Here is a 72,089-nt window from a genome sequence, read left to right as displayed (position 1 = left end):
TGGATTCCTCGATTCAAACAGTCTTCATATTGTACGGACTAAGCCTTTTACATGACTTTAAATGTCTATCCGATCCGGTCATCACCACAGCCACAGACGGACTGAAGTCCATATCACCAGGGTCTCACTTATATAGACTCATCAGCCGGTACAACACAAGAGTCAAAACAATAACCATGTTCATTATACGCGCACTTAACTTTCTCGGAGCATTTTTTATAATGAAGATGTAAGCTATCAAGACGTGAAATTAGTTTTTTGCACTTATTGCACTGAAATTGTATTCTTTTAACATTACTAGAACAACTGCTTCTTTCATGTCTGCGAGCATTTGAGGTGATAGTAAATGATGCGTCACAGTATTTGCACTGACGCAATGTACGCTCTTCATTAGTTGAAGAATCCATTGCTGATGATGAAACTTCGGATGATGGTGGAACAGCACATATCGAAGTCTCCTCCAGTGTTGTCAGAGGCGTTGCCAACGGGATCTGCTCCAACATCGTCGGCGCTGGCGTCATGGTTCCCGTAGTCGATGGTACATCCTCCATCGAGTTCGACGTTAAAGTCGGTAAAGATGCCATCGAAGTCTCAAGAACAGGCAATTACACGACTTATGCACCAGAAGAAACAAACTAGGTGATCCGTACACCGTCGACGGCAGTAACAAACTGAGCGTCCTGCTGTCTAGGACTCGCTTATATACACGCACCGGATGGAATAATACGCTAGTCAAATCAAGAACAATTTATTATAATACTAGAGTCAAAACAACATTAAAAAAATAGAAGCACCATCAACAAAAAAAGGCAGCACATTTGGAAGCACCGACAACGAAAAAGGCAGCACCATCATCGAAAAGGCCGCACATTTGTCATTGGCTCCAATACTCATTGGCTCCAATATTCATTGGTTCCATCAGTCTATTGATTCTATCAGTCTAATGACTCCAACAGTCATTGACACCAACAGCCTTTTTCTTCATCAGCTCCAATGATATTTGGCTAGAATGCTACGAGTCTAAGAGACTATGAGGCTACAATTCTACGAGTGTACAAGACTCCTCCAACTACCTTCAAGTGTATAAAGCTCCAAATGCTCCAACAGCTCCAACACGCAATGTACGAAATGTACGCGCAATACACACAGTACACACACAGGAAACGGAACGTACACACACAGTACACACAGGAAACGGAACGTACACACAGTACACACAGGAAACGGAACGTACACACAGTACACACAGGAAACGGAACGTACACACAGTACACACAGGAAACGGAACGTACACACAGTACACACAGGAAACGGAACGTACACACAGTACACACAGGAAACGGAACGTACACACAGTACACACAGGAAACGAAACGTACACACAGTACACACAGGAAACAGAACGTACACACAGTACACACAGGAAACGGAACGTACACACAATGACTACACTTCGTTCGCGCAGTATAAGCATTTAATGAGAACGAAGCACGTTTGGACGGAAATTCTATAAAACGAAAGCTCATTTAACGAAAAGGAGGCGCATTCTCTCGTTCATTCAACTTGGTAGGATGCAATCGTCAATGATAAGTTAGGATATAATCTCTCCAACAGTCTATGAATCCAACAGTTTATATTTCCATTAGCCATCGACTCCAACAGTCATTGACTCCAACAGTCATTGGCTCCAACAGTCATTGCCTCCAACAGCTCCAAATGGCTCCAAATGCTCCAAACGGCCTCCAAATGACTCCAACAGCCTCCATATGCTTAACACATCTCCAAATGGCTCCAAATGCTCCAAACGGCCTCCAAATGCTTGACAGCTCCAAATGGCTCCAACAGCTCAAAATGCTCCAAACGGTCTCCAAATGGCTCCAACAGCTCCAACAGCCTCCAAATGCTTAACTCAGCTCCAAATGGCTCCAAATGTTCCAAACGGCCTTCAAATGCTTGACAGCTCCAAATGCTCCAAATGGCTCCAACAGCTCCAAAAGGCTCCAAATGCTTCAAAAGACTCCAAATGCTCCAACAGCTCCAAATGGCTCCATCAGCTCCAACAGCTCCAAAAAAAGGCTCCAAATGCCCCAACAGCCTCCAAATGCTTAACACAGCGCCAGATGCTTCAAAAGGCTCCAATTATCGCATCTGTCTTCGTCGGCATTTTCTCTTTTGCTCCCACTGCTCCAACAGCATTATGTTATATGATTCCATGGATATTTTGTTACGTAGCTACAGGTCTACGAGGTTCCAATGCATCATGTTTACGAAGCTTCCAGGACACGAGGCTACATGGCTACGAGACTACATGACTCTAACTGATTACAATAGCACCACTCAGTGGTGAGAGTTAGGTTATCTAATGCAAAGCAAATTGATGTAAGTAGTTCTGACTGTCATCAACAGATGTAGCCACGTGTTGCTTGCAGGTAAATATTAATTAGTTATTTTATGTGGGATGCGGGATGCTCACTAACGATCGCAAAAGAAGGAGGGCTTCGCTAGACACCAAGGAGAAGGAAGTTCGTCTTACATGTTAATGCTTCGCTGATGTTTCATGGCATATTATTTGACTGAGTAATGGTTGTTTATTTCTTTGATTCCACCTGGTAAAATTATTGCAAGTGTCAATTTATTAGCAGAAATTCACTAATTAAATGTAGCTCTGAATAAAATGACATGACTCATTAGGTAAATATCCTTCATGCAGAGATCGATTTCACACAAATAATCAGCAGCACTCAGAGAAAATCATTAGATGTCTAGCCAGGAATAACCAGAAGCACTTGGAGAAAACCATCAAATTATTAACAAGAATAATCAGGAGCACACGGAGAAAACGTAATGACAAGAATAATCAGGAGCACACGGAGAAAACATAATAACAAGAATAATCGGGAGCACACGGAGAAAACCACCACACGTTTTCTTGATATCATAAAATTAGAGGAAAAAAAATAAAAAAATCAGTTAATAAAAAATTTAAAATAAAAACAAAAAATACATAAAATTCTGGCTTGTACTAGAACTCTATCTTCGCTCATCAATGAGAACTTCACAAGCTAGCAGAATCTTATGTGTTTTTTGTTTTTATTTTAAATTTTTTATTTTTTTTCCTCTAATTTTATATCAAGAAAACGTGTGGTGGTTTTCTCCGTGTGCTCCCGATTATTCTTGTTATTATGTTTTCTCCGTGTGCTCCTGATTATTCTTGTCATTACGTTTTCTCCGTGTGCTCCTGATTATTCTTGTTAATAATTTGATGGTTTTCTCCAAGTGCTTCTGGTTATTCCTGGCTAGACATCTAATGATTTTCTCTGAGTGCTGCTGATTATTTGTGTGAAATCGATCTCTGCATGAAGGATATTTACCTAATGAGTCATGTCATTTTATTCAGAGCTACATTTAATTAGTGAATTTCTGCTAATAAATTGACACTTGCAATATTTTTACCAGGTGGAATTAATGAAATAAACAACCATTACTCAGTCAAATAATATGCCATGAAACATCAGCGAAGCATTAACATGTAAGACGAACTTCCTTCTCCTTGGTGTCTAGCGAAGCCCTCCTTCTTTTGCGATCGTTAGTGAGCATCCCGCATCCCACATAAAATAACTAATTAATATTTACCTGCAAGCAACACGTGGCTACATCTGTTGATGACAGTCAGAACTACTTACATCAATTTGCATTGCATTAGATAACCTAACTCTCACCACTGAGTGGTGCTATTGTAATCAGTTAGAGTCATGTAGTCTCGTAGCCATGTAGCCTCGTGTCCTGGAAGCTTCGTAAACATGATGCATTGGAACCTCGTAGACCTGTAGCTACGTAACAAAGTATCCATGAAATCATATAACATAATGCTGTTGGAGCAGTGGGAGCAAAAGAGAAAATGCCGACGAAGACAGATGCGATAATTGGAGCCTTTTGAAGCATCTGGCGCTGTGTTAAGCATTTGGAGGCTGTTGGAGCATTTGGAGCCTTTTTTTTGGAGCTGTTGGAGCTAATGGAGCCATTTGGAGCTGTTGGAGCATTTGGAGTCTTTTGAAGCATTTGGAGCCTTTTGGAGCTGTTGGAGCCATTTGGAGCATTTGGAGCTGTCAAGCATTTGAAGGCCGTTTGGAACATTTGGAGCCATTTGGAGCTGAGTTAAGCATTTGGAGGCTGTTGGAGCTGTTGGAGCCATTTGGAGACCATTTGGTGCATTTTGAGCTGTTGGAGCCATTTGGAGCATTTGGAGCTGCTGGAGACATTTGGAGCTGTCAAGCATTTGGAGGCCGTTTGGAGCATTTGGAGCCATTTGGAGATGTGTTAAGCATTTGGAGGCTGTTGGAGTCATTTGGAGGCCGTTTGGAGCATTTGGAGCCATTTGGAGCTGTCAAGCATTTGGAGGTCGTTTGGAGCATTTGGATCCATTTGGAGCTGTTGGAGCCATTTGGAGCTGTTGGAGGCAATGACTGTTGGAGCCAATGACTGTTGGAGTCAATGACTGTTGGAGTCGATGGCTAATGGAAATATAAACTGTTGGATTCATAGACTGTTGGAGAGATTATATCCTAACTTATCATTGACGATTGCATCCTACCAAGTTGAATGAACGAGAGAATGCGCCTCCTTTTCGTTAAATGAGCTTTCGTTTTATAGAATTTCCGTCCAAACGTGCTTCGTTCTCATTAAATGCTTATACTGCGCGAACGAAGTGTAGTCATTGTGTGTACGTTCCGTTTCCTGTGTGTACTGTGTGTACGTTCTGTTTCCTGTGTGTACTGTGTGTACGTTTCGTTTCCTGTGTGTACTGTGTGTACGTTCCGTTTCCTGTGTGTACTGTGTGTACGTTCCGTTTCCTGTGTGTACTGTGTGTACGTTCCGTTTCCTGTGTGTACTGTGTGTACGTTCCGTTTCCTGTGTGTACTGTGTGTACGTTCCGTTTCCTGTGTGTACTGTGTGTACGTTCCGTTTCCTGTGTGTACTGTGTGTGTACGTTCCGTTTCCTGTGTGTGTACTGTGTGTATTGCGCGTACATTTCGTACATTGCGTGTTGGAGCTGTTGGAGCATTTGGAGCTTTATACACTTGAAGGTAGTTGGAGGAGTCTTGTACACTCGTAGAATTGTAGCCTCATAGTCTCTTAGACTCGTAGCATTCTAGCCAAATATCATTGGAGCTGATGAAGAAAAAGGCTGTTGGTGTCAATGACTGTTGGAGTCATTAGACTGATAGAATCAATAGACTGATGGAACCAATGAATATTGGAGCCAATGAGTATTGGAGCCAATGACAAATGTGCGGCCTTTTCGATGATGGTGCTGCCTTTTTCGTTGTCGGTGCTTCCAAATGTGCTGCCTTTTTTTGTTGATGGTGCTTCTATTTTTTTAATGTTGTTTTGACTCTAGTATTATAATAAATTGTTCTTGTTTTGACTAGCGTATTATTCCATCCGGTGCGTGTATATAAGCGAGTCCTAGACAGCAGGACGCTCAGTTTGTTACTGCCGTCGACGGTGTACGGATCACCTAGTTTGTTTCTTCTGGTGCATAAGTCGTGTAATTGCCTGTTCTTGAGACTTCGATGGCATCTTTACCGACTTTAACGTCGAACTCGATGGAGGATGTACCATCGACTACGGGAACCATGACGCCAGCGCCGACGATGTTGGAGCAGATCCCGTTGACAACGCCTCTGACAACACTGGAGGAGACTTCGATATGTGCTGTTCCACCATCATCCGAAGTTTCATCATCAGCAATGGATTCTTCAACTAATGAAGAGCGTACATTGCGTCAGTGCAAATACTGTGACGCATCATTTACTATCACCTCAAATGCTCGCAGACATGAAAGAAGCAGTTGTTCTAGTAATGTTAAAAGAATACAATTTCAGTGCAATAAGTGCAAAAAACTAATTTCACGTCTTGATAGCTTACATCTTCATTATAAAAAATGCTCCGAGAAAGTTAAGTGTGCGTATAATGAACATGGTTATTGTTTTGACTCTTGTGTTGTACCGGCTGATGAGTCTATATAAGTGAGACCCTGGTGATATGGACTTCAGTCCGTCTGTGGCTGTGGTGATGACCGGATCGGATATACATTTAAAGTCATGTAAAAGGCTTAGTCCGTACAATATGAAGACTGTTTGAATCGAGGAATCCAAAAGGCTTTGCTAATTTGTCAGTGTTTTTTTGTACTTGTAGTAGTGTATTGAATTTATGTAATAATATTTTTAAAAGATTTTGTGGTGTTTTTATTTTCTCAAACCTAACACTTTTTTAGTATTTTTTTAATTAAAGTGGTTTTGTATCGGCTAGGGATCGAACCAAGGACCTTAGTCGATCCAATCAATCATTATATGGATTACAAATTTATTTAATGAATTTTGGATTTTTTTCCTGAATTTCTAGCATTAAAATTATGAATTACCAATATGTTGGTCTTGATGTCTGATAGGATAATGGTTGTAGAGTATTTAGAGTCTCTTAACGTATGTTGAACATGGTTTATTGAAATTATTATTTTTTACATAATATTAAACATTATTGCATCGATCGGGTATCGAACTGAGGACAGGAATCGATCGAATCAATATGTAAGTTAATGAGTGATTTATTTAATGAATTTTGGATTTTTTTCCCGCTTTTCTAGCTACATTATTACATGATTTCAAGATGGTGGCCGTATTTCAAGATGGCGGGGGGCACCTCTATAATAAATGATTACTGCACTGTAGCGGGTTAGAATAAAATTATCCAGATGGAAATGTACTCTATAATACAAGTACACACACACAAGATGGCGTACTCCAGCAGGTGGTAGCTCCTGGTAGCATGTACTGAACATAAAATGTCGAATCCATGATGGTCGACAAGGACAAAGTCAAATTTCAGGGTCAAAGTCAAATATCCAGGTCAAGGTCAAATTTCAAGGTCAAGGTAAAATTTCAAGGACAAGGTCAAAGGTCAAGGTAAAATATCAAGGTCAAGGTCAAAGTTTACGGTCAAGGTAAATTTCAAGGTCAAGGTCAAATTTCAAGGTCAAGGTTAAAGGTGTGGTGACCGGTTAAGTATACTAACATGGTATCAGCACACTCTAGCGGATGAAAACAAGATGGTGACCTCCAGTTTCTTGATTAAATGATGGTGGCCGTTACGAAAAGTGCAACGGTGGTTATAAGGATTTTTTTATTATTTAATTCGATTAGTTAATTTTTTTAATGATTTTTAAATTTTTCCCGAATCTCTAGCATTAAAATTATGGATTTTCAAGATGGCGGACATGACGTCATACCAGCTGACGATATATATGCTTTGAAAAAAAGTGGTAGGAGTCAGTCTGCCTGCATCAACCATTGAGGAAGGAGCCTGTCGCCATTTTTAGTTTTTTTTGCACTCACCGGGTTCGAACCGAGGACGGTAATCGATATAATCAATCAGAATTCGAATAAGTTAATTTTTTGATGAATTTTGGAATTTTTTTTCATTAAAATCGGATAATTATTAAAGATTTTCAAGATGGCGTCCAAATTTAAAGATGGCGACCATAACGATAATTGCAACGGTGACGTCTTTATTCAAAATGACATATTCCATGATGAGGTCAGAGGCTTATCAGAGGCTGTAGACATGGATGCTTAAGCCTCTTTAAGTAATTTGGGTTCTTTCTAAGGCAAAACGACTTTTGAGGATTTTCGAAATCCTAATTTTTGAATTGTGGAATTTTTTGAGATTTTTTGGCGGAATTTTTTTCCACAGAAATGTAAATTTTGACGAATTTTGAGGAATTTTGGGCAATTTTTGCCCAATTTTGGCGAATTTTGAGGGTCAAAGGTCAAGGTCAAACTTGTCCCGTTACGCTATGTCCCGTTACACTCCTCCAAGATGGCCGCCTTGACGTCACAATCAAATATGGCGGACACCGGCTCCGGCTCCACACCCAGAACCCAGTTTCCGGACGCCCATTCCTATACTACTGTCTAGTCGTATGTGTTTTTTGCAGCTTGTCATTTTTTTAATTTTTGATTTTCTTGTACCGTACCTGCTTAGTGTTCCCGTTTATGATGGACCTATTTTCTAAGTTTCGATGCAATTCCTAGAACATATATAATAATTTATGTATCGTTCGTGTGTACATTGTAGAATGAAATAAATTACGACCGATATAGTTTGTTGCACGTGTATGAGTGATTATATATTTGCAGAGTAAAATTGTGTTAATCAGTTTGGTGCATCCGAAATTATTTATACCTTTTTTACTTAAATTTTCGGGGGGTTTATATTGTATTTTTAAGTGCGGGCCGGTTACATAATACTTTAGTCACTGTGGAAACTGTCATTTACATGGCACTTACGTGTTACATTTACCACTACTGATAAAAAGTAAAGTAGTGTAATGTTAAGGTCATACGCAGTTCTTATATTTCAAACTTGTTGATTATATTTAAAACTATATTGATCTTTAGCTTAACGTAATTAAATATGTTTATACGCATTTATCTTTCATACATCCTTACTAATATTATAAATGCGAAAGTAACTGTGTTTGTCTGTCTGTTTGTTACCTTTTCCCAGCTGAACGGCTGAACGGATCGTAATGAAATATCGCAAGGAGATAGATTATATCCTGGGGATGGACATAGTCTATTTTTTGTCTTAAAAAAAATAAAATTTAATCGGGTTAAAAAATATATCTTAATTTAATGTAATGTGTGTCATAGATATACAAACTGTTAGTGTCATTCCTCTATGTCAGCTGAGCAATAGCTTTCAAGCCATTACGTTAAGTTTTGCTATTGTAAGGAACTAAGTAGAGTAAGAAAAAAATGAAGATCTTGACAGTTTGTAGGGTCGCCATATTTGTTTCAATTTTCAATACCGTTTTTGTATACTACAATTTAAATTGCAGAAATAAATCATGTTTCATAGACACATAAATATTGAGTGTGTGTCATTTCTCTATGTCCACGAGGTCTCACCGCGTCAATTTTCTCCTTGGGGCGAACCCGTTCGCTTGATTAAATAAACAGCTTTTATCGTTGAATGATTTCATGATTTATTTCATTAAAATCTGCTCTCATAAAAAAATGTTAGTTTTATAGACATTCAATAGGTCTCTCTCTGAAGACCAATCTATGAATCATTACAAATTTATTTCCTTTATTTTTTTAGCTTGATTTGATACAATATGATTTCACTAAAAATAAATTTCTACCCCTTCCAATTTTCATTTCTACATTACGAAGTTTCACTTCTTCCACGCGGAGGGACTGCACGCAATATTTTTGCATGCAATAAAATACTATTTTTTAATGATGCCAAAGAAGTATAACTTCTCATGCACGTACCTAAGTACACGCACTCATTTTTTTATTTCATTTCTTCTATATATATTTTTTCTCCTTACCTAGGGTACTCATAATTATTAAAATTTCACGTGTATGTTTTCAATGTCATTCGAGTTGTACAATATTTTTTTTTGTCAAATTGGTCATTATTTATAGTACTTTGTTTTATTTTGGAAACACACTTATTTTAGGTATTATGAAAAATAAAAAAAAAATTAGTTTCACTAACATTCATAGGTTTTTATTGTGTGGATAGTTTCAAGTTTAATATTATGTTGGTACATAAATTCTTAAACTTATAAATTTATTCATAGATAGGTAGGGCCTACTAATATATTCTATTTGTCAATATTTTTATTTTTATACAGTACCTACTTATTTGCAAGGAGTTTGGTTTAGTGTTTAAAATTAATCTGCGCAGCGTCAAGAGTCTTAGGGCTGCTGAGACCGAAGACCAGAAATATTTATCAATTATGTAATATATTGTAGAAAATTTGAATTTTACTATTTCAGGAAAGTTGACTTTTTTATTAATTAGAATAGTTACGTGTAATTGCAATTTACCTTTATTTCATATTAAACATTATGTTTGGTTGAGTGTGAGATAATTTTATTTATGTATGTTTTAATTTCATTTAATTTCTTATATATATATATTCTTACCTACCTACTTCTATTAAATTGCAGGCGGATTTTTACATTGTCATTCCAGTTGAAGAAATTTTTTTTGTCAAATTAGTTGTTATTTATATTTTTTGTTTCATTTTGGACTATGTTTTTTTTTTTTACTTAATTCAAAGATTTGTGGTGTGTCCAGGGAGTGATATCTCTATCTATTTCTATACTCCTTTGGATAATAGGAATATTGCCACCACAGTTTTACATATAAACAAATCCTACAAATGTTTTAAACATTATGACAAATAAAAAATAGTTTCACAAACATCCTTAGTTTTTTTTTTGGTGTTTATACTTTGAAGTATATTATTATATATGTACGTAAATTCTTAAACATACAGTTATTTATTAATTTATTTAGATAATTATTCATAGGTAGGTAATAAGCTTTCTATTTGTCAATATTGTTATTATGGTAGATAGGAGTACAGTAAATGCCTACATTCTTATATTCCTTTATATCTCTTTCGATTTGGAGTGTTTCCGAGCCATTCGGGGTCCCCAACATAAACCCGCACCCCCACCCCATAGGTGTTTAAAGCCCCAAAATTTCGAAAGTTTAAAATTTTTAAAAATCTATCTCTTTCGATTTTAAGTGTTTTCGAGGCATTCAGGGTCCTCGAACCACCCGCCCCCCTCTGGGAACAAAGCCCCAAAATTTCGACAATTTTAGGAACTTCAAATATATATTCTTTCGAGATGGAGTGTTCCAAACCATTCGAGGTCCTGAACATCCAACCCTCCCTCCCCCCCCACCTATTCCAAAGTGAAAGTCCCAAAATTTCGAAATATAATAATATATAATTGGATGTTGGCATGACGTCGATAAACTCTTACACCGTTTGACCGATCGCCATGAAAGTTGGCACATCGAAGTGTTTTTATCATGGAGAAGGTTTTTATGCTAATAATCTTTTTGTAACTCGCCGCTAGATGGCGCTGTAGCGCATCAACTTCTAAACCTTTCAACCGATCGCCATGGGTAAACAGATAACCATAGGTCACAAATACACAAACAGTAATTGTGTGTCATTTCTTAATGATCACCACTATCCATTTTTCTGTAACTCGCGGACAATATATCACCCGGTGTTCAGCCCAGGCAAAGCCGGGTACTGCAGCTAGTTGTATTATATTACAAGCACAACAGCGGAAATGAAAAATCGTTGATGTTTAATTACTCGAATATTAATCGAAATAAGCAGCAAGTATCCTGAATATCTACTTTGAAATGATGGTTCATGATGAGCATTTTATATTTCTAACCATTCATATGGCTTTGGGTTGTAAACGATTTTTTTTTGTCGTATCTTAAAAGGGAGTAAATTTAATATTAATTTTTACTTAAATTTATGAATTATACAATTATTGCAGTTTAAGGAAATCTTATCAAAAATAAGTTTAAATTTTAATTTATTTAAAATGATTTGTAAAATTAAAGTTATAATATCGTGAGCATTCTGTGCATCATGCTAAAACTAAATAAACATTAAATTTTTCCTTACAAAATAAATATTTTTATAATTTTCTTGGAAAAAAAATATTTCAATATTTTCTCGTGCCTATATTGACAAATATGGTGAGCAGAAAAACCTTACTTTTTTATGCAAAATAAATTTTTTTAACAAAATTTTAATAAATTTTAATAGTTAACACTTAGTTCTATTGTGCCAAATAAAGAGTCAGTAGTTACTGTGTTCGTTTAAATAAATAGGTGTGTATTTATGTACACATATCAATGTTTTACATTATATTTAATTTATACACAAAATATTTTAATTTATAAGTTACAAAAATATTTACAAAATTTAAAATATTTACATTTGTTACAAAAAATATTTAATACAGCCAAATGGATGTCAACGTAAAAGTTTTACTAATGATCTGTTGCAGGTGAAATAATTTAAAGAAATTGATTTTAAAAAATATTTTAAGAGTTTGTTTGGTATTATTACTAACGCAAAAATTATTTTGAATTTGTTTGCCTTTTACTTTGTTTTGTGTTTATTAGTTTGTCTATTTGCTTCGGTATCACTCGAAAACTACTTGACGTATTTTGATGAACTGTTTTTATTAGTATGGTCTTGAAATAATTTGAATAAAGGCTATATTTTTAAAAGTATTTCAGCCTATATGAGTGAAAAAAGAAGTTAATTGCGTTTTAAGACATAAAATAAATCTCCAAAGTGAAATAAATATTACAATATATACTATACAAAATAATATTTTTATCTATACAAACAATCCCATTTCAGGATTTTCCGAGATTCAACCCATAAAGGGTAAAAAAGGGAATTATTTATTTTATATAATTAAATATATCCCAGTGCCTAATCAAGATAAAGTAAAGCTAGTGAGTAACAATAATAAAAATACTAAAAAAACCAACCAAAAATTTACAATTTTTCGAAATTAAATCCCTTAATGGCTTAAAAATTGGTAAAATATTTTAAGGTAAATCATATTATCTCTGAAAGTAAACAAGCATTAAAAAGCTATTTTTACAGAGGCAACTAATAGTTTTGGTGCCCGGGTACTTGGATATGATTTTATTTGAATTTGGTGTCTGGAATCCAAATATGGAATTAGTTTTTGCCTAGGAGGTTAAATATATAAGATACCAAGGTTAAGTGAAATGTACGTTTTACGTTAGTTTAGGTTAAAAACATTAATAAAATCTAAAAAATTAAACTAAAATACTTATTATAATACACAAATTAAATTTTATTATCCAAATATCATTATTTAATATAAATATTATTTTTATAAAGTAATATTATTATGTACACATAAACAGTACCAAGTCATTGATGGAAGCAACTATGCCTTCAATAGTTCGGAAGCTTCTTTTTCGTGAACTTCTTAAATATATCTTGGAACAGTCCCTTTCTAAAATCTAGTAATAATCTGCCATCATGTGCATATCCGATCTTCCTCGATCTCCTTAATTTTAATATCCTGATAAAATCTGTCAAATTGCTCCTCACTGCTGTCTCCTAAATTTTCAAGAAAACGGTCCAGGTGGCTGTGTAAATAGTGCACCTAAATAGGCATGTTGCACCCAAGGAATTTGTAACTTTTAAGATTATCGTTTACCTGTTCAACATTGTTTTGTGTTTTTAGTTGGCCCAGAAAATTTTCGACAACTGCAACGAATGAAGTCCAGGATTTTCGCTCAGCCTCATTCATGGAATTTAGAAAGGCTTGGTCCTTAATAAATTTTCTTATTTCTGCGCCGCTTAAAATTACTGGTTTAATTTTTTTCTTACTCAAGTGAGGCATTCCCCCCCCTCCCCTTTATAAATGGAAAGCATGATCCGTCCTTATAAGTCCCAGCTTGATATGCAGTGGAGGAAAGCATCCATGATAAGCTCTCTTTGCAATGTCACTAATAGTCTTTCTGTTAACGTTTAATGTGTATTATCCTCATATGTAGCAAAACCCATCAAGATGATTTACACAATTTCTTCTAATGGAACAATTTTTTTAACTTTATTCTATTCTGCTTGGCAAAAAACTAACTGACCTAGAATTTAGTTGAAGCGTTGAAATGAAGGATGTGACTCCCAGCTTGGGGTATCCCTGAGACGAAGTGGCTTGAGTCAAGCAGGCGGTTTTAGTTATTTTTACACATATATATCAAAAAATATATATCCGATAGAAAAAAAACTAATTTTATATTACGATTCAGCACCCCAAAAATTAATTAAATCAGTTCCGAAATCCTATGTACTACCAAAGATGTTTTTTTTTCTTGTTGGCCTGTGTTATCAAACGAAATTACATTAGTGGAATATTACCATTTTAGTAAATACAATCCTAGTGTGTTAAAAAATAGGTTGAAAAGTTTTAAAATACATAATAATATATCTTAAATCAACCAGTTTCAAGATAATATATTAAAAACAAAAATAATAAAATAAATACCAAAAAAAAAAGTATCCAGTTTGCGAACATAAAACCCTAAGCGGTGAAAAAGGGGTAAAAATGGTTTAATGATAACAAGATATATCTCCGAATATCTTCAAATGTAATAACATATATATTTTCATATTTTGTATGTATATGGAAACCATATAATATTTTCTAATATACGAAATTCAACCTCTTACTGGTGAAATTGGATATAAAAATGAATTTTATTAATTGCCATAAATAAGTTAATTAGTATTTGATGTGCTTATGGCTATAACATTAAATTTTATGAAGTGATATTTGTAATGCTCGTTTTATATAGTTGCATAATTTGGTGCTTTGTAGATAAAATTTACAAGTAAGAATTTTATTAATAGGCGTATTACACCTATATGCTACTTTTTGTGAAATGTAGTGTGTTAAAACTTTTCAAGTATTTAAGTGTCACTGTTACGCCATAACTACAGGCTTTCTTTTTTAAAATCTGTCATTTACACGTGTGATTATTTATTTAGCTAATCAACGAGCTAACTTGAAATTTAATTTATGTGATAGTATTGTTGTGTGTTCTGTCATACTTTATTTTTTAGGTATGTACATTTTTTTGTAACGTTTGTTTACGTTGAAGGGAAATTTCTTCCTATCGTTGCCCTAGACAACGTTTTGCTTTCACTCGCATCCAGCAGCTTGCAACGTTATATGTCCTTCAGACTTGCTTATCTTTCCCAGCATACCATTCGCGCGACCACCTTCCACCGTGGTGCAGGCTTGCCAGATATTGCCCTTCATTTATGCTTAGCTCACAGCATTTCCAGTGGCGTAGCTTAGGTGACTGGCGCCCCTGGCCAGACTTGAAAATGGCGCCCCCTCTTAGATTAAAACAAAAAGGGGGGGGGGAAGCGTTTAGTAACCGCGAAACCGTCGCGGCGGCGGCCCCCCCCCCCCCCCCCCATCAAAGGCGTCCCAGGCGGGGGCCATCCCTGCCACCCGCTTGCTACGCCACTGAGCATTCGTTGCATAGCAACGCAACATCGGTGTTTGTCAATAAATATCATGTTTGCTAACACGAAAGCTTTATTTCCGTTTAGCACATCTTATTTGTAGTACCTATTCATATATTACTAGATGACCCGGTGATCTTCGTACCACCTAAAATTTATTTCATTGTAATTCTTGAAAATATATTATTAATTTTTATCGCCCTTCCAACTCCAATTCATTGTGATCGATAATAAAAGTCGCATCGTGTACGGTTTAAGTTTTGATTGGTTATTAAATGAAACTCGTTTATAATTCAAATAAATGCAATGTTTTTTTATTTTACTTGAAAGATAAATGCAGTTAACATTCAATGCAAAGCTTTCTGGTAAACTATGTTTTTCGTTTTGTTTTCCGGCGCGTAAATAAACAAAGATGATGGCTTTCCGACACGTGATTACGCAACATACAGTTGTCCATGCGCGAAACACGGAAACTCCAAGTTAATTTCGCAAACTTCCAACGACTGGCCTTGAGATTTGTTTATGGTCATCGCGAAGGCCAGACGCACGGGGAATTAAAGTCGTTTAAAATCGAATGGCATGTCCGTTGGAATCATCGGGATGCGCGGAATCAAAACATCCTCTCCTTTGTACTTTCCCGTGATAATAGTCGCCTCGATGATGTTGTTCATAAGATTTTTAACAGTCAGTCGCGTTCCATTGCATAGTCGAGGTTGATTGATGTTACGTAACATGATGATAACTGAGCCTACTTTAAATTGCAAATTGTGAGGTGGTAATCCAGGCAATTCTAGGGAACTCAAAAATTCTGTCGGATAGTTGACTATCTCAACCTGGTTGATAACTGTGTCAACCGATATGAAGGAAAAAAACTGTCCTAAAAGGAAATTTTGAATGAACGCATTAATATTATTGACATCTTTGTTTTTCGCTGCCAATATGTCTCGTTCGCGCAGCCAATTATGATTTTTGAAGTTCTGTGCTACGTTCGGAAACACACGCCGAATGAGCGTCAACGATTCGGTCAACTGACAGAAATCAGTGGGAAATGTGACTAATCCAGTTGAGATGTCAACTGCAATTTTGCCATTACCAATGTCCAACAATTGCTTCGAAAACACAACTGTATTTCGATCTTGTTTCAAAAACACTCGCATGATAGTCGTCAATCGGAGTGTCTTCACGTGCCGCCACATTTTTGATGATTTTAAGCACGCATTTAGTTCGTCAGCTACAGTTGATCGTGGAATAACTGGAAGAGTCTGACGAAAATCACCAGACAACAGAATAATGGCTCTACCAAAAATGTTTTGATTGTCACGAAGATCTTTCTACATTCTGTCCAGCGCTTCCAGTGACCTCTTGTGGGCCATCGTGCATTCGTCCCAAAAAATTAATTGTCATATCTGTAGAATCTTCGCCATTGCGCTGTTTTTGGCGAGGTTGCAAGCTGGTGTCTCGTTGATTTGCATGTTCAGCGACAATTTCAAGGCAGAATGTGCAGTTCGTCCACCTTCTAACAAAGTCGCTGCTATTCCAGATGAAGCCAATGCTAGGACAACTTCATTCTGCGATCGAATCCTTGCCAAAAGCAATGAAATTAAGAACGTTTTCCCAATCCCTCCGGGAGCATCCAGGAAGTAAATTCCACCAATTCCATTGTTCACAGCCTCTATCAAATAGTCGTATACAGTCTTTTGTTGTTCATTCAATTGCAAAACATTTGTACGAACATGCTTCGGCTAATGCTTCAGTGTCGTATTGTTGTTCTCTTTGTAACTCGTAATTAAATACATATTGTATTGGACGATTGGGTGATACAATCCCCAAAAACCGACAACATTTTACTCGCCATCAAAAAACACACATCTTCTATCATGATCAATGTCTCATTGTGAATTTCTGCAGTCATTTTCAATGTCAGATTAAATGTTTGGTGACGCACACAATGCAAATCATCTTCAGACATGTCGTCTTTATATTTAACCCACAAATCGTTCGGATTTGAAGGGAAACATGTGGATATGATAATCACAAACAATGTGCGAATTTGATGAGGTGATGAAGATATGACAGAATTTTTGATCATATTATCCCAATGCGAATCGTTCTCAAGCAACTGTAACAGTTGACATGCCGCACGGTAAGTTGCACACAGATGCCCATTAAAAGTTCTTAGTTGTTGAAACGACGTCGGACCACACGGACATTCACCAACAACAATCGAAGATAGTAACATTCGTCATTATTTGGATGCACAGTATATATGCGACCCAGAGCATCTGAGGCAAATACATTTGGATGTCGTTCAACTGGTGTTCCTTGTTTCCGATGCTGAAATGATTTCGATGATGTGTTCCATGTATAGTAGCGTGGCATTTCAACATATAGCAAAGTGCGAGCGAAAGCATCTACTTGACAAACCGAGAAGAAGCTTGTCAATGTTGTCGACTGTGGCCATGCCACTCTGTCCGCTGCGTTCTCTGGATTTAAATACACTCGTTGTCCGTTTTCCAGATGTACTGCCAAATGTACAACTGTGGGGTGTCTTTCGTGGATCGCAAAGGAAAATAATGCGCCAAATCGCCTCGTTGCTGCTGACATAGCGACCCATCTCATACTGAGATACTTCGTCGTTTGCATTTGTGACAGCGAATAGAGCCATATCGCTGCCTTTATTCACATATTTGCATACCTATGTACTTGATCGACTTGACGGAGTTACAGTATTCCACATTGATGTGAGCCTCAAAAGACTTGGACAATATAGGCGTATACGGCACAATACAACGATTGTCCACTTTAACATCTTGCCCTTTGACCTTCACAACTGCAAATCGCCCATTGTCGGCAACTGATCGCCAACGATACAGTGGGTATCCAACATTGCCTGGGATAGTGTCAGCAATCAAGTCTCTCAGGTATCGCTTGGAACACTTACCATCGATCATACAGGGCGAGTCGTTGATGAAAACTCCGCAAGGTCCATGGATAATATTCTTAGTCACCACTGCAAGCAATTTTGGATCAACAGCTTCATCCGAGATTTCGGCTGAGATGATTGAATCGATTTAATTTGGCATGATTTTTCTACAAACCAAACCAAAATGTGCGCACAAGGCAGACCACGCTTTTGCCACTCAACGGAGTACATCCAGCAACGAACTTGACCATACACGGTTCTTTATGATGAAATCCATCAGAGATTTTAATTTTTGTTTAAAAACTCTGGCAGTAATGTCATGTCTGTCAACTGAAGTTTGGCTGGTTTAGCAGTTCATTCTTGATTTAGATCCACTGGGGGTTACAGGTGAATTTTATAAATAGGTCTGGGCTGCCATATTGTCTAAAATACGACATAGCATCTTGTGCGTATTCGTGCATGTGGCGTGGGCTTTAATGTAAGTGGCCAGGCAAAATTGTCATTCTTCCTACGTTGTTTGCATCGCCGTCGGCATTAATCGCATCGCGGAGATGAATGTATTCTTCATATTGGAGCTGCTTTTGGCTCAAACTAAAATATGTCAATCGCTCAGTCACAATTTTGACATACATGTCAACTGCGAACTGGTGGAAAAGACGGCGACACTTCAAAATGTGATGTATTTCGCCTTCACGAATCATAAGTCTGTATGAATAAAAATTAATAGACCTTCAATTTTTATTGGTTTCAGCGCCGGTTAGTTGATTAACCATTTTTATGTTGAAATGGTATCCGTCCTCGCCCTGCCAAAAGATCAATGGATATTGTAGCGCATCGTCAGTCCTGTGCATTTTGGACACGCATTTCAATTCATTGTTCCGACGATGAAGCATGATATCTCTAGATTGCACATTTTCTCCGACAATAACAACAGCCTTCGTCGATTGTCGGTGAATTGAACCTTCTTGCTTGTTCACCCAAAGGCATTTTGTCAGCCCTGATTACGATATTATGGCTGTCGGACGGCATCCGATCGAATGCAAATTTGAACAATTTGATCAATTCGTTGTTCTGATGAAGAAACGTTTGCTATTCTCTGACAATTACTTGCTTAATTATCGGATTGTGAGCACAACGCTGATTAACTTCCGCATCCGAATTTCCCATAAAATAAATTTGTAAGAATTGATGGTCCACATCCGTTGGTGGTAACAGCGCTCCTACTAAATTATATATTTGCCCTTGAATCTTGAAAGTGGGCATGAAATTGTCTCGTACAATGTGTGTTGTGCCAAAATACGTCATTTGAAAACAACTATTGTATTTTCAATGTTGGCCAGAAAATGGTTAGAATCACTTCCCGTTCCAGAAACTAATGAGTGCAATGGCTCTGGTGGCGGGATCAATTGAGGCAATTTCACTTTTCCATCCTCACAACATAATCCAGGAGATTCACCACTAAATTTCAAAGCCTTGCAATTCGGACAAACGACTGACATTTCTCCAATAGTTACTGACATGTCCGCAAAGTAATCGATTTCGGGATCGTAATGGAATGCCGCTCGTTCCAGGTTCACAGGGGCACCGCGTTGGCGCAATTGGTCATGTTCATTTTGTCGTGCTCGCTGGCGTTGTGTTTGATGTGCACGAATTCGTTGCATTCTGAATCTATTCGCTTGTCGTTCATTTTCAGTAGCTCTCGAACGTAATTCGGACATGCCAATACGACTATTTTCATTATCCGTCTCTCGCTTGTTATCGGTATGGTTTGCACGTGAAGATGCTGGCTGCGCATTTGACTGACTTCAACGACCAATGTCAGCTCGTCCTCTCCTTGACATTGTAATGAACCCTGTATAACGACACGGAGTTGTTTTCACAGTCACTCAAATCTGTCGATCTTACCTTGAGATCTTTACAATATTGACATTCTCAAACTAATTTCTCGAGTCTCGTTAAAACACATTTGAATGCATTTGTGGTTATGTCTAAGCCTGAAAAGTTAATTTGCCTTAATAGAATGGCTGATCAAAATGTATGTTTTAAAATTTTAATTAAATTCGCTTTATCCAAGTATATTCTTAAAATCCACTACCATTTTTAAGAAGATAAAAGAAAGATTTTAAATGTAATAGATTTCACACAACCGCATGGAATGAATAACAGATATTTTTACACTATTTCCACCAATAGTTACCAATGAAATATTCACAATTTATATCAAACTTCGCTAAGTGGACGGGTCTCGCCAAGGAGAAGGATAAGAAGACAAATCTATGGCGGCCAAGGAGAAATGACACAAACACGCCAAAAATCAACCAGCGGCTAGTTTGGTTTTCTATTAAAGTGTTTATTAATATATTTTAAAAAATTACTTATTTCTGGATAAAATGTACCCTATGTCCTCTTCTGTACCCCTGACAACGTGTATGCAAAATTTCATGATGATCGGTTCTGTAGTAAAGGCGTAACCCAAAAAAAAATTGGGTTTTTCATAATTTTTTCACCATAAACCACACCTGTACTAAGGCGAACAAAGCAAAACAAAAATTATTAAAATCGGTTCAGCCGTTTTCGAGTTTTAGCCATACTAACGCACGGCGATTCATTTTTAGATATAAGAATATTTGAGTCAGGACCATATTTGTCGTCATTCAAATATTTTAAATTTGGAGGGAATGGAGATAATTTAAAAATCAAAAAGGGTTTTCCACAAAAAACCCAATATTATATTCGTATATTATGTTTAAAACATTACTCTTTATATCATGAAAGTTATAAAGAACAATTAATAAAATTAGTGCTTCCAGACTGAACTAACATTTGTTTTGTCTTGGGGCACATTAAAAAGTTTAACACTTAGATAAAAAAAAAAAGCGGTCATCTCTCTCCCTCAAGTCAGACAAGATTTAAGATATAGTGCTTTTTTGTAGGTAATAGGGTTATTGAGGTTACTTATGTATTAATGGGTTAAATATAAAACCAACAGTACTACTTGCATAATATTTTTGATTGTGCATGTTAGGGGCTAATGGCACAGGCGCCAGGCGGTGGTGCCGGCGCCGTGGAGCCTCAAGATTGCTCTGACGTCACGGAGACCATTTAGGACTCAAAAATTCCTCAAAATTCTTCAAAAATGACTCAAAATGACTCAAAAATTACCGTTTCCAGGAAACATTTCTCGTTTTTTTCCTCAAAAATTCAAAAATTAGGATTTCGAAAAACCACAAAAGTCTTTTGCCTTAGAAAGAACACAAAATCCTAAAAGAGGCTTAAGCATCCATGTCTACAGCCACCGATAAGCCTCTGACGTCATCTAGCATTATGACATCAAGTTGCCGTTTCTGTTACGGCTGCCATAATGAAAATCTTTATTTACTAACCAATTTTAAAAAAAGAAGTTATAATTTATGAAAACAATAATTAATAAATTTAAAAACATACCTTTACGGCATGGAGATCGGAGTCTTCAGTTCGAACCCAGTGAGGGCAAAAAAAAAAACCGTCGACCGAACCTTCCCTCATCGTGGATGCTGGCAGACTGACAACCCCCTCCCACCAATTATGTCAAAATATATTTATCGTCACCTAGTATGACGTCATGTCCGCCATCTTGAATATCCGTAATTGTAATGCTAGAAAATCTGGATTTTTTTAAAAATAATTAAAAAATTAATGAATCGAAATGAATAATTAAAATTTAATAATTAAAAAAAACTGTTGCACTTATCGTTATGGTCGCCATCTTGGATTATAAAAAAGGTTGCATGTTTGGTTACGCCCGCCATCTTGGTTGAGTACAATGTCATCGTTACACTTTATGTTACGACCACCATATTAGATCCTATTTATGTTGATTGTTTCGTTACGGCCGAAATCTTTAAATTCCGTTATTTTAATGCAAGTAATTCCGAATAAATTACAAAAAATTTACAAAATTGCACACAACAAATGTTTAGTTACTTAATTGTTTTCGGTCCTCGGTTCGATTCCCGGCGAGAGTAAACCAGTATGTATTAATATATTTAAAAAATTCTAAATAAAAAGTAATAAAGATGTTTTACACCACACGCGACATTCTGAATTATTTCACCACTTGTATCAATTAAAGTGAAAGGCGCCATCTTGTAAAAATTTATTTTTTATCCGATTTTAATGAAAAAAGTTCAAAATTCACCAAAAAATTAATTTATTAGAATACTGATTGATTAGATCGATTCCCGTCCTTGGTTCGAAACTGGTAAGCAAAAAAAATAAAATAAAAAAACGACAGATCCTTCCTCCACAGAAGCCGACTGACATACCACCACCAATAACAAGGGATATATATCGTCAGCTGGTATGATGTCATGTCCGACACCTAGTCTTCGTCTGCCAGAGTGTGCTGGCGACATGTTAGTATAATTTTCTGTTCACCATAACTTTGACTTCGACTGTTGGCATTTACTTTGACCATGACCTTGAACTTTGACCTTGACCTTGAAATTTGACTTTGACCTTGACGACCATCATGGATCCGACATTTTATGTTCAGTACATTCTACCAGGAGCAACCACCTGCTAGAGGACATTGCCAACATATTTTTTTCGCCTGCTGGAGGACACCATCTTGTGTGTGTACTCGTATTATAGAGTACATTACCATCATGCTAGTTTTATTATAACCCGCTAGAGTGCAGTTATCATTTATTATTGAGGTGCCGGGCATCTTGAAATTTGGGCTACATATTAAAATCGTGTAATTATTTAGCTAGAGAATCGGGAAATATTCCAAAAGTCACCAAAAAAAATCACTTATTAATTTACATATTAAATCGATGGATTCCTGTCCTCGGTTCGATTCTTGACCAGTCACAGGTGTAACAAAATATTAAATATATTTAATATTTTGTTTTCCATTACCTTTCGTGGAATTTATTAATCATTCACTCTACGAAAAACAACTCAAGTCAATATACCTGACCAACTAAATAAATACAGTGCCGCTATGCCTTACATGAAAGTCAAGTTATTGATTCTTAGAATAACCTTTAAAATGTTAATGTACAAAACCATCCATACATATACACCAAGCGTCTTCGTACCGTGAGACCAGGTCATGAACAATGTCAGACATATAGACCATGAACACAGTACACACAGGAAAACTGAATGTACACACAGTACATCCAGGAAACGGAATGTACACACAGTACACACAGGAAACGGAACGAACACACAGGAAACGGAATGAACATACACAGAAGCGGAAACACAGGCTTAGTTGGAAATCAGAATACAATAAATAAAACATTACATTTTTATAAATTTACTAGCTGCAGAACCCGGCTTTGCCCGGGCTGAAAACCGGGTGATATATTGTCCGCGAGTTACAGCAAAATGGATAGCGATATGTCCAGTGTGGTGGACATTAAGAAATGACACATAATTACTGTTTGTGTATCTGTGACCTATGGTTTTCTGTTTACCCATAGCGATCGGTTGAAAGGTTTAGAAGTTGATGCGCTACAGCGCCATCTAGCGGCGAGTTACAAAAAAAATTGTTAGCATAAAAACCTTCTCCATGATAAAACACTTCGATGTGCCAACTTTCCTGGCGATCGGTAAAACGGTGTAAGAGTTTATCGACGACATACATGCCAACATCCAATTTATATATATTCTTATATTTCGAAATTTTGGGGCTTTCACTTTTGCGGAAAGTGGATGTTCAGGACCTCGAATGGTTTGGAACACTCCATCTCGAAAGAATAGATATTTGAAATTCCTGAAATTGTCGAAATTTTGGGGCTTTGTTCCCAGAGGAGGGCGGGGGGTTCGAGGACCCTGAATGGCTCGAAAACACTTAAAATCGAAAGAGATAGATTTTTCAAATTTTTTAAACTTTCGAAATTTTGGGGCTTTAACCACCTGGGGGGGGGGGGGGGGGTTGACGTTGAGGACCCCGAATGGCTCGGAAACACTTCAAATCGAAAGAGATATAAAGGAATATAAGAATGTAGGCATTTACTGTACTCCTATCTACCATAATAACAATATTGACAAATAGAAAGCTTATTACCTACCTATTAATAATTATCTAAATAAATTAATAAATAACTCTATGTTTAAGAATTTACGTACATACATAATATTAAACTTCAAACTATACACACCAAAAAAAACTAAGGATGTTTGTGAAACTATATTTATTTGTCATAATGTTTAAAACATTTGTAGGATTTCTTTATATGTAAATCTGTGGTGGCAATATTCCGCTTATCCAAAGGAGTATAGAAATTAATAGAGACATCACTCCCTGTACACACCACAAATCTTTGAATTAAGTATAAAAAAAACATAGTCCAAAATCAAACAAAAAGTATAAATAACAACTAATTTGACAAAAAAATTATACAACTGGAATGACAATGTTAACATCCGCCTGATATTTAATAGAAGTAGGTAGGTAAGAAAATATATAAGAAATTAAATGAAATTAAAACATACATAAATAAAATTATCTCACACTCAACCAAACATAATGTTTAATATGAAATAAAGGAAGATGGCAATTACACGTAACTATTCTAATTAATAAAAAAAATCAACTTTCCTGAAATAGTTAAATTCAAATTTTTCAACAATATATTACATAATTGATAAATATTTCTGGTCTTCGGTCTCAGCAGCCCTCAGACTCTTGACGCTCAGCAGATAAATTATAAACACTAAACCAAACTCCTTGCAAATAAGTAGGTAATGTAAAAAACAATAACAATATTGACAAATAGAAAATATTAGTAGGCCCTACCTACCTATGAATAAATTTCGAAGAAATTTATAAGTTTAAGAATTTATGTACCTACATAATATTAAACTTGAAAATATCCACACAATAAAAACCTAAGAATGTTAGAGAAACTAATTTTTTTATTTGTCATAATACCAAAAATACGTATGTTTCCAAAATGAAACAAAGTATAAATAATGACCAATTTGACAAAAAAAAAATTGTACAACTCGAATGACATTGAAAACATACACGTGAAATTTAAAAGAATTATGAGTGCCCTAGGTAGGGAGGAAAAATATATATAGAAGAAATTAAATTTAAAAAATTGGTGCGTGTACTTAGGTACGCGCATGTGAAGTTGTACTTCTTTGGCATCATTAAAAAATAGTTTTTAATTGCATGCAAAAATATTGCGTGGAGTCCCTCCGCGTGGAAGAAGTGAAACTTCGTAATGTGGAAATGAAAATAGGAAGGGGTAGAAATTGATTTTTAGTGAAATCATATTGTATCAAATCAAACTAAAAAAATAAAGGAAATAAATTTGTAACGATTCATAGATTGATCTTCAGAGAGAGAGAGAGAGAGAGAGACCTATTGAATGTCTATAAAACTAACTTTTTTATGAGAGCAGATTTTCATGAAATATATCATGAAATCATTCAACGTTAAAACCTGTTTATTTAATCAAGCGGACGGGTTCGCCCCAAGGAGAAAATAACGCGGCGAGACCTCGTGGACATAGAGAAATGACACACTCGCTATTTATGTGTCTATGAAACATGATTTTTTTCTGCAATTTAAATTGTAATATACAAAAACGGTATTGAAAATTGAAACAAATATGGCGACACTACAAACTGTCAAGAGCTTTTTTTTCTTACTCTCTACTTAGTTCCTTACAATAGCAAAACGTAACATAATGGCTTGAAAGCTATTGCTCGGCAGACATAGAGGAATGACACTAACAGTTTGTATGTCTAAGACACACATTACATTTTTTTAGTTTTTTCTTAACTCAGAATCGAGATAAAATATCCAATTGTGAATCTAAACCATCCTCGAATCCCCGTGAACTCACACAAAAAATTTCATCAAAATCGGTCCAGCCGTCTAGGAGGAGTTCAGTGACATACACACGCACACAAGAAATATATATATAAAGATAATTTATTTTACTTATCAAAATTTTACAAATGCAGGTAAAACAAGTAATTATTGCATGTAGCCAGCCTCCTTCAGTTCTTTGAGTATGAAGGATATTTCTTTGATGCTCGAATAGTTTCCTGCACAAAGCGAACCATGTAGAAGTCTTAGTTGGTCAACCTAATATGTTTGGATCTTTCCATGATGTGTAATCAATCTCTTCTGCCGCCACCTTCCTTGCACGTTTATAATAAATATTATAATCTCTGGTGTCTTTCTTTTTAACACCAACCACATGGTCACTTTCATCATTGAGCCAGTGATCATCACAAGCTTCATCAGATTTATTTAATATAACACAACGTTTCCATCATTTTTATCTCAGGACACCATCACAATCTTCGATCTTGCCTGCTTTAGGTGCTTCAGCACAGTCTTAGATCACATCGCCAGCTTCAGAATCACTGAAGCAATCACCGTAGGAGGCATCGTCTTCACCCAGATTACCGTAATAATTCGATATCGTTGATGTCGAAGTGTCTTCATCGTCTTCATGCTTCCTTTTTAGGAGTCCAAAATTTTTACAAAGTATGGAGGAACTACTGAATATAGGTTTGAATGTATTCTCACTTTTCACGGTGTTGATCCTTCCATTAGTTTCAGTCTTCCCGAAGCCATCAGCATCCTTCAATTTATGTTCTTCGTCACGATCGGGTGAGCTAATACCATCACGCTCAGGACAAGGAAAATTATTTACATCAACCAGCACGCTCTTCTTTTGTGTAGTGTCTTTATCGATGTCCTCTATGCCGTAAGTGGGCTTGGCTTTACATGTTCTACCATGTCGTTTTAAGCTGTCAATTCGTTTTAACAACCTGCTACACCGATTAAAGCTTAACATTTTGCGTAGTGGGTTTTTAACATAATCATTCTTGTCATGACGACTAGCATTCCTTCTCATGACAAAATCCTTGCTACAGTATCTACAGCGGCTTCCTTCCGATTCAGATACATATAACAAACCATGATCCATGGTAGCTTCTGTGACTAATGTTAGATGCAAACTAACAGTTTTACAATTAGAACCATTAATTAAATAGAATTTTTTAAATATTTCATTAGTGATAGTTAAGTTATCTTAACTTAGAGATATCGAAATCAGAGTTTTTCGTGATTCCCACTCGGAGAACTTCGGAACCTTTCGGTCCGGAAGCCAAAGTCTCCCCCCATATTTTGATTGAGTTATCACTTTAAATAACGAGACGCGGCCCCTCCGGGGACCCTTCGCGTCGCGATTCCAGACGGACTGTTTTAGGCTATCTGTGTGATGCACAACAAGACTTCTGTCCGTCCGTAACTGACGATGTAGCCAATTAGACAAGGGAGTCTATCCCTATAAATTCTTTAAGTAGTTTAGTCCATCTGTAGGTACAGTACACAGCATAGTAGTTATTTTTTTTAATATTTTTTTTTGAAATAATGGAAACGTCCGCGACTCCCTCGTTTACTTGATATTCAGATCCAAACGTGCTACGCTTCAGACCCTAGAAGCCAACTTCCCTGTCTGACAGGGTCCAAGAGCCCGATACGGACCTAGCCGCATTTTCGCACACTTCCTCTCCAACAAACAGGCGCCCTGACACCATGTTGCCTGCTGAACTCCGGCCAGCGAACATCAGACCTCCGGTCCTACAGTATTTTTGAACCTTTTGGAACAACATTTAAATAACTACGTTCGAAGAAATAAGAACTATATAAAACATTCGTTCTGGACTTTCACCATCTGAATTGGGATTGTTTATGCCACTGTGTATTTTTTTAAAATTTAATTGAGTTTGCTTATTTATATTAAGTTAAATCTTTAATAATTAATTTATGTAACTGGAATTATACTTTAACGCATTTTATACCTCTTATACTTTTGTCTCTCATTCAACTGTTATAAGTTTTATAATTTAATAAATATGGAGTAATTATATTCAGACGGAATCACACTTTGTTTCTGTTCATTCCTGATGTCCTTGTGAAACTTAAATATCCACTGTTGCAGCAGTGTATAATGTCGTTGGTAATATTTATGTATTTAATCTGATTTACCTACACTGCCTCAAAGTAACAAAAATGGTAGCATTTAGCGTGATTAACTTTCTATCTGCTTTGGTTTGATTTATGAGTATTGCTGTAACAATATTATGTAGGCTACCTGGTAAAGTTAAAGTAAGTACTAGGTTTTGGTGCTCATAATACTAGTCTGTTTTCTCTCTGCACTTATTTTATTTTCTACACCTTCTGTGCTGTTTACTTGGTGGCAATATTTGTTTCAGGAAATTGAAAATAACTTAGCACTCCAAACTTCGAAATTACTTGTAATTGTATATTGTGCTATTTTTCAGTTTTGAATATATTATCACTTTAATTTTAAAATTTTTTATAAAGAAAATTGATATAAATAATATTCAGTTCAAACTAACTTTTTTAAATAACTTATTCCTTGGTTATTTATGTGATAAAATAACCTCATTATACCTGAAAATAAGTGTTACAAATTTCGAAAGTTAGTAAACGGGGTATTTGTAGTGAGAAATTTGTTTATGATGGGGCATTGTTGAATGTTTCCGAGTTATTTCTGCCTAATTTTAGTGAGGCAATTCACAGAAAATGGGACATTAGTAAATTAAAACTAGAAGTGTGCAGGAATGTGGGCTCGAGCATTGTGATTCAGGAAATTATACGGCAGATCCTGGACAGAAGTCAAAGTTCAAATGAATACATGCATTTGTTTAGTTATGAAATAATCTGCCTAGTGGAAGTGATGGGTATTTCCTGTGAGAAAAGTTATTTTATTAAATTAATGTATTATATCTTGGCACCAGCATAAAGTATTTTTTTTTGTGTTTTCTAAGAAACCATCCACCTTATCTGCTGCTCGTTTTGGGTACACATGTAGAGTTAACCACAGCTGAAATAAGTACAAGTATTATTCCCAAACCTAAAATAACAACACTTTAGAAGTGTAAATTTACTATAGAACTAATCATGTCACCAAGGACTTTTCTTATGCGAAATTCTCAACAGCTTAAAACCGAGAAAGGGAAAGTTTTTGAGGTTAAGCAGCAGTATATTCCAAATGAGTAGCGATACCATTTGGAAGTTAGGCAGTATGAGGTGCTAATATTAAATAGAGTGGTGGTAAAATGGAAATAAATGGTGGTAGAAAGCCATTCATATGTTTTTTGTATTCTCACGAAGCTCTCATTCAGTGTTTTTTTCCCAGTTCATAGAAAGCCACAAGTTTTAAACTGTATTAATCAATACAGTGAAACGATAAAATATGGGTTACTGCATGTAACTATTTATATTTTTTGGAATAAGGTACATGTATTAATTGATTCAGGGTCATCAAATTCATTAAAGAGTGTCTCTTGTTGTTCTCATTTGCAGTGTTCTAACTATATACCTAAGTAAATATTTTTAAAAGTAAAGTATTGTCCTTCTCACTTGCCGATGAGAGCTTTGTATAATCTTGTGGTTTAGATCAAGTTTTGATTAAAATCGAAGGTTATTAATCTATAATGCAGTTTCGGATTTTGGAAGGTTAAAGATATTATATTAGGGGTTGATATTTTGGTAAAGAAATAAGCGAGGGTAGATGTTCATAATAAAAGTTGGAAAATCAATTTGTTTCCCACAGAGGCCAGTTTCATTGGTGACAAAATACTTTCAGAATAGGAATGTTCAAATTTACCTATAGTTTAGATGAGTTTCAGGATGAGGAGACAGAAAAACTCAAAATATAATTTTCAGATGTGATCACTACCAAGTTTGGATATTGCAATAAATATCCTATCATTTTTAAAATGAAAGATAATAATACTTCTGTCCCCTAAATGGTAAATCTCCTTAGGTAAAAATTGAAGAACATATTTCCAGAACTTAAAACTAAAAGTATAATAGAGGATTATAATAGTGTTATGACTGCCCTACATTTTTAATGCCTAAGATGTCTCTTTGACAAAATAATTTTTTGTGATTTAAGGAAAATTAAAATAAGATTGTTTTCGGCCAATAATCTATCCCTTTGATTTATTTGGTTTTTTAATAGGTCGGCCAAGCCAAGTACTTTACGGTTCTTTAATTAAATTCTCCGCTTAATCAGTGTAACTCCATACCGATTCTCGTGAAACATTCCCTTTTTGGTCTCCATGGGATTTGTACCAGTGGACTAGGTTACCTATAGGAATAATTGTGGGCCTCAAGTTATATCAAAAATTCTTTATAAGGGTTTATGACAGTTTTTGCATTGTTTTTTGTATTACTTTATATTGAAGACTAGCTGAAGTACCCAGCATTGCCCGGGTTAAGCCACCCGTGGACTTCAGAATTGGATTCAAAGAAAAATGAAACATGTAAAATAATAAAAAAATATTGAGTAAACATTTTTACTCATCATATTGTTGTATATAGTTTTTTATTTGATGCGCATATTTTAATTTAATATATTTCATTACAAAAAATTGTATTATTTATGATTTTCCGCCCGTATATGTAATATTTTGATACTCGATACCCTTGAGCAACCGACATATAACTGACCATGTAAGAAGCAAGGAGTGCCTAAAAAATATTATGTCACTTTTACCATTTGGCTCTGTGACCTATTAGTAATCATTGCAAATGCCAACTTTATGGGAAGAGTAGCCTCTTAAAATAAAATGGCAAATCACTTGGGATTATACAGATTCGGGGAATAAACAAATCTCAGTTTTAGCTGCTCCGGTAAGAATAGTGGACTATATGATATTCCTCCCCAGCTCTGTGATACATAGCCTGATGCCATTGTACAATCTCGGTGCATCAAGATTACGCATAAACAGAACTGGGACATAAACCATCAGCTCCTGTTTATGGGAAGGCATGCCAGTATTAAAGCTGTTAGGAAATTCTATAGGATAAGTTGATCTGTCGTTACTGCTCACCACCCTGTCTATTGATGTGTATATTTTCGATTCACCAACGAACTCTTCGAATATATTTTTTTGTTAATTTTATTGCTGGACTCAGTTTTAGTGATAACATTGTCTTCTCGCATAACCGTTGTTCGATGATTATATGGTTTTGAAAGTTTGGAAAAACATGCCAAATATGTTCATCCTCTGTCATCACTGTATGGGAAAAATCATTCGTAAATTTAATTTTACCATCTATGTCTGTTTATAATCGACCCTCTCCGATTTGCAGCAGCTTGGATGCAAAGGTACCTGATTCCAATCATTGAAAATTTGGACACAAATGTTCCATGTAAGGTGGAACTTTTCTACTTTGGACCACAGTGGTGACGCTTCAGACACACATTTATCTCATCCGCCACTGAAACCTTCTCAATGACGTACAGTTTCTGCCTTAAATCACCAGCAAGAAAAACTACAACAAATCCCAACAGAGCCTGGTTGCAACAGATAGCTTTGGTCAATTCTGCAATCAGGGATTTCCACATTAATTATGCTGTCGAAATGGTTGGGACATAATTTCTCTTTTAGCCACAATACATATGTACATGAGGCAACCCTAACTTTAACCTTTCTATAGTACACAAAGTACTATTTCTCTCCAAATATTTTATCTTTTGTAAGCTGAGAGAATAACTTCTGCACTTTAATTTTAAAACGTCTAGTAAAGAGTTCATGCCTGTCATTGAATTTTTGGCCAGGTGTATGTTCGATGTTAATATCTGCACATGCCGAGTTGCATGTAAACGTGATGAACATATCGGGGCGGCCATAGTTCCAAACATATTCAAATGCAACTTGCATGTACTCATGGAGGTATCTTGGTGTTTTCGTGATGGAGAAGGGGAGTTTAACATTTGCTCTTCATTACTAGAGTTAACTTTTGCATCATTCCTTACAGAATATTGCAATGAATATAGTTTTCTGCTTGCAACTTGTTTTGATTTAAAGAGATATAACTCAAGCGCATATATTCTATTTTGACATACTTGTCAAATAATAACTGATTCAGAAGTTTCTTGCAGTGTAGCAGGAGATAAGCATTATTGTTACAAACCATGAGATGTTAAGCAAAACATTCTATACAGGAAACATTTTTATAAGGCACTGTACGCCTAGTTTGCGGATTCATCTGTGGTATTTCAAAATTATACCTTTCCTGGCCTTTCCATTAAATTATTGGGTACTGGAGAGTGCTGTAGAACCTTTATGTAGCGGCAATGCGACAGCTGTCCATCGCGCGCGTGTAGCACGATGTTCGTGCCGATAGTGTGTTCCGTGCCAACCACCATGGCCACCACCTTACTGGTGGTGGGTGTGTTGTAGCAACGCTCATGCAATATTGTTATCATTGATAACTCTTTGTATTTTTTATCTATCTGTCTCTGAACTCCTTGAACGATTAGAGAACGTCAATCTACATGCGCTTCCTCAATGCCAAAAAATTAAATTTTGAAAAAATATGCCTGCTCATTTAACGTGGAAAGTAGGGACCCAACTCTATGAAAAACCTGCCCTAGAACAGTAAATATTGAAAAAAAAAAAAGGCCGAAATGGAAATAACTCTATCGAATCCAAATATGTCAAGTTGAAGCACCTATTGTATTTTTAGATACAATTTTTAAAATGTTGTGATTCGTCTGTGCTGCATGAAAATATTTTTTTCAATTGTTATGCTGGGTTTACTAAATGTGCGATTACTTCTTTTCACCCAGAACAACAGACTGAATTCACTAAAAACACAAACTTATCAAGTAGTTTATAATAGGGGCTCCAAGCACTGGCTCCTGGCCACCGCCATCTTGAATTGTGACATCACGGTGGCCATCTTGGACTCAAAAATTCCTCAAAATTCCTCAAAAATTACTAAAAATTACTAAAAAATTCCCGTTTTGAGGAAAAATTTCCCATTTTCGGGGGAAAAATTCCCGTTTCGAAATAAAATGTCTCGTTTTAGTACTAAAAATTACCATCATCTTGAAATGTCCATATAGAGGCTTAAGCATCCATATCTACGGCATCCGATAAGGCTCTGACGTCATCATGTAATATTTGTCATCTTGGATAATAATGTCACCGTTGAAATTTCCGTTACGGCAGCCTCCTTTAAAATCTTTATTTTTTATCCGATTTGTATGAAAAAAATTAAACTAAAAATTTTTTATAAAAAAAAATAAAAAAACAATTTTTTACGACATGGAGATCGGAGTCCTCGGTTCGGTGCAAGAAGCGATTAGATGCGTGCAGGCAGCAGCAGCCTAGATCCTGAGCGCCGTGCCGCAGTCGGCATCTAGGTACCACTCCAGCATTTGCAGAGCCAGTATCTTAGTCACGTCACTCCAGCCCCGTCATATGTGTGACTGTGAGCAATGACAATATGACACTCTTTCTGGTCAACGTCCAGTGTCTTACGTCCCAAAATGGACCCGTAGTGAAGCAACTGTCCGTTACGTCCGTCATCGGAGGGGAAGAAGTCAAGACTAGCGAATTCATTTTTAAACCGCCGTGTGACTGGACTAAGCTAGACAGAAAGTCACAAAGCGAGAATCGTAAACTGACATATAAAGTGAACAGACTCTCGTGGAATGAAGGTGATAAAGACTTTGGTCAAGTGAACTCTGTGCTACGTCACATCAAGCCGGAAGACGACGTTATCTACGTCCTTGGTAATGAACAGAAACATATTGTGAGCGAACTGTGCAGCGCCAAAGTAATAGACCTACGTAAACAAAGCAACTGTCCTTCTTTCAAAACACTGTTAAAGATGTACAGAAAACAAATTCGAAAAGTGTGATAAATTTTATAATGGTTTCCACTGTGCACACTGTAATAGTCAGTTACTGAAACTGTGGCTCTATGAGCATCCTTACTACTACAGTGATGTTTAATTTTCTATTCTTTTTTGCAATTGTAAAGATTGTTTCTAATGTCATCGACTGATGTGGGGGTATTGAAATTATGTAAATAAAATATATAAACCAATGTATTTGTGTTATTTTTTTTTCACCTTTATTTCATTGTATTTTTTGTGAAGTAAAGTCTAATAACTATACTCTTTCGAAAAAACATTAAAATATAATAATGTTAAATAATAATTTTTACTGTTTTCAGCAATTTAATTCCAAGCAACATTATAAAAAATAAATCAGCAAATAAAAAAACAAGAGTATTAGTATTATAGAAAAAAACAAAGGTAGAACATTTTACAGATATATATATTTTCGTTAACATATACAATTAAATATATCCTTATTTTATTTGCCATGGTTGAGAGTGTAGATTCGCAGGTCTCTCTCTTACTCTCTCTCTCCCAGCAAATCATGCTCGTCCCGCCGTCTCTCCATCTCACCAGCTCTCTCCGCCTTCTCCTCCTCACGTCAAATCTCTCTCTCCATCCCAGCAACCACTCACCTGCTAAATACTTAAACAGAATATTAGTCACTTAAACAAAAAGCTTGCATCGCAGCTCTCTGCGGTTCAAACGGGCTAGAGACCGACACCGCTAAACAGACTAGTCACGCACAAGCCCCTTTTTTTCATATGCAGTATACTCCACATAGTACTTATGAACAACGTCTTTTATTTAGCCGTGGCCCATTACAACGATGCAAGCTCACCAGAAAGAACTACCATATGATACATTGACACAAAGAACGTGCTTAAATTAACATATGTCACATACCAATGCTGAAATTGACCAGTAACAATGAAGTATCAACGCCGAAATCTTGCATGCCAACGACTGTGGAACCCAGCGACGTAACAGTCCAGCGTTGACACACAACGCCAAAATATTGCATGTCATCGACTGAGGAACCCAGCAGCGTAACAGTCCAGCGTAGACACCATCGACATGACACCATCGATGAAAGGAGCCCAACGTCACGACTCCATCGATGATAGGAGCCCATCGTAGTGAACCCATCATCATGATACCATCGATGTTAGGTGCCCATCGACATGACTCCAGCGATGAAAGAAGCCCAACGACGCATAAAAAACGCAACAAAAATGCATAAAATCGCATATTAATGCATAAAACCGTATGTAAACGCATAAAACGCAAAAATAAAAACGCACCAGTGTAAAACGCATGAGTGTCAAAAATATATATGTATTGCACCAAAAACTATGTAGGTGCATAAAACCACCACTTCCATCCCAACCATCCAACCAAAAAACGTAGCATCGCAAACAACGAGGATTCAAAACACCACCACTTCCATTCCAACCAACTAACCAAAAAACATAGTACCACAAATCAACGAAGTTGCAAAAAACCACCACTTCCATCCCAACCAACCAACCAAGAGAGCGCAGCATCGCAAACAACGAGGATGCAAAACACCACCACCTCCATCCCAACCAACCAACCAAGAGAGTGCAGCATCGCAAACAACGAGGATGCAAAACACCACCACTTCCATCCCAACCAACAAACCAACCAAAAAAACGTAGCATCGCAAACAACGAGGATGCAAATCACCACCACTTCCATCCCAACCAACCAACCAAGAGAGTGCAGCATCGCAAACAACGAGGATACAAAACACCACCACTTCCATCCCAACCAACCAACCAATAAACGTAGCATCGCAAACAACGAGGATGCAAAACACCACCACTGCCATCCAACCAACCAACCAAAAAACGTAGCACCACAAATCACCGTAGGTACAAAACACCACCACTTCCATCCCAACCAACCAACCAAAAAAACGTAGCATCGCAAACAACGAGGATGCATAAAACCAAATAAGCACCACAAATAGTGTGGGGGCTTGAACAAAAAAATATCGCACCACGAAACCGTGTGTGTGGGTGCATGAACAAAACAAATCGCACCACGAAACAGTGTGTAGGTGCAAAAAAAATTAAACAAAAAACGAGCACCACGAAACAGTGTGGGTGCAACCAAATTACAACGAGCGGACTCAGGAAACCAACGATGAAAAATCCAACGGTGAAGGCTATGTACAACATCATCAACAGGGACATGGGTGGCTAGCAAGTTGCAAACACCGGCTCTGTGCTCGCACATTCTGGTTCAGATTCCCATCAAGGTCTTTTTCTCAGCTACCACAGCAGCAGCCTGGGACCCCGACAGATAATCCTGTGCGAAACGTACGAGCACAGATGCAAGTTTCAACATTTCATGTTATATGTTTTGTTTTCTTTTGCGAAAAAAAAATAAGTTCACAAATTCCAGTCATAAATATCGTGGTATATAATCACTCGGTATATCCATATGGTACCGTGTGAATACCATCTTCACAAATTTTTCGTTTGTCGTCGTGCCATGATAGTGATATTTTATTTGAGCATTCTGTATATAATGTCATGTGGTGTGACCTTATGGACTGGACTTGTGCGCGCTTTGTTGTGTGTTCTTCCAGGACCTCGAGAAAATCTTGAAATATAATTTTATTTTTTACCACGCACTTTTGTATTCCTTTAGCTATTTTGATAATATTATTATTGCATCTGTATGTATATAGCTTTGCTCTGAGAACGACAAACTCCTCCATCGCCACCCCATTGCACTCGTCCTTGAACTTGCCCACCACCTTTTTATTGGTGGGCGAGTAGCAGGGGTGACCAATGGGATACGCGCTCGTGTCAAACACGTTCATGAGCGCAGAGTCGTCGGCCAGGTCCTGGTGAAAGTCACGCGTCTTTATTTCGTAGATGAAGCTGTCCGTGTCCATGTACGCCAGCGAAATGTTGTACTTATATTTCTGTTTCATCACATCATAGTGGAAATTATACATTAACGTCTTGGACAAGTCCAGGACCGTGAACCCCGCATATATAGGGCGGTCAAGATAAATTTTCTCATGTTGGAGTGTGACGAGTGTCAAGTCTTCGTCCAAGATAGTTCGGTCCTGGAATGCTGGCTTTGCAATCACTTTTCGGATCCTCGCCTCGCTGCATACGAGTTCCATACGCTGCCGCTTGAATTTATTGTCTATGAGCTTACCAAAGCACTATTTATTAGCCAGCTTGAATAATTCTTTCTCGAAATCATTAGTAGCATTTTGTCTCATCAATGTATTTTTTTTCGATGTATGATTTCATCCATGCACGCTGCTGAAATTGAAGTACTTTATGAATTTTCTTTATTTGCAGCCCGTGCTGGAGAGCCTGCTTCAAATTCCTGTAATGAATGATGTAATTTTTCTTGGGCTCGAGAGTCGTCAGCAGTTTAGCCTGACGAGAGCCGGGTGGGCACTGGCTGACGGGCAGGAACGGCAGATCCTTATGTTCCTTGTGGAGGGCAGACGGATACTCTACATCGACTTCTAGGATGTAGCCCGTCTGTCCCTCATCAGGTATCGACATCACGTCGATATCAGCGCCCACCCACTTGAAGCTTCTGACAAGCAGCGGCAGCGACATGGCCCATCCATACAAATTGTTGGCGTCCAGATAGATTATGTGCTTTGATGGCTCGCTAGGATCTTAGGTGCGGGGAAGGCAGATGTTGTTTGCCTTGCAGTGGCGCTTGACCACTTGTGCAACCCCGCCCCTGATCCCAGCCTCGATGAACATATACATGTCATAGTCAGGTTTAAGCTCTAGTCGTACCTGCGTCTGTTTCAACATGGCGTCGAACGTGAACGTTGGGGAGCTGACGTAGTGACTGCAGTCAAGCCCGTACGTGATGAGGCAGAGGCAACGAAAGTTTTCGAACACGTCGGCAAGAATCAGCACGTCCGTCTTCAAGTAGACGTCGCTGTACTCGCCCAGGGTCACGCAGCCGAACTTGTTCCACACTGCCTGCGCATGCTCGTAATCTGCATCACTAACATTACTATCATTTAATACATTATAAAATTCCTCTTTTGCAGGCAGTTGTGGCTCGTCCAGTCTCTCCCAGCTTGATAAATAATCGTACGGAAAAACGCCTTTCCTTGTAACGAGGGACATTTCTTCTGTCGTGAAATACTTTTTTGTTTCAATAAACTTGTCGGCTGGCCGGTACGACGCAAGGGACGCCAAACTGTGAGACATGAACTGAAAGTGTCGATGTTCTGTACAAAAAATTTGTCGCCCAGATTCTTCGAAAACGTGATCATCTTTTCTTGTGTGTGGGGGATTATGAAGATTTCCTTGTTGTCGTAGCCCAGCTGTTTTATGATGAACTTCTCGTCGTAGCTGAGGTTGTGGAAGTACACCACCAATTTCTTGGGCCGCCTGCGCAGAAGATTGCAGCTGTTACAGGCGACTCCTAGGTACTTACCACTGAAATGGTCGTGATCTCTGACCTTGATATTGTCAGATGTGAAGACCTTGTTGCAGTAGCAGCACTTTGAGGCTGTGGCGAAGCTGACACACTCTAGTGGCGTCAGTTTCCTCGTGGGCACGGAATTCGAATATATGTCCTTCACCTGATTTCCGATGTTAACAATGGTCTCCACGAATTTTGTCTCAGCATCGGTACCCCTGTATAATATCGGCTCCTTTGGCAGCGAGGAAGTGAGTGTGGCTGGGATGACGTCATTGACGGTCTTAACGTGTAAACAATAACTATAGGCTTCGTGCTTCTGATACGCCTGTGTGCTCGATTACTGGGGGTCCGGCTGGCATTATTGGATGGTCACGAGCATGGCTTCGAAGTCTGCGTATACTACGATTGGCATTTTTGACATGTGGTGGTAGTTCTTGAAATCCAGGACTGGGGACTGGCCGTTCTTGTCAAGCTTCGGCATCTCGACGCGCACGGGAGCATGGGTGTTGCAGAATTTCTTGTGCGCGTCGAGAAACTGCTGCCCTGACAGTCCTGATACTCGGTGCTGGTCATCGTAATAGGTGAAGCACCTCTTGCAGACATGTATATTCGCATGATGGGCCGTAATCTGGGGTCTGACAAGGCGTGAAAAGTTCTTAATGTAGCAGAAATGAGAGTTGTTTTCGCTCGTCAGCAGGAGGAGGTCGAAATGATTACGTTTTTCGTCCTTCCCCACACGCGCTGGCGCAATCATGTCATTCTCATCAATGCTGTACACATTGACAGAAACATCGGGATTACTGTTTTCGAAAGTTTTGATCTGGTGGAGGGGGGTAGGGAACTCCAATCCTGAAAAATTAAATTTACCTTCCAGGTCGTCGTAGCGATGGTCGACACGTTCAGCATGTTCCCCCTCCACATACCGCGCCAGTATGGCCCACTTGAATCATGGTTGTCACTCAGGTTCTTAGGGTTTATGCACGCTTCACGGTTCTTGATGGCGGCAGGCAGATCAATGTAGGATGAGATGCGCAGTGGGACAAGCTTGTTGAAGCGGAGCTGTATCTTTTTCACAGCAGACAAGGTCCACCCGGATCCCTTGCTGACGTATTCATCTTCCTCCCTACATATTTTCTCTATACATTCTGTTACAGCCTCCTCAATATCGCTCACCTCGTAGATGGGAATATTTTTTTGTCTTGAATGCCCTCTTATCGACGCCTTCATCGAAGGGCGCGGGCTTGGAATAATCACATTCAAGCCACACATTGAATTTTACTGGGCCATTGTCACGTACTTCCTGAGTTATGAGGTTGATTAAATTTGTTTTCATTCCATCCAGGTACGTGCAAATATATTTTGTTTTACCGTTGTTTTTTGCGACATACGTCTTCAAGTTGCAGTGGAACGCACTCTCCGCCTCAACGAACCCGGTACCTCCCGCCCCCACGGCTTGCTGAGCATGGTCGGGCACACTCGCCACGTATTGCGGACGAGTGCTGGGGCCGGGCTGTTGCAGGCCAGAGGTCGCGTCTACGCGCCGTCTCTTGGGAGCCAGTTCAACTAGTTCAACGCGTAATATTTCAATAGATAGATATTTTGATTCAGCCATATCTATGATATTCATAATTCTGGTATTTTAACACGTTAAACATTACACTAATATATGTAGGCTATAATGGATATTGGTTATAAAAAGTGGCAGTTTCTAATACAAATGGGATTACCACAATTAATTGTAGTAATTAATATTTATGTTACTTCGACTTTAGTTGTGCATGACTATTATATTTGTCTTAGATGAGGTCTTATGATTATTTGTTGTATTGTTTAATGTATCACACATTACAAAATCAGCACTACATTAAGTTTAATATTTTTTATTGGAAATTAAATTATTTTATATGTTCAATACCATGTACACATTGATGAAATTTTATTGTTAAAGATTCTCATACCAAACATTAATTACGTATATACCATAGGTAGAGTGTTTACTGAAATTGTAGTGTGTAATGTTTATTAGTTTACAAATATATAAAAATTCTATTAAGGTTACATGCCTACGCATATAAATTGACATATTATATAAATATATATAAATATAAATATACATAAATACAATTATTAGATGTAAAAAAGAACCTAATTTTAAGTGGTACATTTTACATTTACCTATTCGATTTAAAACCTTCAGAAATAAAATATACTTAAAATCGAATAATTTGAAATTCATCCTTACTCAAAATCTTGTTGATCCGTTGAAGTTTCCGTCTGATAATAAATAATAAAAAAATATCTAAAACAAAGAAGAAGATAGAGCAAAACTTTCTACGAAACGTAATTTCCTTTCAACATAAATTTTCTTTTGCTCATACTTCTACCTCACAGTTTCGCGCAGGAAACGCTGAAAGAAACAAATAGGTACTGGCAAAGAGGGAAATGGAAGAATAGGTACTGCGCTGTCACACGAGTGTCGGCGTGAGAAATGAGATATTGCGCCCGGTCTGCCAGAAAAGCGTGAAAAGAAGTATTGTCTGCAGGATATGTCACAACCTGCGCCTCTCAATAAATGGTCATTGCCATCCGGAGTAACGTAATAAATAACTATTATTTTTTTTTATTATATTTTGATAGGTAAATATTCAAGGAAGTTTTAAATATTTAAATTAGGTTTTTAGGAGTACGTTTATTAACATGTACCAGAAAATTATAGATTTATAAAAAAAAAAATAAGAACAACTTATTTTTCCGTTATGATCAGCATAATTTGACTGCTTATTCATAATTAAATACAATATACACTGAATTAAAACATTCCATAATGCTTTTTATTTATGTTTTAGAATTTAAAAAGAACTTTTGTAATTAAAGAAACTTAAATTTTCATGACAATAAAAAATCATTCATGCATTTGGACTGTTTTTATACATCAAACTACGGTTTTCAATTATTTGCTTAAGTATATAATTGTTAGTAAAATAAATACATTTTCCTGTTCCTTTTTTTGCGGTTTTTTGAACTTTATTTTCGCAACAAGATTTCTTTAGTTATTAGCAAATATATTACCAATTACTTCTTTTAATATCGCTCTCTCTTCACAATTTTTTTAAATAAAATTAAAAAATAATAACTAATTACTATAAATTAGTGGTCTTAAATATTTAATACTAATGGTACACGACACTTTGCTTTACCTTTAAAGATATGTCAGAAATTTTTCTGAGTAGCATTATATAAATTATTTTGACCGAGAATATTTTAATAAATTATTTATTAGTTTCTTTGCGGATATATTTTCCTCCAACATCAAATAAATAACATTGATCGAAAACTTTAAGAGTAATATACAATGGGGTTTCCGGCGGCTGGAGTCGGAGAGTGTTGGTGGTGTTGTCCGCTATTTTGTAACAAAGACTCAAGACGGCCATATTGGTTGACCTTGACATTTAACATTGAACTTAACCTTTGATCTTGAATTTTTTCTTGAGCCTTAACATTTTACCTTGACATAGACATTTCATCTTGACATTTGACTTTGAAATTGATTGCCACCTTGAAATTGGCCATTCTTAATTTCACCATCTTGAATTCGAGTGCCCAACTTACGATCGTTCAACTTTTCGTTACGGTATAACTTTCCACCAGATCGGATTCTAGCATCACAGCCACCATCTTGGATGACATCATTACCAAAATATGGTTTTCGTCAGCTGGAGGCTGCCATCTTGTATGATATAATCTTTGCCATAATTGTTTCATGTTTTTCCTATAATGCACCAGCATTCCTCTAGCTCTGTTACATACTTCCCAGTGCTGTTACTAGCCTAATTGACATATTAAATTAATTTTTATACAAAATACTTCAGAAGCGAGGTTATTTAAACCATGACAGATTGGACCTGTGCGTTGCAAAACATACGCCTTTGACTACTCTCCATCGAGAAAATCACAGATCTGAGAATGAAATCAAGTTTATATAAAAATAAAACACATATTCGGAATTGTAATATTACTTTAATTAGAATAAATAATATTATTGCCTTTTGGATGGCATCGACATCATCATTATTTTCAGTACTTGCTATTAGGAGCTCTAGTATTGCATACATCGTAAGCTAGAGGGCACTGCCACCATCTTCTTTTCAATACTCGATACTAGGAATGCAATTGTCAGGTATTACCCACACATCATCTGCAAGAGATCACTGCCACCATATTGTTTTAATTTGTACCTAGAATAATGCATTATAATTTATTACCGTGACATCTACCATCTCTGAAAACATCTTATTGTTAATTTAAAAATCTGTAATAACTTCGCTTTAAATTTGAAAAAAAAAATTAATAAATTTGAAAAAAATCGATTAGTAATATATCGTGGTTTAATCCTTACTGAATGCGAAAATATTTTTTTGGTTAAAAAAAATTGGTTGTCTGTAAAGTCGGTTTACGGACGATAGTTTAACGTGACAACGTCATAACAAAACATTGATGAAATGATTGCATACATTTATGAATAAAATTGAATAATTTTTATTTTAAAAATAAAGGAATAATTACTTTTAATTATACAAGTAATCAGATGTTTAAAATTTAAGAATAATTAACTTTTTCTGCCGAAATCATTGTTTTAATAAGCAATAAAAACTACATAAAATATTCACTTCACTTTATTAACAGTCTGCAACGTGCTTCAATCAAGGTTCGAAAACGCTACAATCTCTCACGTGTAACAGGATAACAATGAGAGACAATCCCTTCCAGTAGGGATCAACAGAGTGTGACCTCGAGTATGTTGAAACTGTGCCAAATGGTTATCAATAAAATATATAATAAAATATTTATTATTAACAGACACGTGATGACACGATTAATTATTAACAGACACGTGATGACACAATTCTCCGGTTACAAATGTACAATTACAAAAACTATGTTAAGACAAAAAGACGGCTAGAACCTGCTCAATTGCGGGCGTACAAATAAATAAAAGGGGTCTAATTTTTGATGCGAAAACGTCCACGAGTATTGAGCAAAAGCATGAGTAAATAGGCCAAAAGCCCAGCCCACATGAAATAAACCAGGGTCCAATTACCATAGCATGAATGGTGGCCTAATGCCCAAAACGAATGTACAAGTTACAAGGTGTTTGACGACGCGTCGACAACAAGGATGGCGGTTCGGTCTCGAACTAGCCCATGGTATAGGGCCCACAGTACATGACACGATAACAAAACAGGGCAGAGAAATTAGGAAAGCAATTTTAACTATACTGCCCAACTGAAAAACTAGACGTCCTATACCACTGCGGACGCATGATGTTAGGAACAAGACGCAATGCAAGCCAGACCAAAAAAAACAGCAGGCAGCTCGGCGGGGAGCAATAATTTACAGCTAATAGCAACAAACCGCTATGGGGAGAGACGTTAAGACATGTATGGGCAATGTAAAATGGCCAAATAAAGGCACAGCCATATCGTGCATGCACTTAAGATCTGCAGTTTTCGCTCAACGGCACCGCCGATACTGACCCGTCCTCCATCTCCGACCGCAACCGAACGACCCGAGACAAGCTCAAACAGCAGCTTAAATAGCAGCACCCGGCAGATAGTGCTAGTGCGGCGGAGTCGAACTAAAAAGAGGTGGGAGATGGAAATGGAGAGGGAAATCTAGCGGTAGAAGCGGTGGAGGGGAACGGGAGAGAGCAGGAGAACTAGGTGCACCCTCGATGCACTGGAAGGCGCCGAAGAGCGGCGAGACGGTCGGCGGCGCCCCGCCGCACCGACGAACGGAGCAGGCGGATGCAGAACAGCCCCACGCCGCGCCTGATGAGGGATCCCTCCGCAACCCGGCGAGCAGTCAAGCTAGGCGGACGGCGGTGCTGGCAGGGGGATAACCCCCCCCCCCCCCCACATAAAACAATGGCAGCACGGTAGATGGAGACGCAGGCGCAGACGCGTCTCGACCGCCCGGCAGGGCAGGAGACGCAGAGGAAGCCGGAAGACGGAAGCAGGTGCCCAGCCAGAGGTGCAATCCCGGCAAAAGCCTCTCAATGCCGCGCCACAGGGACCGAAGGCTCGGGCGTCTTCGAGGAGTCGGCGGCGGGCCACGTCACCCCCCGCGGCGTCGCAGCCCCGGGAGCGTTTCCCACCAGGAGGGCGCAGCTCAGGGAGAGGGGCAGCTGCGGCGGAGGCTGGCGTGATGGCTCAAGCAGGCAGCGGGATCACGTCCCGATGACGAGGGCGAGTGGCTCTCTCGGGCAGGCGGCTGGGTGCGGAGGGGGGTGAGACGACGGCGCTCTGCAGGGACGTCACCCAACGCGGCGGGTGGCGAGCAGCAAGAGGCGGCTCCCATGCGCGGCCAGAAAGGTGAAGGCGGGGGGGGGGGGGGGGTGGGTAACCGTGTACGGCGCGCCGACCTGCAAAGGGATCTTCCACAGCACTATGCACTCACAAAACACTAACACTACGGCAAGAAAAAGGGACGGAATTAAGACACAAAGCAAGCTAGTCCCGCGGGACTTTATAATATATAATACCTATACTAGATAATGCCCGGCATGCGTTGCAATGCCTCAATCAATTTCTAAACGTATACTAAGCATCTCTCTTTATCTCTCTAATTCTCTATCTCTCTATGTATATCTATATAACTCTCTCTATCTTTCTATTTATATCTCTATCTCTATATATCTTTCTACATATATATCTCTATATATCTTTCTAGCGGACCCGACAGACATTGTTCTGCCCAAATGTACACATGGCGGTAAGTATTTCTACGCTGGACATTTTGTATCTTCTCATTATACATACCCCTCCTTTTGGGCACGCCACTGCCGTTACCAAAAACCTTTCCCATGTTTACGCAGAAGGCAACAACAATGCAAAAGCCCGTTGCCATGAAGGCTAATAATCAACAATGCTTAATTGTTTTTTTTTGCTTTTAAAGCGTGTTTTTTTAGTTTTTTCTTAACTCAGAATCGAGATAAAATATCCAATTGTGAATCTAATTCATCCTCGAATCCCCGTGAACACACACAAAAAATTTCATCAAAATCGGTCCAGCCGTCTAGGAGGAGTTCAGTGACATACACACGCACACAAGAAATATATATATAAAGACTAGATAATGCCCGGCATGCGTTGCAATGCCTCAATCAATTTTTTTTGTAATTTTTTAAACGTATACTAAGCATCTCTCTTTATCTCTCTTATTCTCTATCTCTCTATGTATATCTCTATAACTCTCTCTATCTTTCTATTTATATCTCTATCTCTCTATATATCTTTCTAGCAGACCCGACAGACATTGTCCTGCCCAAATGTACTTTTTGTGAGATATGGATATGGCGGTAAGTATTTCTACGCTGGACATTTTGTATCTTCTCATTATACATACCCCTCCTCTTGGGCACGCCACTGTCATTACAAAAAACCTTTCCCATGGTTACGCAGAAGGCAACAACAATGCAAAAGCCCGTTGCCATGGAGGCTAATTATCAACAATGCTTAGTTTTTTTGCTTTTAAAGCGTGTATTTTTAGTTTTTATTAACTCAGAATCGAGATAAAATATCCAATTGTGAATCTAAACCATCCTCGAATCCTCGTGAACTCGCACACAAAATTTCATCAAAATCGCGTACAAACAGACAGACAAAAAAATTACTGTTTTATTATAGTAAGATAGATAGATTATTCTTACATGTTCGCATCCATGCAGTATATGAAAAATCAGCATGCATAGCCCCACACCTATAACTATACGTATCTGCTGCCCACGACTTCCGCATGGAATTTTGTATTATCTTGCACCATTTAGAAATTTAAACATTATAACATAACAGTTGATACAGTTGTAGTAGTTTTTTTATGTTCACAAATGATAATTTTTCTCACCTATATTTCAGTCTTTGCAATAAAAATATGTTACTACCTAAATTTTGAGTAAATATGTTTCTACTTTCAAATGTAATGACGGGAAGACACTTCATAAAATGTCTTTGTAAACCACATTTACTGTTTTTTCCGTCTCGAGCTAGAATGTAAAGATTGTCTGCATTACTGACCCGCGAGCAAGCTACATACATTTCAGAGAGAGAGAGAGAGAGTGAGAGAAAGACACCTATTGAATGTCTATTTAACTAATTTTTTTATGAGAGCATATTTTCATTAAATAAATCATGAAATCATTCAACGATAAAAGCTGTTTATTTAATTAAGCGGACGGGTTCGCTCCAAGGAGAAAATTGATGCGGCGAGACCTCGTGGACATAGAGAAATGACACACACTCACTATTTGTGTGGCTATGAAACATGATTTTTTTTTTGCAATTTAAATTGTAATATACAAAAAGGGTATTGAAAATTGAAACAAATATAGCGACACTATAAACTGTCAGGATCTTTATTTTTTTCTTACTCTCTACTTAGTTCCTTACAATAGCAAAACTTAATGGCTTCTAATAATGCGTTGCAATTTTTGCTTTTAAAGCGTGTTTTTTTAGTTTTTATTAACTCAGAATCGAGATAAAATATCCAATTGTGAATCTAAACCATCCTCACTATTTGTGTGGCTATGAAACGTGATTTTTTTCTGCAATTTAAATTGTAATATACAAAAAGGGTATTGAAAACTGAAACAAATATGGCGACGCTATAAACTGTCAGGATCTTTATTTTTTTCTTACTCTCTACTTAGTTCCTTACAATAGCAAAACTTAATGGCTTCTAATAATGCGTTGCAATTTTTGCTTTTAAAGCGTGTTTTTTTTTAGTTTATCTTAACTCAGAATCGAGATAAAATATCCAATTGTGAATCTAAACCATCCTCGAATCCCCGTGAACTCACACACAAAATTTCATCAAAATCGGTCCAGCCGTCTAGGAGTTCAGTGACATACACACGCAAACAAGAAATATATATATAAAGATATAATTATATATATTAATACATATATAAAAAAACACCAAGCCTAAAACTTCAGGCCTTATAATGCTTCAACTGGCTTACGTGATCCTTCTTATATTTGCTTTTAATGTTTACAGACCTTAACAGCATAGTGTTTGGCCAAGACATTTATGCACAGTATACGGCCCGTCATAGGGGGCTAACAGCTTGACGTTTACTGAGTGGCCAAATTAGGTAACGTATAAGATCTACATAGCACATGGTCACCGACCTTGAAATCATGAGCAGCTCTGCCTTCGTTATACGCCTTACTGACGGCAGTCCTGGCACGGGAGAGATTACAGGCCACAGATTCCAACATGCGCTCCAACCCGGGAGCATCCAGGCTTGAGTCCAGGGGCGGCACGCCCCACTGGTTTAAAAAAGGATGAGTGAGTTCACGCCCCAGGAAGGGCACGGAGGGCGGGAAACCGGATGCGGAATGACACGCAGAATTCAGACCCACATTTATATATTCCAATTCTGAATCCCACAGGGTTTGGTCGGATCGGTAAAAGGATATGTGGATACCTTTAAGGACCTTATTAACCCTCTTCCGATTGACTTCCCTGTGGAAAATAGGCCGACCTAAATATGGGTTTAATAGCCCATTCGAAACACATGTTCTTATAAAGGCGAGATTGAAAGTAGTGGGTATTGTCAGACACAATCATACTAGGGGGGCCAAACAATTTCCACACCTGATAAGTCAAGGCTTTAACAATGGAGACCGCTTTCATATTTTTCAATGGCAACAAAATAACAAACTTGGTGAATATGTCTAAGATTACCAATATGCATATGTTTGCCATTCGGGAGCGGGTTAAGAGCCCAAAGATATCAATGTGGACCACCTGCCAGGGGGCCGTGGGAGGGTCGGCGGCATAGAGGCTCACCCTGGAATAACATGGAGGCTTCGAGATCTGACAATCGTGGCACTCCCGGACGTAATCACGTACGTCTCCACGTAATTCGGGCCAGTACAGATGAGCAGATATTCTACGAAAGGATTTATCAATTCCCAAGTGTCCTCCAATCGGCGAGACGTGAAAGTAGGCCAATACCATGGCTCTCAAAGTGGCGGGCACCATGGCCTTGCGTGCCCGGCTGGAGACGCCCGCATAATACAGCAATCCCTGCTCGTCCACGTAAGGGATAGGCCTGCCCGTAAGCAGTTCCTTGCGCACTTGGATGCAAAAAGGGTCAGCCCTCTGACTTTCCCTGATATTAACGTAGGACTCGGGAAAGATTTTACATGTGGACACAAAGTCCAGGGGGGCAGGCACTAGCTGGTCAATAGCCTCGAACTCCTCTGGACAGTAGATGCGCGACAACGCGTCCGCGATAACATTGTCAGACCCCCTGACGTGGTGGATGACAAACCGAAACCAAGAGAGCCTTAGAATCCATTGGCCTAATTTACCGATTTGGTGCAGATGGTTGCACAACTAACTAAGTGCCTGATTGTCTGTAAACAGATCAAATTCCCTGCAGTCCAAATAGGTTTCAAAATTTTCAAGGCCAAACAGGCAGGCTAAGGCCTCCTTTTCATACACCCTTAGGCGTCTTTCGGACTCCGTTAGGGTATGGCTCGCGAAGGCAATCGGTCTAATTTTGCCCTCTTCTAGGTGGCCCAACACCGCGCCTATCGCGATAGACGATGCGTCCACCTGAATGGCAAAGCGCCTGTCTAAGTCAGGTAAAATGAGGACTGGAGGGGAGGCCATACGAGACTTCAAGGTTTTAAAAGCACTTTCCTGGTCCCCACCCCCTACAAAAGGAGCATTCTTTTTACGAAGAGCGTTTAAAGGTGCGCTAATAGAAGTGAAATTGGGACTAAACCTGGCAAAATATCCCAACATTCCCAGAAAACGCTGGATCCCTTTCAAATTAATCGGCCTAGGAAAACTAACTATGGGGGATATTTTGTCGGTATCCATTTTCAATGAGCCCTGAGAAATAATGAATCCCAAAAATTTCACAAGTGTAAAATTTTACCAAGCTGCAGACAAGGATGTAGGCAGGGTGGGGCCATGTCCCCTTCTATATCCAGATTTTATAGAATGTAAGAAAACTCATAACTAACTTAACATGACTAGTATGGCTCAATTTGTGTTTGTTATTTTGCCTAGAGTAATTTTGATAGCATTGACTTTTAAGTAGGCAGACTTTAAGTGACTGAGAACTTCCCAGAGGTGGTTAAGGTGCTCCTTAAACGAATTAATGTAAATTATTATGTCGAATACGTAATTGAACACATACCTGTATTTAAGGTCTGCAAGAACATGGTCCAGCACACGACTGAGGGCCTGGCTGCCAAAGCTGACCCCCATGGGTATTCTATTGTCCTGGAAATGTCCGAAAGGCGTGGAAAAGGCCGTGTATTTCCTACAACTCGGGTACAACAGGCATTGATGATTTCTTTGATTCAAGTCTATGACGGAATAATAGGTCGCCTTTCCTAAGTGCTGTAAGGCACTCTCCACAGTGGGCAGTGGCCACAAATCCTCGGTAAGGACCTTGCTGTTCAGAGATTGGAAATTATTCACTAAACGGAAGTCCACTCCATTTTTCTTACTGACTAGGAAAGTCGGAGAACTATAATCCGATGTAGATGGCGACAGCCTCGGACTGGCCATATAGTCGAGGTGGCATTTGCCAGCCGGGCCCCAGCCTGCGCGGGCCCCACGGACCTGGCTTGCGGGGCTTGCGGCAACCGTAGGATAGGAGGCCCCCGCAGGCTAGGTCCCAGCTCTTGCAACCTAAATGTAAAACTAGATCAGATAGTTCGTTCATACAATTAGAGAGAAATGAAATAGAAAATTTCGAAAAATGGTTGAACCTGATCAAGCCACCCCTGAAACTAGTTTTGAATTTTTTTTCTGAACGGCAATAACTTTTGATCGAATCAACTTATTTAGACGTAGGTATATCATTATAGCGTAATGAATTACATTTTACATTGTTTCATAGATATTTGAAAAACGAAATTTAAACTTTAGACGTTCTTAAAAACTCGATAGATTCGGTACTGCAACATTAATAAATAACAATTAATGAACGTAACGTATTTATTCACTCTCATATCATATTTATGATGAAACGGAACGCATTACGCAAGTAAAGAATCTTGTGGTTGGGGAATCCCCGACGCGCGCTCCTGGCTCCTGGCATCGTATTCCATTGTTTTGTCGGTTTGTATTGCCGTTATCGCCGATACTCTAGCTAATGCAAGTTCATAATATTACGTTGTTTTTTTTAAATTTATTGATGGTTTAATGATTTTATGTGTGATGCGTGTAGTTTGTTTCAACTCTCCTTACATTATGTTAAACACTTAATACATCAAAAAACCGAATTTTCGATTACAATGGAAAAAGTAAGTTGCATATTATTATAATTGCCTTCTGAAAAAAAGTTACTTTGGAGCCTTTGTACGTGTCTAATATTAAATATGTATTATACTTATTCAAATTGATATACTTCATGGTTTCAGTCACATTCAGCGGCATATAAACATAAATCTGGTTCCGAAAAACAGAAAAATAAAAGAAAGATCGAATAACAAACAGCGGCTTCGAATCCAAAGCAATCCAGGCTTTCATTCACGTCTACATCTCAAGAGCTTGAAGATCCTCAAAATCGGAGCGAAACGCAACCAGGTTGATAGTTGTTTTCTTTTATACATATTTGCTAGTTTTACCTGTAGTTTAACTTTTTAATTCCTTTTTTATATTCTAAAATCTGTCAAAATTACCTGTTTTAAGCCAAAGTTACGTCTTTTTATATAATTTTTCGGTTGTATGAATTTTAAGCAACAGAACGTACGGAATATTTTAGAGATTGCTCAATTTTTAGAAATCTTAGTGTATTATATACAAAAGTCTTGGCTGATTAACTCATTAATGCTCAGCCCAAACCCTCGGACCTAGATAGCTGAACTTTTGTAATGAGGCTCCCTTTACTCTTATTGTTGTAGAGGAAAAAAGGCGGATTTTTATTGAATTTCCGAAACCATGCAACCGATTTCAATGAATTTTTGTGAATGTGTATAGCTATCAAATATGTATATACAATTTTTTATAGGACCCTCATCATCGTCATTAATATTTGAGTCAGACGAAAAATTGGATTCAGTTTCGTATGCAAGTAGTTCAGAACAGAGCATGGCAGCGGCGTCTGTACCGATACTAATCACGCAGGACACAGCATCACAAGTAACAAATGCATGCATTTCTAATCTTAAAGAAACAATTACTTCAATTTCTAGCGATACTTCAGCTAGTGCAAATATCGATAGTGTTGCGCTAAAGCCACTTACATTTACAGACGATGATTACAATGAAATTCATAAACTTTCTAAATTTGCTCCGCCAAGAAAAAATGCTACGACTGCTGAGAAATTAAGTTTCATATCTGTTCACCCTATCCAACCTTCAAGTGATAAAAACAGTTTGCCTATTGATGGAAATCGGGTTTACTACCGAAAGTTACCAACAGAAACTTTAATTCGACGAGGATCTGTCTCTTATTCCCTTGAATTAAATAAGCTATTTCTTACTGCCTGCATGTGTTTTGAATCTGACGACACAAAAAAAAAAAAAAAAAAAAGAGGTGTGCTGGGGATCTTTCAGGTTTCACAATGTTATTAGAAATGAACAGAAACAAGGTGTGATTCCGTCTGAATATAATTACGTCAAATTTATCATAGGAAAATTTATAACAGATATTAAGAAATATAGACATACAATTTCAATTACTTAATTAATTAGCTCTCAGATAGGTATATTTAAAGAGAAATATGGGCTAGCCCTAAATTAAATTATAAAAAAAAGGTTTCATTAAAAAATACATAAATCAATAAAAAAAATACAAATATGTTTAAACTATCCCAGTATTCTCAAAGTCCAGATGTGGCGTTTATCTGATGAACTTCGTCTAACGGCGTAGTTTAAGAATGTTCAGAAAAGGTTAAAAGATACAGAAGCACCGGAGGTCGAGGCTTCGTTTCCCGGAGATCCATCGGGAAAATGATGCAAGGGCGCTTGTGTCCTGTTGAGGAAGGGAGATGAAAATGCCAATTCGGCGTCCGGCTCTCGGACCCTGTCTGCGAACAGTGCAAATCAAAACTGATCAGAACCTGTACACAGACAGTATACGGGGCAGAAAATACCCGGAAAAGTTAAGGGGAGGTTGAGGAAAGTCGCGGATCGTCACTCACCAGACAGGGAATTTGGCTTCTATTTAACGATGCGTCGCCAGCCAGGAACTGGATCCCGCGAATGCGGCTGGGCGCGGATGTTTTCATTATTTCAAAAAAAATTATTTAAAAGATAAATAACTATTACTCTTTGTACTACGCAGACGGACTAAACTACTTGAAGAAGGTTATAGGGATAGCATCCCTTATTTAAGCGACTACATCGTCGGTTGCGCCCGGATGGAAGTCTTGCAGTGTCTCGACGACTCGCCGATAATCGCAAATGGTCCGTCTGCAGTCGCGACGCGAAGTGTCACGCGAAGAACCGCGTCTCGTAATTAAAAGTAAATGTTCTATCAAAAGTGGGGGGAGGGACTGAGACGTCCGGACCGAAAGGTTCCGAAGTTCCCCGAGTGGGCGTCATAAAAAACTCTGACTTTGATGTCTCGAAGTTGGTAGCACTGGCCGACTTCAGCGCTAACTGTTGAGGGGTGTCTGAAATAAAAAATAATCGACTCGCTCAAGACGTTTGCTTTGACGTAGGGCTAAAGGGCGCAGTCAGGAGCTGCACTCTGGTGTCCAAGATAATAAGTTACTGTTTCTGCCGCTAGATGTCGTGGGGTGGTCCATCTTGGCACACACATTTTTTATGCCAGTCGCCCTTGGAGACGGTCGCTGTCTGCTGGGGTTTATGACCGGTCATTGGTCTTAGGCGAATCCTTAGAACCGAGAGGGGAGGGGGGTGAAAAAAAGTGCAACGACGCTGGGAACGAGCGTCCATGGCGTGACTCTCAAGGAGTGAACCTAAGACGTTTGCGTGACGGTAAAGGCTATGGTCATCTCGTCTCTGAGAAATGGTAACAACTCGTCCAGAGCTGTTGTGTGCAGTTGTAGTAATGAAGTGAAGTAACGTTACAGGCCTGGGACGTGCCTGTAAGCGAGGGAAATTTCAAACGGGCAGCCAACAAAGTCTTAGATCTGCAAAATATCAGTTACATCTCTGGGAAAGGTGCTTCTGTCTACTGGCACAAAGATTAACTAAGGGGAGTACACCAGCATAACAAAGAGTAAATCGCCCTTTAGTAACCAAATTATAAAGAAAAATAAAATTTACAAAAATAATTTAAAATAATATTAAAATTTAAAAACAACGTTTCGAAATTCCTAATTTCCGGCACAGAAGGAAGAAGTCCATTTATTGATGGTGTTACTCCGTCCAAAAAATATATTTATGAGCAACTCGTCGAACACGAGGAAAGTCACTGTCATCAGTTAGCCGTGGTCGCCTTGCTTACAGAAAAAAAGGGGAAATGTGGAACAACATCTCACGCGAAAGAATATGCAAATGATTTCCAATAGGCGTCTGGTCCTAAAAACAATAATTGATATAATACTATTTATATCCAAATAAGGCATTGCTTATAGTGGAAAAAGTGAGGCCTTGTACTCATTAACGGATATCGCTCACGACAACCAGAAAAAGAATCACGGAAACTTGTTTAATTTAGTTGTCCTGCTGTCGAAGTTGGTTCCAGTTCTTAAGGCTCACATATCCGAGGCAATTACTGAAAGTAAAAAAAGAAAAGACTCAGGAAAAGGTAAGGGTCGAGGTAGGCTTGTTGCCTTTTTGTCAAAAACCACTATAAATAAATTAATAAATATATGTGCACTTCAAGTTAAACAAGAAATCGTTATAGAAATCCAGGTGGCAAAATCTTTTAGCCTCAATGTGGATTCTTGTCAGGAAGTTGGCGTTGTTGACCAGGCTGCAATTTGCGTACGCTATGGCAAGAATGGAATCCCACAAGAACGGATGCTCAGCATGGTCCCTGTCCGGAAATCAACAGGAGAAGATTACCGAGTCTTGTAAGCAATGAAGTAGCCCAGTTAGACTTAGATTTGCAAGATCTTATTAACATGTCATTTGATGGCGTCGGAAATATGGCAGGCAGGTATAGTGGTCTTCAAGCAAAACTGAAGGAAGAAGTGCCAAAATTAATTTTCACATGTTGTTATGCACATGTTTTAAACTTAGTGGTAGGAGGCACGACATCAACCTGTACTGAAGCAAATAATTTGTTTGGGCTCTTGGAGTCTACCAGTGTATTCATTCATTAATCATTTAAGCGCACATCTCTATGGGTGGACAAAATTTCAGAATTAACAGCTGGACAAGAGAAATTGAGACAATTACAGAATATTGGAAAAACGAGATGGTAGGCTAAAGAAGCCTTGACCACTATTATAGAGAAAACTCGATACTTCACGTTAATAAAAACTTAAGTGCCATATCTTCGAGCACGGAGTTCGATCCAAAGGTTTCGTTCCAAGCAAAGCCATTGATGGATTCCTTTTTGAAATTTGAAACTATCCTGACAGCCTTCACATTCAAGAAAATTTTTGACCTATCAACCCCAGTAGGCCAATATCTCCAAACCCCTACATTGGATTATCTTAAAGCTTGGGGATTTATCATATGTTTAGATATGAATTTACGAAGATGTTTAGATACTTTTGATGATGTTTTCAAAGCCGCAAGTTTATTTGCATCCGACGTTCAAGACTTGATGCACTCCGCAAACATTGATCTCGACATACAAACCACGTTGCCGTTACGAAGAATTTCTAAAAAAAACCGAAGAAACATGATGAGTTATGCCAAGATGAAGCAACATTATTGGCTACAGACCCAAAGAGATTCAATTTTTTTTCTGTCTACAAAGTCATTATTATAATAAAGCTTTAGTTAAAATAAACGAAAATTTCATCTGCAACGAAGATTTAATGAAAGATTCCGCTTGTTTGGACCCGAAATCTTCAATAAAATCAACGAAAATGGGATTCCTAATGACGCACTAAAGTCTCTCGCATCAATTGCAAATGTCGATCGAGAGTTCCTGTCAAAAGAACTGAAATCTTTTGCAAATAATTTTAATGAATTTTCTAAATTTCTTTGGGATGAGCACATTTCACCTAGGCAACATAAGCAAGACTCAGATTCACAAAGTGAAGAAGACGACGAAGATGTCTTAGACTTAGACCAAACAGCGAAGGACGCCATATGTTTTTCCAGAAGTGGTTTGGACGTCTGTCAAAGTTGCATACCATGTACATGTAAACTTTTATCACAGTATAACATGCATATCAGCACGTACACCACCTTATATGTTGCATATTGTGTAATTCTCACAATTTCATTCACGCAAGTGACTTGTGAGAGACGATTTTCAGCGTTGAAGCGCATTAAAACGCGACTTCGCTCTCTACTGGGGAAAGAACTGTTGGATTCGTTGATTATATTAAATGCAGAATCGAATCTAATCAAGGATGACGAGAACAGCAGATTTTACGATAGAGTCATTAACTGCTTAGCTGATAGTTCTCCTCTTTAAAATAAAGTTGATTGGCTAGCTTTATATATATTATTTGTTATACTTATTATTTTATTTTATTAGTGATTGAGATATCCAACAGCTTATATTTAATATACATGTTTGAATTGTGTTATACATAATACAAATGCCAATAATAGGACATCATTGCTAAAGTAACCAAGCACTCAACGGTTGATATTTTATGTAAGTGTAATTTAAAAACCAAAACAATATTTAAAGGTATGTAGTAGGTAATGTCCATGTGTATTAAATAATAGGAAAATAAAATATCCTACAGCCCATTAAGGTTAGAGGAGAGACTATATAATTAATATCAGTCTCTTGTGTCATACAATTTACAAAGAACGCCTTTCTTAAATGTGTGTTTAATATAATTGATAATTATTGGAATATCTATCAGGTTACTATATTTTGACCTTGAACTGAGCTCGAGTTATATTAAACTCGCCTATTAAGGGAGATCCTTTTATACTGGTAGTGTAACCTGATGTGCTATTGTCCGTACCTAATAATTTATTACATCGTTGATAATTAAATTTTATATTTTGTTTATCTCAATTTGTGTATCTCAGTATTTTCCGATAGTATCCCATCTACCATCAACTAGTCTCGGGCCCCGGGCTTGTGGTCAGCCACCCGGGCCTTCCGGCCCAGTCCGACCCTGGATGGCGATATGACGCCAGCTGCGAGTATTTTTGTAATAATGGCGCGCATTGCCTGCAGTTTGGGAGGGGACACCTTAAGGTATTTACTTCGAACAGGATGTTCATCCCTAAGATAGAACCGATAGGGCATAATGTCGCACCGTCCCAACCTAGACGTAATAACGTCCGGAAAGGAGTCCACGAGTCTGGTGATAGCCCGCTTCTGCGCGGTGACGTCACCGTCGCTACAACCCAAAAAAATGGGCTCGGCCGTTTCAATCCTTAAGGGAACCCTAACTGAGGGAGCAAACCCGAAACAAAGCTCATGACTAGCCACGTTAACAATACAGCGGGTTTTCCCTAAGAAATCCAAACCCAAAATCAAATCAGGCACGATGCCGGGGACCACCACGAATTTCCAATTCCAGGAAAAACTTTTAATTTTAAAATGAAGAATAACACATTTATTAGCAAGCAGGATTTCGCCATTAGCCACCCCGATATTCATGACATCATGAGTCATGAGACGTAGAACTACGCCGGGACACTTCTGAAGTAATCCGTGCAAGCAGCGCTCGCTAATGACTGATCGGGTGACCCCTGTGTTGATCAACGCGGGAAGTAAACTATCTTGAAAGATTAGCGGAAGATAGTGCAGATATACAGGACTAGAGGCATTTCTCAAAAATCGACGGGTGCGCCCTCCTTTACGCCCCGTCAATGGCCGTTTCCCGGACAGTCAACCCTGTAGTGGCCAGGCTCCTTACACCTAAAACACCTTCTCTCAAGAATTTCCACACGCGGGCTGACACAGTCCGCGGTGACATGCCCATAAACACTACAGTTGGCGCACCTCTCCCGTCTGTAGGACGTGTCCAGGCGAGCGGGCGCGTGACCTTATTCAAGGTCGCGCCGGCCGCCGGCAGGGGATTACTTACACTGGCCCCATTCTGCGCCGCAGCGGGCGGGTGGGTGGAGGTACGCGCGCCGCTAACTGGCTTCTCGCTAGAGAAGTGCCGACGAGTGCCACTCAAGACACGGTGCGAGGCGCCTAAAGGCCCATAACACCTGCCCGTGTCTGACGTTATTGTGCCACAATCATTCTCGGCCACTGAAGCAGCTTGTACATCTGTCACATACACCTCACCAGGCGGTGAGCCCAACTGAAAAACTAGACGTCCTTTACCACTGCGAACACATGATGTTAGGAACAAGTGGGAATGCAAGACAGGCCAAAAAAACAGCAGGCAGCTCGGCGGGGCGCAAGGATTTACAGTCTAATAGCAACAAACCGCTATGAGGAGAGACGTTAATACATATATGGGCAATGTAAAATGGCCAAATAAAGGCACAGCCATATCGTGCATGCACTTACGATCTACAGTTTTCGCTCAACGGCACCGCCGATACTGGCCCGTCCTCACTCTCCGACCGCAACCGAACGACCCGAGACAAGCTTAAATAGCAGCTTAAATAGCAGCACCCGACAGATAGTGCTGGTGCGGCGGAGGCGAACTAAAAAGGGGTGGAAGGTGGAAATGGAGAGGGAAATCTAGCGGTAGAAACGGCGGAGGGGAACGGGGGTGGGGAATGCTAGGCCGCGCGGGAGCTATAAGAGAAGCAGCAGCTTCAAGTTGACGAAACAGTTTAAATGTAGATTACTTGTAATTAATTTATAAAACTGGCATTTAGCAATTTTTTATAAATATAATTATTATAATTATAAAAAAGTTTTCATATAAATAAAGTGTAACCAAATATCTATTATCAATATATTAATATTTGAATCACCAAAATTTTTTAGTCAATTGTTACATAACCTATTATTACTGCACTTGCCGACAGATGCTACTTTTTTTAATAATAAAAGAATAAATAATTGAAATTATACTAGTAATCAGATTTTTTAAATGCAAGAATAATTATTCTTTATTGCTCAAATTGTTGTAATAAAAATGAAAACCACATTAACTTTTCGTTTAAATATAATGATGAACAAGTTTTCATATAAATAAAATTGTAATAAAATATCTAACATAACCTTTTATTACTGCACTCACCGACAGATGCTACTTTTTTTTAAAAAAATAAAAGAATAAATACTTGAAATTATACAAGTAATCAGATTTTTTAAATGCAAGAATAATAACCCCTTATTGCCGAAATTGTTGTTGTAATAAGCAATGAAAACCACATTAAATTTTCATTTTACTTTATAAACAGCGGATAGATAACGCGATTCGTTCGGTTCGCGTCCGTCACAGTAGATGACAGCACCGTAGGGGAATAATTTTTTTTTCGTTTTTATAGTTATTATAACAAATTCAAATCCCAAACACACTAAACTTATTTATAATATGTTACAATATTTTTTAAAACATTGTAAAATAGATCCCATGCATTATTTGAATTATTATGTGTAACTGTAAAACACAATTGTTCGTACAAAAACCTATTTGAAAATTCAACATTACTTTTAAATAAACATACCGATTGTGCTGAAACTAAGTATTAGAATAAATAACTATGTCTACTTATACAATCAACCATAAGAAAATTACCAATACTACCAACCAAAATTTAACCACTTTGCTAAATTAAACACCTAAGAGGTGAACAAAGAGTACACAGGTTTTCAAAATAAATAATTGTATTTTCGAATTCTTCGAAGCATAATAATAGTAACTGGGTACCTATAATAAACATTGGAACTCTACGCACCACAAATTTACTCTTCCTTGAAATGTAACACTTAAGAGATAACGAAATGTAAAATTAGTTATTAATTAATTATTATATCTCAAAATTAATAAAGCAAATTAAAGATCATTGGGGTTCAATAATAAGCATACAAAAATGCAAACCAAAATGTTACCATTTTACGAAATTCGACCCTTCAGGTTTGAAAAAGGGTGAATCTATTTTTAATATTGTTATTTATAACTCCAAATTTATTTAAGCATTAGAAAAATACGTTGGGTACCAATAATTACCAATCAAAAACAATCAACCACAATTTTACCACTTTCCGAATTTCAACTTCTAAGAGAAGAAAATAATTTGAATTTAGTTTAAATATAAGTTATTATAACTCCAAATCTAATAAAACCAAATATATATATATATATATATATATATATATATATATATATATATATTGGGTACCAATAATAATAGAGACACGAATTCAACCAAGTAAATATTCATATTTTTTTAAAAATTAACACATAAGTGGTGAAAAAGGAGTGATATTTTTTAAGTAGTATTAAACATGGATCCAAATATAGTAGATATTAATAAAACATTTTTGAATTCAGTAATACCCACTTACATCTATTTCCTCTTTATAAAACTTGGTCTTTTAAGGGGGAAATATATAGTAGTTTTAATTTATTTGAAAATATCATATCTCATAAACTAATAAAGTAAGATTGAATGTTGTTGATAAAAATAAATTTTAAAGAACAAATTATTATTTTACTATTTTGGCAGATTCCACTCCTACGAAATGTAAAATGTTAAAGTTTGGTTTAGTGAAGGAAAAAAGCATATTTCCAAATTTACTTATTGTAAGGGTAAATAATTTAGAAAGTACAACAAGCATAAAATGTTAGGAATCTTCTTTTTTTTTCAGTTTTCCTTATTCGGAAATTCCACTTTTTGAAAAGTGTCTAAGGTTTCTGATATCATAAAAATAACAAATCTCCATAACAATTAAAGCTGGATATAAGAAACTCATCATCTAAAACACAAACAATGAATTTCTTTGGTTTTAAAAATTTCCGAAACGGGTGTACCTTATTTTTAAATAAATTGTATATATGAAAGGAAATTAAGATGTAGTTAAGAAACCTAGCGAAACCTCATGTATAAACACTCACGATTATTATTTATCCTAATGTACATGTGCTGAGACATACGTAACATTGTATAGCTGAGGTACATACGTTACGTAATGTGTAGACGTTATTTATGTCTGGAATCAGTGTCGTCAATACTAAACTCCACTTAACGTGCTGATAGTTTTAAACAAATAAAATAATTTAATATTAAAAAAACATGTCATATATACAATTTAATATAATATTGATTAATAAATGTGTGACCAACTAAACAAGAATACAATAGAGCCCTTATATTTCAATAAATATATCCAAAATATTCATGCAAACTAAACTTTTAACACTTACATCTAATTTACCAAATTGGTTATAATTCATTCTATTATAGAAACTGCAAATGTTTTTTAATCAATATCCATCCACATATGTTAATTGTAAGTGTATTAGCTATAGTGAAGTAATTATGATGTACCTAAACATGTTTTCATCAAAAATTATATCCGCTGAAATACTACACTTTGAATGAATTGGAATTGCTCTATTGAGACTCAAACCAAATAAATTATTTAATGTTTTGCTCCAACTAGAAACTCATTGTTCTTTTAGCATGTATCTTAACCCGAAGTATTGGTAATTGTGAGTTATTAACACATTCTGCTAACCAGGTAAAATTTTATTGTTTTAGATAAAAGTAAAAACTTTTTTTAGTCAATTACAAGATTATAGTTCATAGAATATTATAAATGATATTATCAAAATATTAAACGGCCAGTTTAACTCCTACAGAACGGATGCCACTTTTAATGCATGCATTCAACATCTTACCTCAATAGCTAAAGCCAAAAAACACTTTTATATACTACTAGACAAGATAATTTCCAATACGTTCCACAATAACTATTAACTATCCTTCCAAGTTTAGTTTTATCTGTATATATTCAAAAAGTCTTAGCTATCTACCATTAAAATTAATAAAATATATCAGAACATCTCTCAATATAACATGCATTGAATCCAGACTGGAAGGATTCGTCTATGTTCATTTATTGATTTCTTAAAATGTTTAGGTTACTATGCCAACACAAAAGACGTCATAAGTTACTTACATTTTATTAATGGATGCATAAAATATATTTGAAGTATGGACTAAAATACCATTAAAAAACCATTATTACTTACATGGTTTAATTTACACAACTAGTTGATATCAATATTAAGATAAAAACGTAAACAAACTTTCCTTCGTGTCTGTGGCCACACTATAAAATAACATTAACACTCTATCTCCCAAGGTGGTCATTTTGACCTCTGGAGATGTTTTTATTTTAATTTCTATACAGTTTTATATATGAGTGAAATCTCTCATTGATGTTTCGTAAAAAATTTTTTTGTTATAAAATACATCATTTATAAATAATTGGTTCACGTATAACTTATAAATATTTTATTATACCTCTAACTCCCACAGCGGTCTTTTTGAAAATTCCAAATAATATTATTTAGAAATTAAAATTTTCTTATTTGTAAATAATTAAATCTATTTCCGAAGTATGAATGAGTAATTTTTTTTTGCTTGTACATTACTTAGCAGCAATGTTTGCAAGTATAATTACCCTTATATAGTATGTGCTTTTATATACATATATAATTTCAAATCGCGCATATCAAGTGCATTTGTATCATGTGTATGAACTACATTTTTGAACTTGTGTGTAACGAAATAGTGCAACGTGCTTGACATGTACCTATATCGTATTTCTTGGTAAGCTGCTGGGTTGGCACTGAATGTATTTATTTTGTTATTGTTGTCACACCCCTGCAGTGACACTGTTGGATGCCTTGTGCATGAATAATCGTTGTTATTCACCACTGCAAAGTGAGACATCTCTGTGATGAGAGGACAGGCCCTAATGGGTAACCGTAAAATTTTGCAATGAAGTAGGGAATGGATGCAAATTTTATTGGTGCGGCGAGTGTTACTGAACATTTATAATGACACGACATAACCTTATGCTAGAGCAAGTTTTGCAATATTTGCACGACCTTCCCGAGGATGAATCAATAAGCAGTGACTTGCTTGACAGTGATGACGATTACAATTCGAAAAAATAGTGACTCAACAGGAAATGAAGATATCGATGAACCAGAAGACCTTGTCTGTGAGGAAATTTGATTAGTCACAACTAATGCACCTATATGTGTCACTGGTAAGTAAAAAAAAATCTATAGAATAAAATAACTATTAGTTAGTTAATAGTGTCTCAGATTTTTCTTATGTATGTATTTAGTGCTGATAATTCCGATCTCAAGGTTTTTTTTTACCGAAGCCTGTATGTAAGACAAGTATTTTACTTACTTAAATTTTATAAAGTGGGACATTCATTAAGAATATTATTTTATTTTCCATTTTATATGATGTCTTCAAAGATGTAATTTCTTAGGTTAAACTTTTTATTAAAATAATACTGTTTATATTTTAACATTGTGCACAAAAACTTATAGCACAACATAATAAATTTGCAATAAACTACTCATTACCTATCAAAACCAATGTGATTTCTGAGTTCCACGAAAAATATTTAAATTACCATTATTGATATTATATATTTTAATGAATGTAGGACTTCATTTATACAAATGAATCCCTTTCCAGACACTGTGGGGCTCCCTTCAATACTGAAGGCACTTTTCATGACATTAGAGCATTATCTGCACCAGTTTCTTTGTCAAGGAATGCCCCAGGACGTACAGTACAGCAGGAAGTAGGCGAGGCTTAGGAAATAGGCGAGGCTTAGGAAGAGGGCGAGGCAGAGGACGAAAACATCCAAAACTAACAAGTAATGAAATGTATGATTCTTCTGGATGGATTCAAGCTCGTAGAGCTGTCTAATGTTGCACTTGAGAGCATGTTAGATACATATATCACAATTGATGCCAGTTGTTGTTTTTACAATGACCAGTGTAAATGGAAAGCAATGGACTGTTGTGAATACAGGTGTTAGTGTTATATACAGGATGGGTTTGCAGAATTTCCTATGTCCAGTGCCAGGAACTTCGCCTATTGCAAAACACAGTATTGATTAGGCAAATGTTTCAAGTGCATTCAGGTTGATTATTGATGAAACTATGCTGCATAATATATTAAAATGTGCTGAAATAGAGGTTTGGTACCTGCTGCAAGAAGAATCATGGTCTTTGAGTGGGGAAGATCAAGAATCTTTAATTGGTCTTTTGTACTGCGTGGAGTGAGTGTAGCAGAAGGACCTCCACTTACTAGTCACTGGTCAGCAATATGGAATATTCCAGGAAATATTGAGATTTATTTGCTTTGAAATAAAATCATCAAGACCAGAACATTTGGTGTAGTACAAGTTTGCTCTTGTATCGGATATATGGAATAAATTTATCAGCAATTTCATTTCCAATTTCAAACCAGGAACTGATATTACTGTTAATGAGCATCTTATCCCAACCAAAGCAAAGTTGTCTTTCCCTCAATACATGTCTAACAAGCCTGATAAATTTGGAATAAAAATGGCTAGCTGTTGATGTTGCAACTAAATACATTTTAAATAGTTTTCCCTACTTAGGCAAAGAGGATAAATGGCCTGCTGACCAGTCTGTCTCTGGCAATGTAGTTCTTCAATTTTATTATTCTTTATCTCTAAACTGGCTGGAATATAACTATGGAAAACATGTTTACTTCAGTAGGTTTGGCAGATAAACTGAAGTCAAAGGTACAAGTGTTGTAGGTACAGTGAATAGGACTTGAAGAGACATTCCAGCCTAAATAAATAATGCAAAAGTTCTATTTCAGGAATCATTGGTTCTAAAAAAAATTCCCTGACCTCTTACTGTATACCAAAGAAATGTAAACTTAAATTTACTTCTACATAGTACCATGCATACAGCTGTTGCTATTGGCATAGATAAGAAAAGACTTCCAAAAACAGTCAGTCAGTTATTACAAGGCTACTAAATATGGAGTCGATATAGAAAATAATATGCCCCAAAAATATTCAACAAAAGCTGTTACATGGTGATGACCAATAATAGAATTTTACAACATACTTGACTTATCTGGAATAAAGTCATCGGTATTGTACTATATCTGCCACCCACGAATTTAAGCACAGTGGGAAGCCACACAACTTGAAGTAAGATTGACCATTTCTTCGTTTGAGAATATTCTCCACCAAGAACATATCGAAATAAATCGTAGGCTGAATCTCTTTGGCATAGAAGCCACCATGAAAAAGCTTGTGGTCCAAATTTTAGAGATAGTAGGTCCAATGCTCCTATTCACCAACATGTGTCACACAGAAAAGTTTACAGTCAAACATTTCTCGGAGATGCCTTTCTGCTGGGAGATTCGCTCAATGTCACTGACGTTAGCTTTAAACTTTCATGATTTTTTATTATTTGTGTTTTAAAACACTGTTCGAAGCAAGTGATCATCCTTCATGTCTCTAGGATTCATGTTCGTTGTAGGATGCACAATGGAATTATATATGCTTATTAGTGTCGGCAAGATATAAAGCCCTTCTTAATTTCCATTAGCCGTTTACTGTCTTTACATATTGGTGTGGAAAGCTTAATACACCTTTCGAAAACAGAGGTTTTGACATTACTAACTGTAGAGTAGTGCTTTATGCCAAAATTTTTCTACAAAGCTTTGAATGTTCGCATGGTATAATTCTTTGTAGAGATAGGTTTTCAGGTGCGACGGTACACATCCATCATGCAAAATTCCTCTCACAGCCTTGGTTCTGTCGGTTACATTCTTCAATTTTACAGGCCTGGCCCAAACAAACTTGCTTTACATATATGACTACAAAACATGTACTTGAAACATTTATTCATTCGGAAATATTGCATTATTTTCAAAAGGTTCACCTAGAAAAAATCATCAAGTAAGAAAACTACGACTTTACGATGAAGGTATTTTCGTCTTGCAGGAGCATTAAGTTCATGTTAGACTCATTGTATGTAGCCAGCTTACCTCGGTTCTTCGAATATAGAGATTTTTTCATTGATTTGCGAATAGATTCTTGCACTCAGAAAATCATTTAGAAGTCTTATAACATATGGATCAATTCGTTTGGGTCATACCAATACACATAATCAAAGTTTTGATCAATTTCCTTTTTTTAGCATTCACCATTTACTGCTAGGTCACTGAAGAGATTAGTGACAATGTCGATTTTATCAAGATCTTCGTCTTTATATATGCCACTCTCCGGATCGTTAACACGAAAATGTGCATGTGTTAACTCAGGAATTTTTTTGTAATCTTGTAAATCTTCGTGAGTTTACCCTTTAGGTTCCCTGCAAAACATAAATTTGTACAGACATGAAGTCCAGTGTTTTTTTGTTTTCTTTTACATATATAATATTTCCTGGTAAAAACTCTGATTCGTTTTTACCGAGGAACTGCTTATTATGTTTTCTAAACACTCCATTGGTCGTGTCATTATTCCCATTCGTGAAAGTTTTCCAGTTTGGCCTAACCATTGCATTAACTTGGTGTCAATTTTTCTATAATTTTTTTCTTTTGCATTGATTCTATATTTGTATACCTCTTTTTCCCTGAGCTAGTTCATATTTTTTTTTGCAGCAGGATTCGCATCATTATATTTTGTCTTCACTGTGATATGTTGCTCTTCCCTATTTTTAAGTTCGTTTTAGACGACTAGTGACTGTTATAAATATATCTTCACTTTCCATCTCCTGTGCAAGCATCCTCTAGCCAGTATATATTTTTCACGAACAGACTGTATAGCACGATAAAGGTCACTAGCCAAGTCGGTCATTGTACGGGCTGAAAACATATTGCAAAACATACTTTTATCCTCTTTATTCGTCCACAGAAACTTATTCCCTATGGTTAGAAAAATCTCTTTTCGTTGTCAAGTGTGTTAGTGATACATTCAGGCTAGGTACTTTGAAAAGCCTTAGTTTCATCGCATCTTTGTGCGTTGGATACTTCGATCATGTAGCGAATTCGAGAATCCAAGGCCTCCACTCACTGGTCGATGGCTATCGAGTACTGTGGTAAATAGTTTTTTACACTTTCTACTTATTGACCAAGTAGAAAAATGTATTTCTTGATATCAGCATCGTGCGACTCGAGAACATTGTGCAGTTCGGTAGTGCGACTGCTACATCCAAATTTAGAAATGCTATGACTCAAATTTGACAAGAAACTGTTCGAAACTTTTTCTGTACCTGCCTTAATATAGAGGCCAGTCCTTGACTATAACTAGGAATCCATGCTCGTTTTTTTTCAGTACAAAGAGCACGTGTCTTTTAACTCCTGGAAAGTTTGTTGGTGTTTACGTGATCGTCATAAGCATGACGTTAAATAAGTTCATCCATGCGGAAAAATACTAAGATGTACACGTTGTCTCGTAGGATACGTTATAGAATACAACTGTACATCTGACTCAAGTAAATTTTGTCTACTTTGGCGTGTCTATTAATGGTAAGTACTATTGTTCTATTATTTAATTCTCGCACACGACTTCGTCAAAAAAACTATAGAATTGGTTTTGCTTCGCTTGGAAATACCACATTTCCATTATTTTTAAATGGGAATTACTTGAAGCCATCCACCGATTTATAAACGCGTCAAGGCTCGTTATTACCTTCTACTGTATGATGCATAATGGCAGTCCCGTCTTACTGTGTGTGAATTTGCGTTCTACTCAGTTGGTTGGATGAACCAAACGGTCTGAGGTTTGAAAATGTATACCTCTATTCCATATCTCTGGAGTAACCAAAGTAGCAGCGCCGAATTTCTTTCTTAATAATTACAGAATTTCAAGATGTTGGCCCAGACAACCGACTAGGTGGTAGGTGCTCTGGCAAATAAATATTACTGCACTATAGTGGGTATTAATTAAACTAACATGGTGGTAGTGCACACTTGTAGGCGACATGACACTAGCGATCCTGGTAGCAAGTACTGAACATAAAGATAGCAGCCTCCAGAAGAGGATAAATTAATGGGGGCTATTAATTTATAATCAAAGATGGCTGCCTCTAGCAGACGAAAACGAAATGGCAGCTATTATGACAGAAACAAATATGGCTGCCTCATACTGTCATCATACTAGCTAACGATATACATACTTTAGCATTAGCGGTAGGAGAACAGTCGTTTGCTTCCTTGGAGGAAGAATCCGTCACCATTTTTATTTTGATATCACCGGGTTCTAATCGAGGACTGAAAGCCCCGTGACGTTAGTACTTTTATATTCAAATTAAAAAATTATATGTTATTAAGCAAATTTTTAGTTAATTTTAAAACTTTTACCAATTTTTTGTGGTGATTACAGAATTTTAAGATGGCACCCGTAACGAAAATTTCCAATGTGACATGATAATTAAAACTGGCGGTTAAGTTATAGAAAACAGAATGGTGGATGAGAAATCATAATTCAAAATTCCTTAATTCAAGATGGCAGCTGGGTTGAAGGTAAAAGATAAAGGTCAAATGTAAAGGGTCAAAGTGAAAAGTCAAGGTCATCCAATATGGCTGCCGTAACATAAAAATTGAAGATGGCGGACATAGGCTCTTGGCTCCTCACCCAGAACCCAGTTCCCGGAGGAATTTTTTATACTATTGATATTATTTCTTAAGTTATTTTGTAAATTTTAGCCATTAATTAAGAAAAATTACAAGTATACATGTAAATTCATGATTAAAAAAACCTCCTTGTGCCAATAAATACTTACTTTTAAAACCATTCACCAATTCTTCAAGGACGCCAAACCTTACATAAATATTTATTATTTGGTTTTTCAAACTTGAAATGAATCGCAGGAACCGCCACATGAAAATGTCTATGGCGGAACTAGCAAACTAGTGGATTGGAAACTGAAGCGGTACACTATTTCCTTCCGCATCAACTACGACAAATCCTGGACATAGGGAGCATTATTTACACAAACAAAAAAAATTCTCAACCTCGGCCGAAAATTTAATATTGGAATCTTCATTTACAATGACTACTTTTTAAACACTGACCTAACATTTAAGAGAATATGATTTAAAAAAAAAAACATACACATATATATATATTTATTAATCATATAACTTTTTGTATCATTTGAGCAAATATATCTTATATAAGTTCAAAAATCAAAGTTTAGAATAAGTAAGCAAAACAAAAATATATCAGCAATATTTTTGGTTACTTACTCAGAGTTAATGACATTATATAAACATGTTCTCTGAATATTTTAATTTCTCTAATTGATATATCATTGTTTTATGAAATTTTAAGCATCAGTGAACGCCAAACCAGGTTATATTTATCATCGCAGAAATGTCATGTATTGTATTGTTTTGTTCTCTGTGGGTTTCTGCCCGCAGAATTTATGCGCGAATATGTATGCGCTACCACGTGCGGTCGCAATAAATTATTGTTTATGTTTTGCGGATTCGTGGCACACGTGGTATTGTTTCCTTTTTGCCATCAAACGTGAGGCTAAATGTTATTCTGCGAAGCTAATAGTTGGATCGTTAATAATTTGAGAAGTGCATGTTCAACATCAGTTGTTAAATCCACACACTAGGAAAAAAAAATAGTTTTGTAAAACAATAAATATTTACAAAGAATTATTTTTAAAACTTTAATAATTAATTCATACAAAATTTAACTGACGATCTCTTTTAAATAGCGTTTCAATTTAATGTTGATAAGAGGGGTAACTGGGTTCGTATGGGACAGCTGAATTGAATTTTATTACATTTTTATTGATTACTAATATTGAAATCAACAATAAATAAACTTACTTAAAAATGCCTACTCACCAATTACTCGCATTTAAAAAATGTTTATTCTCAAGTCACTCAGTGTTTGTCAAGTTCGGCAGTTCACACACCGCACTGGAGCTAGGCTCAACAGTGGTTCACCCCTAATCCCGCGCCTGTCCACACACGATCCCGTCGCTCTGCGTCATGCCACTCTCGCTGAGGATCTCTCACCCTCTTCGCCGATGTCACACTTCCCTTCGCTCTCAGAACTCCGGAACTGTCGCGGGTCTCGCCCGGTCCTCGGTGCTCACGTGGCACACTCCGTCGTGACACTCTGTCGCACCAAAAACTGCCGCGGAGGCCGGCGTCGCTACTTAAGTGGTTTATGGCGCCCTTCTCGAATCGACGAGAGCAGCTATGACGAGCCGCGTCATTCCGAGCCGACCCGAAAACAAAAGCGTTGAGAATAGCGTCGCTCCTCCCGCCACGACCAGCGGAATTAATAAAATAACAACGTTGCATTATTAAAGTAAAAATATTATTTTGCGACACGTAGCAAGTCAGGTTTATATATAAATTTTTTAAAATTATTTCTGGGAGTAGTTTTGTGTGTTTGTGTGTGTATGAACACGGTGTTCTCCAATTGTGTGGCATAAAAATTTAATGGGTGTTGAGGACTACCAAAATAAACATTTTTGTTGATGGGAGTTTTTTCGGAAACGAAACCCTGCAAAGTGAAAGGCGCAAACAGTAGCGCGCAAATTTTTAATTCGGCTGGCTACAGAGAACTACTCTAATGTTTGAGAGGACGCGCGAATCATAGCAAGTGATGTTCAATGGTTCATCTTGAATCAAGCGAAGAGCTTAGCGCAGACGTTTAGAGTTAGCCACACGTAACTATGTGTACATCACCCATTTTCAGGCGGACTCTGGTTAAGAAGTACGGAAATATTCCTTTTTGATGATAATCTGTTGCGAAAGCACCACAGGTTAATGCGCAATGCTTCGGAAGTTATATTTTTTTCTCGCCATTAACATATCAGTCAAACGTGTAAACACACCATTACCAATCATTCACTGTTCTGTAAACCTGACTGTTCGTTGCTACTGCATCTGGCTAACTCTGAATGTCACGCCTGGCTCATCAGCTGCTTCCAGATGAGCGTCTGAATGTCACTGCGCTGCGACAGACGTCCTCTCAGCCCGCTGAGTGGTGGCCTGACGCGCGCTCATTTCTCATTGGCCGATACTCCCAGCACACGAATCTGTGCAGATTTCATTCCGGGACTTATGCACCTTTACAAATTTTTTGTTTGTTTTTTATAGCATTTCTTGCAAACTATTCAATTTATACCCGGCAATTAGCTTATATTCTGTAAATATAAACGAAAAAATACACAATGTTGCCCTAAATACTATACATACATTATATGCAGTACAGACTACTATACATGCTTCACATGTTATTTCAACAACAGATAATAGATAAACATGAATATAAACATACAAACATAAAATAAAGGTAGAGATTTTATTTCCTTTTAAAATTATTGATGTGTATTACCTTAGCTTTTGGTATACAGCATTTTGTAGGAGTAATTTCGTGAATGAAACGAAAGTCACAGTGAAATGAAATGTGTAACAACAGTGCTGCCACATGTGGCAAATGGCGCAAAACTAAGTTTTTAAAGCCAACGAAAAACATTATAGCTTTTACCGTTTAATATATTCTTTCAATATGGGCATTTTTTAATAAAATTTGTTTTTGAATATCAGGTCCAAAGCCAGGTTTAATAATTTTTGCTTTGATCGAAGCCGTTTCATTATAAAGGTAAAAATTTTGATATGCTAATCAAATGATTCTATAATTGACGTAGCTTCCCTGACAATGAAAACTAGTGATGGGTGCGGAAAAAACGTGTGATTGTCAAGAAATACTGTAGGAAACACAGTATTCGTTTATATTAAACACTTAATTTATCATTTCAAAAAATTCTGCGTTAAATTTAATGTCCATGCTTCGTATTATAATTGTATTTGCATCATGAGAACACATGAATTTTTTCGTTACTAAGTAAAATGCTACACATCTCTGGCAAGTACTCAGAGACACGCTCGCATATTTTTTTCTTATGTTTGTAATTTTATTTACTGTCATAAAGTTATGTTGAATTAATATTTTTATTGCTTTTAGAGATAATATTAAATATATGTTACCATTTTGTAGAGTAAAAGTTCATTAAAAATGTTATCGTTTTGAGAACTAACAAATTTCTTTTATAGATAGAAATGTTAGCAATGATAGTAAAAAATTAATTTAAAAAAATGTTCTTAGCCTTTGACGAAGTAAAACTTATTTCCAGTTAACTCCTCATAATTCAAATATAACTTGTGCTAGTAAAATACAGAAATATTTATTTAAATGTTTACTGTGTGATAATAATAATAAGGATACACATTTATTGGTGTATAGTGTGTTAATTATATTCTATTGAGGAGTAATATTTTTGACGACAGCTACTAGGGTGTGAACAAAAGACGAATTATTTAGTAACTTTTAATGTTTGATTTTTAAACGTTTATTCATGTTTTCCAAGAAATAACACTATACATCTTTAAATATTTTCATAAGCATTATTATTTTTTCACCAATCGAAGAACTTTGTTATGCTTTCAAGTTTTAGTGCTAATGACAGTCAAGATTATAATTATTCTTCAAGAACGTTAAGAACTCTACCAATTGAGTTATATACAAGTATCTACCATTCCAAAGACACTGATATCTACATTTTTGTCTGAGAAAACATTATATTTGGACATTAACTACAAAACAAAGGTCTTTAAGTTGGTTTTAATATAATTTCCAGCTATTCTGATACAGGAAAATAATATTAATTGTTTTTAATAGAATATAAATGGCGAGTCTAGCTCAAAGTATTTCTTATGGGACTATGGCTTGGTGGTTTACTCAGTCGGGGCTTACCAAACGTGAATAATCGGCCATGTTCGGGTATGCACGCCACTCGTTGAATATTCAGGAGGTCGGCGGTAATTTTATATGACTCCACATCAACCTTTAAGAATCCTTTATTTTGAAAATCGGTAATTATTTAGTCTAAACCTGGAAAAACATTCTACAGATCTACAAGAAATTCGCTTATTAAAATAATTATAGATTGGATTCGTTTCTGTTATTGGTTCAATCCTTGACTGATTCAAAAATATTAACATCAGGTAAAAAAATATTTAATTAAACATTGTAAAAAGTTCTAAAAAAT

This window comes from Bacillus rossius, chromosome 5 (assembly GCF_032445375.1).
Source record: "Bacillus rossius redtenbacheri isolate Brsri chromosome 5, Brsri_v3, whole genome shotgun sequence".
In the NCBI taxonomy this organism is placed as follows: Eukaryota; Metazoa; Arthropoda; class Insecta; order Phasmatodea; family Bacillidae; genus Bacillus; species Bacillus rossius.
This window is presented reverse-complemented; position numbering follows the sequence as displayed.